At 36.7% G+C, this 72,089-nt stretch overlaps 4 protein-coding genes across 6 annotated transcripts; 2 read left to right on the top strand and 2 right to left on the bottom strand.

Moving 5' to 3' along the window:
* Positions 1 to 28,222: 28,222 nt before the first annotated feature.
* On the bottom strand, positions 28,223 to 34,685 carry LOC117342487 (chaperone protein dnaJ 20, chloroplastic-like). Of its 2 annotated transcripts, none has more exons than XM_033904661.1 (7): positions 34,578 to 34,685; positions 33,330 to 33,463; positions 32,332 to 32,431; positions 31,671 to 31,894; positions 30,421 to 30,534; positions 29,972 to 30,058; positions 28,223 to 29,187 (listed from the first exon to the last, which is right to left on the bottom strand). In XM_033904661.1, exons 2-7 carry the CDS (start codon positions 33,440 to 33,442, stop codon positions 29,130 to 29,132), a joined length of 696 nt encoding a protein of 231 aa, XP_033760552.1. In that variant the 5' UTR covers positions 33,443 to 33,463; positions 34,578 to 34,685; the 3' UTR covers positions 28,223 to 29,129. The 2 variants fall into 2 exon arrangements, with proteins under 2 accessions (XP_033760552.1, XP_033760553.1); XM_033904662.1 differs by lacking the exon at positions 34,578 to 34,685 and adding an exon at positions 34,363 to 34,381.
* An 8,976-nt stretch (positions 34,686 to 43,661) lies between these two features.
* Positions 43,662 to 51,082, bottom strand: LOC117342196 (succinate--CoA ligase [ADP-forming] subunit beta, mitochondrial-like). Its single transcript, XM_033904249.1, has 10 exons — positions 50,963 to 51,082; positions 49,793 to 49,967; positions 48,942 to 49,053; positions 48,352 to 48,511; positions 47,876 to 48,046; positions 47,165 to 47,264; positions 46,472 to 46,776; positions 46,025 to 46,145; positions 45,719 to 45,807; positions 43,662 to 45,165 (listed from the first exon to the last, which is right to left on the bottom strand). Exons 1-10 carry the CDS (start codon positions 51,077 to 51,079, stop codon positions 45,091 to 45,093), a joined length of 1,425 nt encoding a protein of 474 aa, XP_033760140.1. The 5' UTR covers positions 51,080 to 51,082; the 3' UTR covers positions 43,662 to 45,090.
* A 2,428-nt stretch (positions 51,083 to 53,510) lies between these two features.
* LOC117342614 (inhibitor of apoptosis protein-like) lies at positions 53,511 to 60,840 on the top strand. 2 transcript variants are annotated; one of them, XM_033904811.1, is made up of 7 exons: positions 53,511 to 53,602; positions 54,213 to 55,947; positions 57,732 to 57,904; positions 58,464 to 58,509; positions 58,974 to 59,114; positions 59,604 to 59,741; positions 59,939 to 60,840. In XM_033904811.1, the coding sequence occupies exons 2-7, from the start codon at positions 54,660 to 54,662 to the stop codon at positions 60,115 to 60,117; spliced, it is 1,965 nt and encodes a 654-aa protein (XP_033760702.1). In that variant the 5' UTR covers positions 53,511 to 53,602; positions 54,213 to 54,659; the 3' UTR covers positions 60,118 to 60,840. The 2 variants fall into 2 exon arrangements, with proteins under 2 accessions (XP_033760702.1, XP_033760701.1); XM_033904810.1 differs by lacking the exon at positions 53,511 to 53,602 and having other exon boundaries at positions 54,112 to 55,947.
* Positions 60,841 to 65,979: 5,139 nt separating this feature from the next.
* On the top strand, positions 65,980 to 67,374 carry LOC117341819. Its single transcript, XM_033903681.1, has one exon. The coding sequence runs from the start codon at positions 65,980 to 65,982 to the stop codon at positions 67,372 to 67,374; it is 1,395 nt and encodes a 464-aa protein (XP_033759572.1).
* Positions 67,375 to 72,089: the final 4,715 nt, after the last annotated feature.

Genomic DNA, 72,089 nt, shown 5'->3' with positions numbered 1-72,089 from the left:
TGATAACATATACCCAGGGGGTGTCTCTGCCATGACATTTGGCCATCTATTATCAGCCAAACCCAACCATATAGCCAGTCCATATAGCATATACCATTGATGGCTGGATGCTGTTCATATCATATATACTCGCCCAAATGACCTTCACCGTTACAATAAAATCTTCAGACATCTTAAAATCTTTATATGACAAACTCAAAGTGCATTGCTTATAAAGATGTTTTGTTTGATAATTATTGCTCTTATCAATCTAAATGGAACTTTTCTTGATAATTACCAAAATCCCATTAGTTTGGAATATATAATATCCAATTTGATATTTCCAAAGAAAAAAATTGGGAGACTATTATATAAGAGATCAAAATATGAATCTATAGGGTAGATCACATGATATAAGAAATAGCAAGTACATTATCAAAATGTTTGAGATAAAATATGCAAGACTTGATCACTTTCTGCTAGTTTGTGTAAACACCAGTAAAAAAGAATGCGGTAAAAAAAGAAACGGTTTTAGTACATTTGAGAACGAAATGTTTTCTAAATTGAACATAAATATTAGCACAACATTGTGGCACAATATTGATTTTTAACTTGCACTGCTCAACATAACAAATGGTTTCCAACAAAGATAACGGTAATTTATAATTCAAAGTGGACAGGCTGCATTTCCTCAATAAAACTTAATTAGCTACACGTATGGAAACCACATACAATGTAAAGAACAATCAATTGGTTTGAGTCACCTTATGACTTGGAAATGTTCATACTATATCAAACAATTTTCATTACTCATAATTTACAGAAATACATCTTGTAATTAAATGCCACTGGAACTTAATTAGATATATAGTATTTATATTTGAACAGATTTACACTGGTGTTCAGCAGCATGTTTGATGTTCACTCCTTGATTTGACCTATATTTCCATCGTGGATGTTCTTTTTGCACAGCACATACCATATGTTTTTTGCCTTTTTTTTACCAATTTTTAATTAGAATTCAGATTTTGCTTTAGCTTACCAATTACGTTATAATATCAGAAAAGTAGGTAAGATAAATTTTCAGTATTGAAGTACCATTGAACAGATCAACTTGATGATATGGGTCTATAGTACACCATGCATTTATTTACAAATACCACTATTCAAAACATTGTCTGAAAATGCCAATCCTTTGATGACAATTCGGTAGATTGAAAATGATACACAATCTGACTGAGTATGATATCATTTATGATACACCATTTCTTGAGCCAGACTCCTTGAATTGATTATTTATGCATATAAATTGTCCTTTAAGCTTCACTATTATTCATGATTTTACAAATCCAATTAGTTCACCAAAAGAGCAGCTTGAAATAAGTTGCTTATCTGTTTAAGATAAAAGCTTGCCTAAGTCTATAAATGCACTTTTCTTCCCATACATGAACGTTTTAATGAGTCCATGCTTAGAAGTTATAAAAGGTAGGTAAGTCTACAGCTAACAGATTCAAATTATTGATTAAGTTTGTATTATAAAGGAAACTGAGTAGTGTGCCTCCATCGGGGATCAAACCCGCAACCCTTGGCATGCTGGTCTGCCACTCTACCTACTGAGTTAAAGGGAATTCCCTCTAGAGCGAAAGTACAAGACCGCTGCTATATCACTATTTAATTTACAACTGCCACAGCTACATACACAGATGATATGCAATAAATAACACTGTGTATTTTTTCCATTTGATTTTCACTCATTTTCCTGAAAAAAACATTGGCAACTTTTATAATTTGCAAGTTATTAACTTGCTTTAAACATTATTTTGTTAATTTAACATCTTTGTGCAAACAAACCCATAACAATTTAAAATAAGATTCAATGCACAGCACAAATAAACAATTTAATATAGTGAGTGTAATAGACGACACTTAGATGTACTGCAAGTATAAAAAGAAATATGAGATGTGTGCATATAACAGAGTGGGGGTAGTGCGAGAGAGGGTGTCAATGACAAGATATAAGTGACATATGATATCAAAAGACTACTTATGGTGGGACACTCCAATGAAAGGAGGTGGAGGGGGGGGGGGGGGGGGGGGGGGGGAGAGATTCTATGACATGTGGGGAGGGGAGATAATTGGATACTCAGACTGGAAACAAGCAAGGAAAAATTGGTGGTAGCACTGGAAGGGAAAAAGTTGATAATAGAACATGTACAGCATGCATGGGTGGAGGGTTAGAGGTGACTAGCTCATACATCCCTGGGTAAAAATAGTGGTAAGGAAGACAGGTATACTTGGAAGGATTCTCTCAGGTACACAGGAAGTTTTTTATCGATATGTGTAGGGGAGGGGTAATCTGTCAAGTGAGTAAACAAAGCATATAGGTGTGGGTGACGAAGTACCACACAGTTTGATATTAGAAAAAAACATGCATGCACAATGTATACACATTTCAGAAAACTGATACATTTAAACATTTATATTTATATCCTATGTGTGCCTTGTCAGTGTGTTCAAGTTTGCACACTTCAAGTCTGTTTATGTAACTTTGACAGATTTAAACTTAATGGGGTTGGCTTATTAAAGGAAAAGAAATCATTTATTTGACAGGATTTGTAGGCATCTAACTGGATTGTGATATCTATGGGTGGGTTATTAACATAGGCATGGGCTTTATGTTGAATAAATATGGTAAATAACACTCTCAGTATGTTTACAACTCAGTACTGTTGATGACAAGTAAGCTAGCACTCACTTACATAAAAAGAATTAAATGAAATATTGACAGTATGTTGTGTTGTATGTGCATACAGAAAATAAAACAGTATATAGCTCTATATCCTATTTGGTCATATTGTATATTTCTGAATTTATGAAAAGGCACAACTGATGCCATACAGTACAGAATCAGTTGTACTCATGAACAAACTTGTGATATATGTGTACCAATATTATGATTACATAGATATGAGTTATGTCTGTCAGGCATTGAAGCAGCTGACAGGTCTTGTATAATCTGGCCACATTTGAGCACAAACTGAAGGCTGTTTATAGTGGGTTTTTTTATCTACACAATGCAAAATTGCAAGCATGTTATACTAGTCTCAAGGAAAAATCTTTTCTTTTACTGTTAAAAGAAGTGTGTGTTTAAAGTACATCAGATAATAGGGTTAGTAGTTAGCCACAGTAAAACTCCTCTGCAGCAGCTGGGACTAAAAGCTGGGATGCAGACCTGTCTGGAGAACACAAGGAGAAACTTATATTTATCTCCTTATGATAAAGATCACTAGATATCATGTGTAAGCAATTTCTTAACAACACATAATATAAATATCCGTGCATGTAACATGTCATCAGGAAATCAATACAATGGATTAGTACCACTACATAGCCAACTCACACCAGTTCAATTCATTTTCTTAGTAAGGCCTCGAAATATGGTTGTATCATTTTAAAGTTGTGAAGTCTGACATTATAAAGCATTCACAAAATTATAATGTGAACGTTTTATTATTTTTATTAAACGTTAAAATACGGCATCATGAAAGACACTGCGAGTGTGCACAAAGATACAAGGAGTATGGGGTTGGTGGCCATGGCACAGGAGTAATATCTCTTAGGCCGAAGTGTCAAGTCTTTCTTGGACAAAATGATGCATTATATTAGATCGTAGATAAATTACAATAGTATACAAACAATGACAAGCCTCTGTTGAAAACACATGCATCGTAAAACATACAAACAATGACACCAAACATAAATGAAGCAGACTGCACAATGTTTTGATTCTCTGAGACCATGCTTGCGTCGGGTTGTGTATTCCAAGCAAGCAGTCCAGAAAACATGGATGCCCCCTCCACTTCACCGAAAGTGCATTGTTTAATCTCAACATATCACCACAATTTTACCAAAAATGGGTTAATATCTTACCTTACGATGTGTTTGAATCGAACAATTGTACTTAATTCCCTGTGAACGGAAGTGTTTCGCTCTAAAATTACTTCGCTGGAAGTCGTAAAATGCCAATCTAATGACACGCTGATGAAGTTTGACCTCTGCTGTTCCAATTGCCTCCTGCCGAATTATGAGCGTGTTCGAAATAGGTCAGTCGGCATCTATAGGTATGTATATTGCAATGCATTGTATTTTATCAACATTTTCATTGTTTGCTTGGGTTCAAATTGTTATTTTCACTAAATACTTGATTGCTTGACAGTAGCAGTTATTACAACGATAGCGAGACAGACCGGGGCGTAAATACCATAGGTCATTTGCACAGTGGATAGAACAGCTACCGGAAGTCGGTGCCTGAATATGTTCCAAGACATTGTTTCGTATTTTCTAATGTGTGTTTATGATATTTTGTTTAAATGACCATGGTTCATTTGGTGCGATAAATTGAACAAATATTAATTAAGGCAACTGGATCGTCAAACTTTACAAGTTGGGATACCCGCTTTCAAAATGAAATATGTGTGCAATATTATCACGGACATGAATAGATATTAACAGTCGGTGTAGCATAGGTACACGGAATCGCATACAGAATTAACCTACCCGACTGACTGTGAAATCTGGATATATGCCTAATCTGTTATTTGCTAAATACTTGATATAATAGATCTATAATACAATTGAAAACATTGAAATAAAATGCAGCCAGACATGTAACAAAGAATAAGATCCGAAGTGTTGAAAGGTGAACGGCAATATTTGTGGCCGAAATGTCCCTCAAACATGTTTTTTTTATGTAAAACGCATTGTAATATAAATTGCATATAAAATCGATATAGAGAAGACAAATGATTATCTATATATTTACAGGTACCTATATAACTTCTATTACAGGTAGGCCCTTGGTATCTGATATTTCGATATCTAAAAGTATAGACCATTGAAAAATACAGGGAGAATAAGGTAAAATAGCAGGTGGTCCCTAAAGAGTAAGCGACACAGCTAGGGCACTAGACATGTTTTCTTATAAAATCGCAATTGATATATTTTTTTTCGGCGCTCGATAGAACACCACAACGTAAAACGAGATAACACTGAAAATCATGATACGATTACTGGAGGTCATGTGATGAAAAAAAAATTAATTAAATTTCATTTGTCATCAAAGCATATCGATCTATGTACAATTTGATGCAATATTTTGATATAAACATAATGTTTTTGACAAAAATGTTCTTAAGTTATTATTTATTTATTTATTAAGTCTACAAATATTAGACCATCTTAAAAAAAAAAATATCTTGGTTTGCTGTAACCTACGGAAGCGTAATAGGTTCAGTTGGAGTATATTTTTCATGGCATGCGAAAATATTTTATCTGGCGGCCGCCACTTATTTATCTGGCGGCCGCCACTTAATTATCTGGCGGCCGCCACTTATTTATCTGGCGGCCGGCGCCACTTAATTATTTGAGATTGTTTTTACAATTTGAGATATCTGCTACGGTAATTACAGTGATTGTCGTTTTCAAATCCAATATTATGATTTAGAAATGATTTGTTAAATTTAAATTTGATTTTTATAATTTCCGGAAATCTGAACCGGTTACCGGATCTATCTTCTGTTATTATTACTAAATGAAGAAAACTGAGACAAAATCAAGGTGCTATATATGTTGTCATGTTGCTGCATGTAATTCCCTATGACTAAATTGCTACGGTTATGTTGCGGATAACGCTTTGAAAACGATCAGATGATACAAATAAATAACAAAGTTTTACAAGAAACGAAATCTTTTGATTTTGTTGGAAACGGTAATATATTTCAATAGATTTACTGGGCAATTTTCACTGAGGCTGAAAGCCGAGGTGCATATTTCTTAGGTCAGATCCATAGAACCATGGATTGTCCTAAACTAAAGTCTGCATTTACTTTATTATGATTTCTACAGATTTGTCATGTGAATAAAAAAAACATGAATAAAATGTTCATTTCCTGAATAAAACGAAAGTTTATGTTAATAATAAAGACTAAAAGTAACATTTTACGTTCCAGTAATTGTACATTTTGATGGAAGTCTATTTTTATATTTCAAATCTTTTTATTACAGTTTTGCCAGTGAAATATAGAGAATTATCTAACTAATAAAGCTGATGTTTTCTCTGCAATGGAAATATAAGATGACAAAACCTTATATTTTCAAATATAAGCTTATATTTTTTCACTAGTGAAAATATAAGGTTTTGTCAGAACTACCCTAAACTAAATAAACACGAACTGAAGTTTATGTCGTTTATTATTTTTAATACATTTTTAATTGTAGATTATTCTGCAAAGTCTTGACTATTGAGCTTGTTGTACCTGAACTACACTAAGGAGTTGATATAACATTCCGCGGACCTAGCAGAACGTCATATTGACTTCTCGGTGACGTCATGGTGTATTATAACGAGATAATCAATGTAATGTTATCCGGTTTGGACCAATGAGTAACATTTGCCCAGGTCAGGTTCGTAAAACCATGGATTGCCCTCAACCAAAGTCTGTATTTGTATAATATATTTTAAGGATCCGAATTACTTAAAATCTAATAAAGGACAAAGAAGTAATTCCAACAGTGTAGACAAAATGGCGCTGTAAAATGTTCGGAGCATTCCGCTCCTTTATCGAGAAATATTTATATGTATATATTATATTTCTCTCGGTAGAACTACGACAGGAAATTCAAATCTATATCTTCGGATCACCAACACATAGTGTATATGATACATTGTGCTAATAAATACATATATAACTTGCAACACAAATGACGAAGGAAGACAACTTTTTGACTCGTGCCCTTACCTGGCCTCGAACTCACGATCTACGGGAGATATTTATACACGATATATTGTAAATTTTAAGTCTTGTCTTACATATAGGGTGTTCCGTTAGGGCAAAATTTCCAATATCGCTCCTTCGCTCCTTCGACCTAAACGCGAAGGAGCAAAGGAGCGAAAACACGATGGCGAAGGAGCGAAAACATGATGGCGAAGGAGCGAAAACATGATGGCGAAGGAGCGAAAACACGGTGGCGAAGGAGTGATGTAGGATTGAAAACACAATGGCGAAGGAGCGAAGTTCCATCGCTCCTTCGCCATCGTGTTTTCGCTCCTTCGCCATCGTGTTTTCGCTCCTTCACTCCTTCGCGTTTAGGTCGAAGAAGCGAAGGAGCGATATTGGAAATTTGGCCCTAACGGAACACCATATATATAAGATATCTTATATAGGAACGAAACCTTGCCAAACTATAAAAAAAAAACAAAAAAAAAAAAACGAACTCTCCCCACCCGGAATCGTTTTATGACTAATAATATGTTCTTTAGAACCATTACCGTTGATGTGGAACAGCTTTGTTCTCTTGATCGATTTTTCCATATCATCGAGCCTTCCCCGGGCGCCACGGTTTTGTTTCCCAGATGTGATAATCGACACAATTTTACCGTTAAAGGAGTTACCTCTAGCGACTTATATTTTATAATCACGAAAATTTTGACAATTAGCTCAAATTACTGCATTTCTTTTTCGGCATAGCCGTATAATATTTACTTTTGGCCGCGGATATGACAATTCAATTCAATTCAATTCAATTTATTTCTCTTTAACCATACATAACAGTACAGAGAAAACATATTTACACAATACAAAAGTTATATACAGTTGTTCAGCCAGTGTATAAAGTATGCACACGCAGACTGTATCAATTAGTTTATCAAAACATCTGATATTTAACCATATCGTTACGCATGATACCATTTTATATAATTTCAAATCAACAAAACGATCAAGTCAAGATGAACATGATGTGTAACATCATGCTATGGAGGACACATTGCTAAAGATAATACTAATGAATTTACAGAGTTTTTTCAATGTATTTACGTGGTTTGAGTTCATAAGATCTCTAAATTTTAATATGTTCGGCCTTGTATAATAATATTTATTTAGATATAATTTTCTATGCGCAGCTAATGACTGGCATTCTAGCAGATAATGGAATTCATCTCCTATTTGTTGACTATTACAAAAAGTACATATTCTTTCGTGGCGTTCAATATTATTCCACCTTCCAGTTTCAATAATCAGTCTATGATTTGTAGTTCTGAACTTACAAAAAGTATTTCTTTCTTTATCTGTAAGAACGTCTAGATAGCATTCAAAACCAAATTTGTTTTTAAAAATTCTGTAACAACCAGACTTAGAAGAATTAAATACATCATTATCCCACTGCTGTATAAACTGATCATGGAGTGTTTGTTTTACATATGACTTTATCCAAGAAGTATCTAATTCCTGGATATACTGGATATTCCACACATAGCTAATACCACATTCATCTAATAATTGTTGTATATAACGTATATAGGGAACATTATTATTACGGTATTGGTTTAGACATAACAGTTTATAAGTTATTACATTTAGTTTGTTTTCTTTTGAATTAATCAATTGAGACCAATAGGTCAACATTCTCGTCTTAACTGAGATATTCAAAGGATAAGCTCCAAGTTCACCATAAACCATAGACGTTGGTGTACTTCGTTTGACCCCTAATAATAACTTACAAAACTTTAAGTGCGCTCTCTCAATGACTTGTAGATTTGTAAAACCCCAAATCTCACATCCGTATAACAATATAGGTTTTACAATTTTATCATACAGATCATATATACACTGAACAGATAGGTTATATAACCTTCCTTTCTTTAAAACATCATACATAGCAATTGTTGCTTTTTTAACATTGTAATTTTTAGCTTCATTAAAAGAACCTGTGCGTGAAAAAACAGTGCCCAGGTATGAAAAACTTTGGACAATTTCTATGTCTTCAGTATCAAATTTGAATTGTAATCTGTTATTTAGACGACCTTTACTGACTATCATACATTTTGTTTTCTCACTGTTAATTTTCAGTCTCCATATTTTACAATATTCACTAAAAACATTTAGCTGCATTTGCAGGTCTTCTGGGGTGTCAGAAAATAAGATTGTATCGTCAGCATACAACAAAATAAATAGTTTAATATACATATGTAAATCAACTTCAAGTTGGTTTGTCAGGCACTGTAAACCGGTAACATTATTTCTAGTCATAAACTCCTCAAGGTCATTCAAATATAAACTAAATAAAAAAGGAGACAAGTTTTCCCCTTGCCTCAATCCATTATTGCATGCGAAGAATGCAGAATTCTGACCATTAAATGATATGTTAGATTTAATACCTTGATACATATTGTAAATAATTGTATACATTTTGCCATTTATATGATTTAACAACATTTTGTTCCACAGACCATTTCTCCAAACTTTGTCAAAGGCCTTTTCAAAATCAATGAAAATACAGTACAGCTTCTTTTTCATCATATTAGTAAGACTAATTAGGGAATACAGCACAAAAATATTGTCTATAGTTGAATACTTCTTGCGAAATCCAGCTTGGTTTTCACATATTAGATTAACTTCGTCGGAATACTTTAATAGTCTTGCATTTAAAATACTTGTGAATAGTTTGCCGATGCAACTTACAATAGTAATCGGCCTATAATTTTTAGGGTCTGAGGGAGAACCCTTATTTTTATAAATAGGTACAATAGAGCCTCGAAGCCAGCTTTCTGGGATTTTCCCTGTGCTAAAAATAACATCAAATAATATAACATAGAGATCAATCATTTTAGAGGGCGAATATTTAATATATTCATTAATGATGAGATCATCCGAGCAAGCCTTATTGTTTTTCAGTAGCTTAATAGCATGTTCCACCTCCTCTCTGGTTATATTACTATTTAATACATTATTTACAGGACCCATATCAATATCATTATTATCAAACATGTTATCATCTACTCCAACATTTAAGGTTTTAAAGAAATTAAAAAGCGTGTCAATCGATATGTTACCTTTTTTGTTTTTATGTGTACTATTAGAACTTTTAAGTAGTTTCCAGTAATCCCGTGCATTACTACTTTTCATATCTTTCAACTTACGACGGAGGTCTCTTCTGAATTTATTAATACTTTTATCCATTGTATGTTTGTAAGATTTTTCTGATTCTTTATATTTATTGAAGAAATAATCATTTTTGTGACGTCTGTACATACCTTTATGGCGTCGGAATAACTTCCTGGCCGCCTTACATTCACCGTCAAACCAGGGTTTAGAATTTGATTTTGGCTTTTTACATATATTAGTATGGTTATATTTGTATATACCAAAAGTTGACTTAGCAGCACTTACAAGCACATCACTACAGTCTGCCATAAGTGTATTGACATCTAGGTCGTTCGTATTACTGCATTGGTTAATTGTATCAATAATATTCTGAATTTTGTCATCGTTTATATTCTCAATAAAATGTTGGATTTTCTCAGTCTCCCAGTTTTTAATACGTTCAGTATAATCTGTTGTATCATGTGTATTAATGTTATCATTGGTAACTGTATTGGCCATACCACCTATAGTAAGAGTTAGGGGACAATGTGCATCTGACATAAGAGGGCTAAAATCTAAAACATCAAAGTCACGTATGCGTTTTAGGAGCTCAGAGGAACATATGACATAATCGACAACGCTAGAACTTTTACAGGTGTACTTACCTATATCTCTATCACGACCAACTCTACCATTACAGATAAAAATGTCATTATATTTACAAAAATCCAATAGTCGATTCCCAAAATTATTTTTGTGTAAGTCCTGACTTTTTCTGTTCTTAGCAAAACCGGAATTTTCAAATACATTCATGTATGTAACTTCATTTAGGATTTCAGCTGTTAATTGATCTCTATCGTCTATTTCATTGTAATCAATAAAATCTACAATTAGCTCAAATTACTGCATTTCTTTTTCGGCATAGCCGTATAATATTTACTTTTGGCCGCGGATATGACGCGACAGGTGGCGTTACTGGTAAAGATGAAGTATGTGATTGGTCAATGTAGCGGTATATGCAAAATGTAGTTATGCAGTTAAAAACGAAACAAAATTAAGATTGAATGCAAGCTGAATAAGTGGATGTATCTTTTCAAATGACACATTAATAAAATTATATTACTGATTCAAATGCAGCCTTATTATCACAAAAAATGATTCAAATCAATATAATTTTGTTATCCGTGCTGAAATGCATTAGTTCGTTAATTTATTTCAACAGCATATTTACATTATAATCAACAGCATTAAAACTATGCCTTTTATCTTTTTTAAAGATATTTCTTGTTATGAATATCTTCTACGAGAATCTGTTCTAGTAAGCTCATACATGTGACGTAAAGTTATTCAAGTATATTACCGTTTCAAACAAAATCAAAACATTTCGTTTTTTTTGTAAAACTTTATTTATTTGTATCCTCAACATAACTGTAGCATTTTAGTCATGTTTTCGGAGTATTTCCGTAGTAATACCGTAGTGCTATCGTACGTAGCTTACAGGGAATTAGATGTAGTAACATGACAGCATAGCACCTTGATTTTGTCTCAGTTTTCTTCATTTAGTAATAATCACAGAAGACAGATCCGGTAACCGCTTCAGATTTCCGGAAATTATAAAAATCTAAATTAAATTTAACAAATCATTTCTAAATCATAATATTGGATTTGAAAACGACAATAACTGTAATTACCGTAGCAGATATCAAATTAAATTGTAAAAACAATAACAAATAATTAAGTGGCGGCCGCCAGATAAATAAGTGGCGGCCGCCAGATAATTAAGTGGCGGCCGCCAGATAAATAAGTGGCGGCCGCCAGATAATAAGTGGCGGCCGCCAGATAATTAAGTGGCGGCCGCCAGATAAAATATTTTCGCATGCCATGAAAAATATACTCCAACTGAGCCTATTACGCTTCCGTAGTAACCCGACCAGGGGGTTTTACATATAGGTAGGTAGGTGGTGCTGAACGTTTTTTATTCAGTTCTGAAAACAAATTTTCAACCTTCAATACAAAACCAAACCAGAATATAAACTGTTTGGAAATCAATATTTATTTTTGTAACAAAAGAAACACACACCAAGCTTATATGGATTTTCGGGAGAGAAGAAACTGTGATTTTCCCTATAAAATTTTCTGAGTAGGCGCACTTTTTCTGGGTCGGACGGGTTACGCCAAATCAACTGTATTTTTATTTTGGCCTTATTGAAGCTGAAGCTTATTGATAGCAAACTCGGGTTCGAACGACAAACCCGATATATAACGCCAAGCTCGTATCGCCAAAATCGCGGAGAACAGAATGTGGCGATATTACGAGGTTTATTGTACATTGATGCGACACTTTTTCGTTTCTTTTTTTCTTTTCTTTTTTTTTTGTGTTGGTTTCTGAAGATTTCTGATAGCATGTATCGGGACTCTTGTGCGAGTTTTGATAGTTTAACATTATATAATTTATCATATGAGAAATAAAGGAAAATATTACTGAAGACAAACAAAAAGAATCAGAAGATGATCAAGACTTTGTTGAATTACTTATGAAGTCGCACTAAACCATTAGTATGTGTATAGCTTTAAATAACAACAATCCTTCATTTTCTTTCAATGTGTTTTATTATACGACAAAGACTGGCTCCTATCTCGGTAGAATATTAAAATCATAAAAATAAGTTATATAATTTTGTTCTCTGCAGCTACAGGGTATTTCAAACTAGATGGAGATAATTACAAGACAGCATTGATCGTTGAGTGGGTTGAAATTAATAAAAAAAAATTTTTTAAAGTAGATCGAATGTCATGATCAAGGTCTGGCACTAAAACCAACTAGTGGCAACATGCGTGGCTGTCAACTAGGTCTCTGGACAGCCTAAACATCTTGGCAGGTTAGGGAGTAGTCCTCAAGCCGATCTTCCCAGAATTTGGCCAGGTGCGTCTCTTGAAGGAGTTTAGGGTGGGCGCACCAACCGGCGATCCTTCTGTTGGAGAAGTAGTTGGACCTGACCTCCAGCCGAGATCGGACCTTCTGAAGCTTCTCCGTGTTGCCCCTTAGGTTTCCTCAATCTGACTCAGCGAACGTTAGTTTTGGACTGTCCGCCTTGTAGACACCATTCAAATACTTAAAAACCTCTATCATGTCTCTCGGGGTATGGTCTGTCCCTCAGATGAGCCAGCAGCTTTGTTGGCCGTATTTTAGGATTGGTCGCACCAAGGCCTTGAAGAGATGGACGAGAATCATTTTCGTCAGGTGGTCGAAGGATCTCCTGATAATTCCAACAACCTTGATTGCCTTGGCCGGTGCACTGCGTCATATGTTGTTTGAAGCTCAGTCGGTTGTCCATGATGACTCCCAGGTCCATCTCTGCACCACTTTCCGCCAGTACCAAGATACTGGACCAGTCTTCCAGCTAGTTCAGGTCATCTTGCACACGTAGAACTAATGGAAAGGTCTTGTGACAAGGAACACTTACAAGATGTCAAATATGACAGCCCTATCTCATACGGTTGCATACTGTGGTCAGCTTAAATATTTTTAAAGTAGGTCAAAGGTCACGGCCAAGGTCCACAGGTCGGCAAATAGTACAAGAGGAAAGGTCTTGTCACAAGGAACACATAAGTGTGGGCCTGTATCCTCATAAATATTGACGGAACACTGGACCAGCTGTCTACGGACGACGTCGACGGTAAAGCATTAGCTTTCATGGCCATTTTAAATACGATTTATCTGTTGTTATTGTAGTTCTAATTTTCTTTTTCTTATTCTTATTTCCCGTTCGTTTTAATATAAAGATTTTGCAGTTTCCCAATTCTAATGACCTTAGCTGTTGATAGGATGATAAACAAATAAAACCAAGGCCGTTTTCGTTTTTGCGGTCCCGTGAAACGGTTGAACCACTTCGACCGGTGTTCGTTTATGAAATAAAGACGGACCTGGTGATTTTATATTGTTTTCAGACGAGTCTTGACAAAGACTCCCAAGGCCTGTATTAACATTTGCAGGTCCGTCAAGATATATATTTGAAATATTACATTTAAAAACTGACGAACCGGTTTGTCCGCATAAACGAACAGGCCCCAAACCAAACCACCATTCTAATAATTAGAGTTACTTCCCTTCGTTTCATTTTGATAGCTTTGACAGCCGATGGGAGCCAAGAATACGATTTCCCTAAATGAGTCGGTATTTTCTTCTTAGAATACGAACTATATAACTAAATCGTTAAGCATCCCAAGTCAGCGATTGTCTGTTTCCCGCAAAGCCATGGAAGAAACAGCTGAGACACATAACGAAGAATGGAACTGTTAAGACCGTATGATGGCCGCGCCTGATACAGCTTAAATGAAATTATGATTCAATTATGTTATCTTCACTATCAGTTGAAATAGGGGAAAACAGTTCGAAATACCCACTCAACTCCCAAATGTATTCTATGCTTTCGTTTAGTAAAGTTCTAATCGACTGGACCAGTGTTGTCCATTCGGCGCCGGAGATGCTTGAAAAGTAAAGTGAAATAATGTCATCTATGATGTATTGTACAGATGAAGGTTACACAGATGTAATCACCATTTCTGAGAAATCAATCAGGAAATATTTACAGTAAGTCATGTGTGGGTGGTGGTTCTTTGATGACAGTGTGCATGTTCAATATTGAGACTGGAGAACTAAATTAGTTTTTGTTGATATGTTATAGGTTATTATCAAGAGGTAAATACATATGTATGAGGAAAAGAGGAAAGAAAAAAAATCAAAGAACCAATAAAGAAATTTCATTGGTGGACGCCAGGATCTTCTCGGATCTCTTGTTAATCAACAAATTTTAGGTCTCAGCAATACAAAAGACACCCACAGACGTCTGCGTCTGTTTAGTACATGTATTTATAACAATAGTAATTTATATACCTACTACTGTAGGAGCAGGGGCTAATATATTTTTTCTGTCAATACTAAACAGATGCAGTCGCCTGTGGTATACTGGGCAATGGACGATCAAGGTGAGCGGGGTTCGAACTATAATTGTGGACCAGATCAACAACTCATAGGAAAGGACAGTGAATTCGAACATCACATTAAACAATATTTGATTAAAGACGCAATTAAAAAAAGATATAATTATAGACATAGATACACTGGTTATCTTCTCTCTTTTTTATGTATACCTGGAGATACGCATAACCATTTCAACACTTAATACTGAATGTTATATATATATAACACATGACTTACTGTAAATATTTATATATATATTAAATTGTTCATTTTCTTATTACTTTTCTTATTACTTCAATCGATAAAATTATAAATGTAATCTTAAATATACAAGAACGTTAACATCAATGTTGAGAAACCGTTAAAAGATTGTGTGAACTGCTAGATCTACTCATCAAGTATTTCCGGAAGGGCAGGGTGCGTACCACGAGACTTTGTCGACAGGACAGGGTACCGAGTGGCTGATTTGGTGCTGGATGCAAATCGGACCTTGTGCTCTTCGCTGAATAGCTGATAGAACTTTAGGGAATTTCACACACAACCCCAGTCCAAGAATAACATCATTGCCTAGGACCACCTGCGGAAATTGGTCCCCACAAGCATCTTCGTTCCACCCGACATGGCAAGTACCACATTGACGAAAAATATCAAATTTCTACCTCGATAGAGCAAATAAAAATAACGTCCTCCAATTGTACAATAAAACGGATATGTTCTTCACTCGTCTATTCAACGAGTTTCATATTCTAAGAGGATGAAAATGATATGCACTGCAGAAATATCGGTTCTTACCCATGACAGGTAGCCAGGCATCGGGCACATATTATGAAACAACCTTACGTCATATCCTGGCAGGGGATCCACGCACGCTAAAGGCATTGACATTTTTATAATTTTCAAATATTATCAGTTTCGAAATATTGAAATTGACAAGAATCTACATAGGATATAGTCGAAGCTGACTTAGCGAGGGACGGGGTACCAGTAGTAGAAATGATGCTGACCTAGCGAGGGACGGGGTACCAGTGGTAGATTTGACACTGACCTAGCGAGGGACGGGGTACCCATAGTATATTTGATGCTGACCTAGCGAGGGACGGGGTACCAGTAGTAGATTTGATGCTGACCTAGGGAGGGACGGGGTACCAGTGGTAGATTTGATGCTGATCTAGTGAGGGACGGGGTACCAGTAGTAGATTTGACACTGACCTAGCGAGGGACGGGGTACCAGTAGTAGATTTGATGCTGACCTAGGGAGGGATGGGGTACCAGTAGTATATTTGATGCTGACCTAGCGAGGGACGGGGTACCAGTAGTGGATTTGATGCTGACCTAGCGAGGGACGGGGTACCAGTAGTTGATTTGACGATGACCTAACGAGGGACGGGGTACCAGTAGTGGATTTGATGCTGACCTAGCGAGGGACGGGGTACCAGTAGTTGATTTGACGATGACCTAGCGAGGGACGGGGTACCAGTAGTTGATTTGACGATGACCTAGCGAGGGACGGGGTACAAGTAGTAGATTTAACACTGACCTAGCGAGGGACGGGGTACCAGTAGTGGATTTGACGCTGACCTAGCGAGGGACGGGGTACCAGTATGTGATGCTGACCTAGTGAGGGACGGGGTACCAGTATGTGATGCTGACCTAGTGAGGGACGGGGTACCAGTAGTGGATTTGACGCTGACCTAGCGAGGGACGGGGTACCAGTAGTGGATTTGACGCTGACCTAGCGAGGGACGGGGTACCAGTATGTGATGCTGACCTAGTGAGGGACGGGGTACCAGTAGTAGATTTGATGCTGACCTAGCGAGGGACGGGATACCAGTAGTAGATTTGACACTGACCTAGCGAGGGACGGGGTACCAGTAGTAGATTTGATGCTGACCTAGAGAGGGACGGGATACCAGTAGTAGATTTGACACTGACCTAGCGAGGGACGGGGTACCAGTAGTATATTTTATGCTGACCTAGCGAGGGACGGGGTACCAGTAGTAGATTTGACGCTGACCTAGTGAGGGACGGGGTACCAGTAGAAGATTTGATGCTGACCTAGCGAGGGACGGGGTACCAGTAGTAGATTTGACGCTGACCTAGCGAGGGACGGGGTACCAGTAGTAGATTTGACACTGACCTAGCGAGGGACGGGGTACCAGTAGAAGATTTGACGCTGACCTAGCGAGGGACGGGGTACCAGTAGTAGATTTGATGCTGACCTAGCGAGGGACGGGGTACCAATAGTATAGTTGATGCTGACCTAGCGAGGGACGGGGTACCAGTATGTGATGCTGACCTAGCGAGGGACGGAGTACCAATAGTAGGTTTGATGATGACCTAGCGAGGGACGGGATACCAGTAGTAGATTTGATGCTGACCTAGAGAGGGACGGGATACCAGTAGTAGATTTGACGCTGACCTAGCGAGGGACGGGATACCAGTAGTAGATTTGACGCTGACCTAGTGAGGGACGGGATACCAGTAGTAGATTTGATGCTGACCTAGAGAGGGACGGGATACCAGTAGTAGATTTGACGCTGACCTAGCGAGGGACGGGGTACCAGTAGTAGATTTGATGCTGACCTAGCGAGGGACGGGGTACCAGTAGTAGATTTGACGCTGACCTAGTGAGGGACGGGGTACCAGTAGTAGATTTGACGCTGACCTAGCGAGGGACGGGGTACCAGTAGTGGATTTGACGCTAACCTAGCGAGGGACGGGGTACAAGTAGTAGATTTGATGCTGACCTAGCGAGGGACGGGGTACCAGTAGTAGATTTGACGCTGACCTAGTGAGGGACGGGGTACCAGTAGTGGATTTGACGCTGACCTAGCGAGGGACGGGGTACCAGTAGTGGATTTGACGCTAACCTAGCGAGGGACGGGGTACCAGTAGTAGATATGACACTGACCTAGTGAGGGACGGGGTACCAGTAGTGGATTTGACGCTGACCTAGCGAGGGACGGGGTACCAGTAGTAGATTTGACGCTGACCTAGTGAGGGACGGGGTACCAGTAGTGGATTTGACGCTGACCTAGCCAGGGACGGGGTACCAGTAGTAGATTTGACGCTGACCTAGTGAGGGACGGGATACCAGTAGTAGATTTGATGCTGACCTAGCGAGGGACGGGGTATCAATAGTATATTTGATGCTGACCTAGCGAGGGACGGGGTACCAGTGACTGATTTGGTGCTCGATGCAAATTGTACATTGTTCTCTTCGCCGAATCGCTGGCAGAACTTCCTCTCCTCATTTGTCAGTTCAAAGGATAACTCCTGTCCAAGACGCACAGGAAAATTGGCCTAGCCTCTCTTACGAGTCCATGAAGGCCTCCATGACCATCTCTGTCCTACCTGACACGGGAAACTGTCACAGTGGCGACAACAGGATACTCTTGTACAAATAGAACAGTTTGTTATGACAGAGGGGAGAAATTGTATGTGTATGAAGAGGGAAAAAAGATGCATACATAATTATGAGCAACAAAAAAGTTTCATATTCTTTATACCTCATACATACAAATCATGGTAAGTAAGAACAACATAAGTCAAACTATACAATTAATGTACAAACATTTGCATACGTAACTATAGCAACAACAACAAAGTGTTAATGACCTACAAGAGGTCAACAAAGAGAATTCAATATGTCGATGAACGTATTTACAGTAAGATTCCGAAGTTAAACAGAGAAATAGCCAAAGACAGCTTTACTTACGCATTCTCAATAATTTGATCAAAGAAACCACGACTGACCATCTGTCTTTGACGATATTTCCAATTGTTCTGGAATACTGGTTGAACTGGAGACCGACACGAGCACAAAAGAAGTTCAAAAATATCCAATTTCCGGCCCGCTAAATTAGAACAAATAATCTTCACGCAATCGAGTTTCCTTTGTACAACAGATAAAAATGTTCAGAATTTGAGAAATATTAACCCCTACCCATGGCAGGTTGTCTGGTGTTGGCCACATCTTCTAGGTTCCGTTGTGGTAAAACAATGGAACAACCATTGGGCATATCCTGGCTCCGGATCCACGCTGACGGCATTAAAAACAAATTTTATAGTTTCCAATTTTCCCCCTTTCGAAACAATACTGATAACGAAATAATCATATAATATATACTTCACTTTGTATCATATATTGGTCAAAATACACACCGCTGTAGTCTATTCTATTTTCTCCTCAATTTTGTTCGATAGAGTCCAATTCCCCCATCCACATCCCCTCCTTTGGTTGCCAACCACGGTATCATGCCGTGCGTTCCTTTATCGGGTTTGTACCAGTTTTGCCGGTGCGAATCTGTTGTTCTCGTAATGGAACGCAATGTTCCAGCAGAACCGAACCGGTTCACGTGTGTTTTGTTGGATCCAAGATGGCGGAACTGTGAAACTTTATTCGTCATACTAATATACGTTTTGTTAAAAACGAGACGAGGAATATCTATTTGGAATGAAATGTATAAATTATAAGTATTAATATATGATAAAACTATTCAGGTACTGATATTACATTCGTTACATCGCAAGAAAAAATATTTCCTTTCTACGTTGAAAGCGCATATTTTATAGAGACGGTCGCCATCTTGGGAGCTCGCTTGAGATTCAACTGCGTTCCATTATATGATACCGTACCTAATACCGAACGAAATAAAGGAACATATGATTAGTCAGTCCATGGTGCTACCGAGTGTTACAGGCCCAATGTACCACCATCTACATGTCGGGGACAAGATCAAATCAAAATCGTGTTCAATTACACCAAAATGATTACTGGGTGTATTTGACATCAAGTACAACTTCATCAATAACCCCTGAAAGCACCGGAACTTTGCATACTGTGGATATGTATGGGGCATGGGTACCGACTGCTTTAGACAATACCAAGAAATGTGAATTATCTTAATTCCGCTTGTAAGTTGTCATTTAGCCGAGCGTGCTAAGTATGCTTCAATGCTAGAACGTTTGCGTATAACCAGTCGTTGATGGGTTTAATAAAACATAAACAAGGTGGTACAGAATTTTGACTTATGTATTCCAAAGCAGTTTCCTGGAATATGACAAGTCCATTGATATCGTGTTATGTACAGAACCCTAAGACTCTTGATATCTTTTGTGATGTCCGCAGGTACTCAAATTTCATCCAAGTCCCGTCTAAATCAACATTGGCGCAGCGAACCCGCCAAATTTTCACCAGAATGTTGATTATTACAAGGATATGCCCCTGAAGCCTTAAAAAAACGGCTTACATCTGGTATCGAAGGCTCAGACTCCCGAAGAACTACTGGAGGGAATTCTTCTATAAGCACGTAGCTTGGGAGGACACACGATTATAGGCTTCTTAAAATCATGCGCACATAACATTACCAATGCCTACTGACAAAGTAAGAATTCTATAGCGGGGAACTGGAAATGTCTAACCTTAAATTACGTGTTTCTGCATACAAAGTTTCTTACCATTGTATAATGGTAATGGTCTCCCACTCTTTGTTAAGTGGAAGATGACAGTCGATCAAAGATTGAAAACTATTTGTGCATTGTCGAGTGAAGCTTTTGACGTTACATGCCTGCTGGTCCTTTTTGATATTCGAACCTTGACGAATCATGTATAGAGGGTCGTTTTACTTATCTATTCATATTAAGTGATATCACTTAAACGATAAGTGATGTCAGAAGTAGTTTACAGATACAAATACAGACCGCATTTAGTACACATCAACCATGTATATATGATATAAACATATTTTATTTGCAAATATATACAAATGGGATCAGACACCAGTTTAAAACTTATAATCCTTCTTCTTCCGTAAACCATAAATGACTAGATATACATATGATCGCAATTTTTAGAAACAATGATGATGAACAGATTTCAAAAGTTACTGTACCCGCTTGTCTGTATAAAATTATATATGTACCAAGTATATACTAGCATAAATCAAAAGTTATATTGTTAATTATTTGGTTTATTTTATTCCACGTCCTTATAACAGCCAGTCATCCAAAACCTGGCACGGCACCTCCACCTCTAGGTTTTGGATGGGGAGGAAAGCCGGAGTACCCGGAGAAAAACCACCGGCCTACAGTCAGTACCTGGCAACTGCCCCACGTAAGTTTCGAACTCGCAACCCAGAGGTGGAGGGCTAGTGATAAAGTGTCGGGACACCTTAACCACTTGGCCACGGCGGCCCATATTAGTAATTATAAACAATATAGAAGTCGTAAATCGTAAACCTACCGGAAATTGTAATGGTAACAATAATCAGTTAAAAGAATATTTTAATGTTTTTAAAATGTGTTTAAACAGATGAAAGCTATATATTCACTGAAGTTTATAAAACGCAATTTGATTCATACCTATCAAGATCTTTCAATAGTGTTCGCCAAGATCCCTCTCTCCTCGGGATCTTGTTTGATGATGGTGGGCTATTCAAATCGCAAAACGTCTGTGGTACGTCGTCTGTCGACAAACATTTTATCGCTGTATTTCTTGAGAAGTACTAAAAGGATATTTCTCGCACTTCAGATGCAGGTTCCCCTTGGTCCCTAGTTGAGTTTTGAGTCTGATCGGGAAAACAAAATGGCTGACAAGCAGTCATCTTGGATTTGGATAGTTGGAGTTTGTTATTGCTTTTTCTTTTTCTTGAGAGGTGCTGGAGGATATTTCTCAAACTTCATTCGCATGTATGTTCCCGTGGTGCGACCATAAACAATCCTTGTTATCTCTATTTCTCGAAAAGTACTGGAAAGATACATTTCTATTTCTAAACTTCATATGTAGGTTTCCTTTGGTCCCTAGTTGTGCTCTTTCAATTTTGAGTCCGCTCGGGAAAATGAAATGACCATCAGGCGGCCATCTTGGATTCTCTGAAATTTCTTATCAGATCTTTTCTTTGATTTCATACAAAAATTCTCCTTTTATTCAGAGACCTATATACTAGTATAGGTCACTGTTTTATTTAAATGATTAAGAGGAAAAGAGGAAAGAAGGGAAAAGCAGAGAAAAGTTAAGTCATACATAGAACTCAATGGTGGGCGCGAAGATATCCTATGTGATCATTCATAATGCGATTTTATGAATACAAAATGGAAAAAAAGAAATAGTAATAATAATGAACACGATAAGGACTTTTTTTTTTCATTTTTTACATATATTCTAATTCGGGTAAAAATTTGTGGGACCAGAACGACGGACCGAGCTGGGACCGAAACTACTGCTGAGGTCGAATCGACCAAGGACGGGCCGACTCAAGGGCCGGAACTACCGTCAATATTATAACTTCCCTTAGTACTCAACTAATACTTTACGACGCATGCGCTTCCCATTATTCTAACAAGTTGTTTATAATGTATGATACACATGTATATGAACTTCTATGGCAAGCCAAGTTGTCATTTATTCACGGGGCAACGTTGATCCAGGCATTACCCAAATTATATAAAATATCTTATATAATTATATAAGATATCTTATAAACTTTATAAGATATCTTATATACTTTATAAGATATCTTATATCTTTTATGAGATATCTTATATATATTTTTTTATAAGATATCTTATATACTATGTAAGATATCTCATAAAGAAAAGTTTATAAGAAATCTTATATCTTTTATGAGATATCTCATATATTATATAAGATATCTTATAAACTTTAAATAAGATATCTCATAAACATATAAGATATCTTATATAATTTGGTAAAATACTGGATCAACATTGCTCCGCGAATAAATGACAACTTGGCTTGCCCTAAACTTCCCTGCAAGTCACGGTGTATAAACTCCCCGTTGTAATTAACAAAGCGGTTTTTAGTTTTCGAGATACAGTATATAAAAGTCTCCTTATAACAACGAATCATTTTCATTATTTCGATATTAATAATCTCCGGTTGTACCTAAATAATTATTCATGATTTATAATTACAATTTTTAATAACAAATTAATTTTTAATTTTCGACAAATGCCTACAAGTTACGTTGTAGAAATATTTTCTACATTATAATGTCGTAGAAAGTGTTGAAAAATGGATGGAAACAACCAAACGCTCTGGTCGGATATCAAAGGCTCGGAACAACCCGGGGACCGGACACGGAGAGGCCGGAACGACTTAACTAATTCGATTTTCGCACGCTAGCTAGTGTTAATTAGAGTAAGGACTGTTCGTTTTGTATCGGTTAATTTTGTATCGGCGATCGCTCGTTATGCGTGATCGCTCGTTTTGCATCAGCGTCTCTTGAAGCGGGTTTAAGGTGTTCGTTTGTAATGAAGACCGTTCGTATAAACAATTATCTTTGTTTTTTTAGAATTAATTGTCCGTCTTGTAATACCTCCACATCGACCTCCGCAAAGTTTTCAGAATTTATTATTACTTACACGGAAATGAGTTAGCGAGTCCGCTAAATGTGTGTGTGTGTTTTTTGGGGTTCTTATATATAGTAAGAGAAGGGGCTATTTCCCCCCCATTAAATACTTACCAGAAGCAGACGTCTGATTCAATAGGTCTGCCGTATAATTGGAAAAAGTTCTAACCAATCGTTAAATTACTGCATTTACTTCGATACAGTTTGACGTAAATTTGCCAGTCTGATTCAATCAGTCTGACCGCATAATTGGAAACAAACAAGTTCTGACCAATATTACTGCATTACTTCGATATTGTTTGACGTAAATTTTGTAAACCGATCTCATACGGCTTTGTCGAAAAACATTAGCGGAACAATTTGTTGGGGTAGGAATTTGACATGACGCCGATGATAATAAAAAAAAAGCTGCGAAATAGGGAAATTCAAACAGTTCAGTTAGTTTTAAAAAATCAAGTTCGTTTGTCATAGGCCTTTTTTTTACCACAGCTGCTTGTTATGAATAGTCCACGTAGTGTCCTTGACACTTCAGTAACTAGTATCTAGGACACCACGTGGATTGGCAATTTAACGCGATGATCTTTTAATATTATTTAAAATTATGCCTAATCATCTGTCATTGCTATAAAACGGCTTATTCCCTTATTTGTCACTGGCCATAAAGGGGCCACGGTGGCCGAGCGGGTAAGGTGTCCCGACACTTTATCACTAGCCCTCCACCTCTGGGTCGCAAGTTCCAAACCCACGTGAGGTAGTTTTCTGGTACTGACTGTAGGCCGGTGGTTTTCCTCCGGGTACTCCAGCTTTCCTCCACCTCCTAAAACTGGCACGAATGGTGTTCCGTTAGGGCCAAATTTCCAATATCGCTCCTTCGACCTAAACGCGAAAAGAGCGAAAACACGATGACAAAGGAGCGAAGAAGCGAAGGAGCGAAAACACGATAGCGAAGGAGCGGAAACACGATGGCGAAGGAGCGAGAACGAAGGAGTGAAAACACGATAGCGAAGGAGCGAAACGGAACACGTCCTTAAATGACCCTGGCTGTTAATAGGACGTTAAACAAAATAGACAAATTTAATGAAAAAACACCCTCCAGTCCACAAGTTCATTTAGAAAACCATCTAGATCTACAGTAGTCTACCAGTGTTTTCTTCATAAGATCGAAATATTTGAATAATATAAGATTATATTTCTTTACATTTACCAAATAAATTATCACATTTTATTAACTGGGACACGTGTCATTAATTACAGTTTACTACAAATTGATTTTTATGAGCAGAATCGGGCCCACCATATGGTTTTTATACGGTGTGGCATAGAAATAATACCCATACAAATTGATCCTATATCAAAATCGAAATTTTATACACGCTATCACGCTATCAAAAACCTGCATTTTACTTCTGGCTCATCATGAATAAATAAATGCACACTATATGGTGGTCACTCGTCTTAAAATTACTGGCACATACCCAAAGCTGTAATCTATCACCTACAATGATGGTAAGGTTAATGCATTTACTTAGAATATACATGTATGTATACATTTGTATATATGTATATATTACCAATTTTTCTTGGGGTACTACTTGTTAAATATAAGAATGATGTTAGAAAACGTTTCAAACTTATTCAATGCCAGATAAAATCAATATTTGATAGTGTAACTATTTGTTGGTGTAAACTGTCTTTTGTATTTCTCATTATTATTATCCGTCTTCATTTCACAGAACTTATTGTGAATAAACTTTTAACTGACTTTTCAGCATACGTACCGGTCAATTTTTATCATTTCTGTAACTTAGGTCACAATTACAGACGATTTTGTTTAGAATTGAGTACGTAACTACGTCATGTTTACAGCTATACATGATTCTACGGACGCTCACAGGAGTTTAACATTGTAATGAGCACAGCACAAGACTTAGTGATTTGCTGGTGTTTTCAAGCCGTATTTTTGAAATGCAATATTTAATAAGACATCTTTGTTCCAGAAAAAGCAATTCACTTGGCGTGTTTTCACTAACATAAGATGTCCGTGCTGCCTTGCCAAGAGATGTTCGCCAATAAATGGCTCCATTCTGTTTGTATTGTCATGTCTTACGGACTTAAAATGCAAAATTACGTGACCGCCATATTCATGTTTAATGCCCAGCGCGCGATCTTTCTTTTACATTGCTATATGTACTAACAACGCTTTGCTACAGGAAATGCATGTCTGGGGAAATGAGGTTTGTTTTCCCCAGGTTGGTTGAGGATCGCTTCCATTTCAAGGATTTTTCAATTTATTATTCCGTCGGAGATTTGTCATTTATTTGCCTGTGTTCTGTGTGTGCGGAATTCAGATGGTTATTTTTATGTTCAGCTAATCGCGTTGCTCAATTTCAGCCTTTCGTTCCAATTAAACCAGATTTAATTTAGTGGTAGTTTAGTTCGACTATTAATGACAAATTATATCAACCTCAAACGCGATCCAAATCAAGAAACAGTAAAGAATGTAATCATTTAATACCAATTAAAAATAAACTATTCTCCTAATAAAAAAAATAATAAATGAAAATGCACGTTAATTTCATTCGAGAAAATGTCGTGTAACTCATTACTGTTCGAAAAGATTGTCTTTGACGCTGTGGTATATTTTGGCCTTGTGTGATGACGCTGTGGTATATTTTGGCCTTGTGTGTTGAATCCTTGGTATATTGGCCTTGCGTGTTAACGCTGTGGTATATTTTGGCGTTGGGTGATGACGTCGTGGTATATTTTGTCCTTGTGTGTTGATGCCAGGGTATATTTTGGCCTTGTGTGATGACGTCATGGTATATTTTAGCCTTGTGTGATGACGTCATGGTATAGTTTGGCCTTTTGTGATGATGCCATGGTATATTTTGGCCTTGTGTGATGATGCCGTGGTATATTTTGGCTTTGTGTGATGACGCCATGGTATATTTTGACCTTGTGTGTTGATGCCATGGTATATTTTGACCTTGTGTGATGACGCCATGGTATATTTTGTCCTTGTGTGATTACGCCATGGTATATTTTGTCCTTGTGTGATGACGCCATGGTATATTTTGACCTTGTGTGTTAACGCTGAGGTATATTTTGGCCTTGTGTGTTGACACTGTGGCATATTTTGGCCTTGTGTGTCGAAGCCATGGTATATTTTGTCCTTGTGTGATGACGCTGTGGTATATTTTGACCTTGTGTGTTGACGCTGTGGTATAGGTTGTCCTTGTGTGATGACGCCATGGTATAGGTTGTCCTTGTGTGTTAATGCCATGGTATATTTTGACCTTGTGTGGTGACACTGTGGTATATTTTGACCTTGTGTGATGATGCCATGGTATATTTTGACCTTGTGTGATGACGCCATGGTATACTTTGACCTTGTGTGGTGACGCTGTGGTATAGGTTGTCCTTGTGTGATGACGCTATGGTATATGTTGTCCTTGCGTGATGACGCCATGGTATACTTTGACCTTGCGTGTTAACGCTGTGGTATATTTTGGCCTTGTGTGATGATGCCATGGTATATTTTGACCTTGTCTGATGACGCCATGGTATATTTTGACCTTGTGTGGTGACGCTGTGGTATATTTTGGCCTTGTGTGATGACGCTATGGTATATTTTGACCTTGTGTGTTGACGTCATGGTATACTTTGACCTTGTGTGGTGACACTGTGGTATATTTTGGCCTTGTGTGATGACGCCATGGTATATTTTGACCTTGCGTGATGACGCCATGGTATATTTTGACCTTGCGTGATGACGCCATGGTATACTTTGACCTTGTGTGGTGACACTGTGGTATATTTTGGCCTTGTGTGATGACGTCATGGTATATTTTGACCTTGTGTGTTGACGTCATGGTATATGTTGTCCTTGTGTGATGACTCCATGGTATATTTTGTCCTTGTGTGTTGATGCCATGGTATGTTTTTTCCTCATGCAGTAACGCGGGGATATATTTGTTAGTATTGATGGTAATTTCTGTCCATCTAGCGCAACATTGACAGAAAATTTACAAATTGCAAATATTGCGTCGTTATTACAAAATGCGCTGTAGCATCCGAGCTTATCGTAAGTAACTACGTATGTAGCGTTTAAATGCGCGACAAACTCTGGACAATATTAGATAGGACAATATCTTATGTCTATATACTTCATATCCCTGTATCTTAACAGTGAAACAGTGGCAATGAACACATAATTATGTCCGAATTCACGTTCGTTCTAACATTTCTCACTAGTCAGTAATCTTTAACAATTGTTCTCGTATCGAAAAACCAAATATATTCTAAAAGCATTTCTTGAACGATATATTTTTGTGGACATAATTTAAATCAATTTTGAGAATATTGAAATGGACCATGTATGCTCCTGAATAGGTCGATTAAAGCACATGCTTCATTTCTTTTTCGAAAGGTATTCTTGTTTTCCATTGCGTTTTTAAAAGTGTTCAGTTAAATATACATGTAATTTGTTTACTTAATTTGGCCTGGCCCTTTTAATTTTACAATGATGTCATACCGCATGCGTACTGTATGGATACCAAAATGACCTACTGCAGTAAAAAAATAAATTGTAATTCATCTAATATATCACGAACTCAATTTTAAGATTCCAATTCCAGTTTTTGTATGCTTGTACTTTATTAATTTTTTTCTCGAATTCGCCGTAAGTCAGTTTCTTAAAAATGAACACTATATCGTTGTCAGTGGATCAGCTGTTCTAGAAAAACCCTAGCTGTAAGGTATATATTGATAAGCGGCAGGTTACCTGAAGACATTTGGTTTGGTCATCGGCTGGAGTTTTTATACCTCAACATCGTACTCCAACAACGCCAGAGAAGTTTATGACGGGCGTTGGTTGGCATCAGAACCAAGTGGGAAGGGGCATAACTCTCATAATTCTGAATCAAACTTATAATCCATCATGTGGAAAAGGAGCAAAGAAAAACACCAAATTTAGTTTTGATAAAAATCATTTATTTCCTTCAACCAAGTTATGAATGGCTAGAGCAATAGAAATATATTATCACATTCTCAAACACATCAATTTGTTGGACCTTTACTTTCCAATTTCTAGCAATACCCTATTACTTCCAGTAACACACAGCATTGTCATATAATATTAATAATTTGTATATTGATATTAAATTAAGTTCTTAACCATAACACGTTCATAATTAACAAAACACATACATACCATATTAAAAACTTTATGTATATTTAATCAAGGAAAATTATTGTTACAGGGCCACCTCTGTCCAAAACAATCAATTTCCAAACAGATGCATCCCTTCTATTTATTTAAATTCTTTTTGGTTAGTTTTATGACCTCCCACTGACAACATTTTGAAGCAAAGAAAAATGAAATTGAGATGGATAGACCATGCACAAAAAATGCACCCTGATTTTGTTCCCAGGCTGATATGGAGTGGTATAGTCTACCATAAACAAGTATCAAGACCCAAGGAAATGTCCAGCATTGGTGTTGACATTGGGTGCTAGTTTCAACAGGACTGTTTGAATAAATTGTCAGCTGAGACAATAAAAGGTCAACAATGTGACTGCCCTTACTTCATTCAGAAAGTGTTTTGTTATAATTTTTCAAAGATTTGTCCAGGATAATCAGGCAACTCACCACTAAAACATAAAACTACATCAGATTTATATTTATAGAACATGACATTTTTTCTTCAAGATCCTCAAATGTGACTCCAACCACAATGACATAGTACATATATACATATACATATATGTATATTGCTTATTATTTTCACTCAAAATTAAATGTTATTTTCAACAGCCAACTGTAATTTTCAGAGAAGAATTTTGACACGGTAGAAATTTAGAGTTTCCGTTGGTCGTTTACTTTTCCTTATACTGATCCTCAAAGTAATTATTGATGTATTGACTGCTTGCCGATCTGAAAAAAAAAATAATAATAAATAAACATTAACATACAAGAGTATACATGAGCTTGATTTTCTATCTGTAAACTAACAAAATTGTCAACCTATCAAGAGGAGAGATGGATAGGAAGAAAATACACTCACAGGGGCTCGACACCTTTCTATTATCAAGAATGAAACATTAATTCCAAAGTCAAACCCCTAGACTTAATAAGTGATCTAGGGGGCAGATTCTGTGGTAATTTTTCATTATGAGTCATAGGAATGTGTCAAGCCCCTGTGCCCTAACTTAAGAAGTTTGAGGAAGAATCAACATTCAATACACACATTAAATACTGATAGTTACTGTAAAATGATTATTTTTTGTGGGTTTTTATTTTTGTTGATTTCATAGGTAGTTTAAAAACTATTTGAAATTCAATATAATATTTTAATAACTAAAATGGAGTTTATGGATGTTATTCAAACCATGACTTAGATAATCCACATTTTTTAAAATTTTAAGCAAACCACAAAATTTGGGATCTTCAGATATATGTATATATCTAACAGTAATAATTGATACTTCCTACCTCTCTCTAAAAAATGGCCAGCAAAATAAAATATGCTTGCCTTCTGGTAGATCTATAACTGATATTTATATACTTAATCTGAACATGGTTCTTACTGCTACTGAAACTTCCATGAAATCTTTTGGAGAACGTAACTTTTTTATAAAGATCTATATTGAATAATCAGTGTCAAAAGAAACCAATATGAAGTTGGCCTCTTCTAATATTGTCCTATAAGAGTACTTACTTGTCTGTTCGTCCCATTTTGTAGTCATCGTAAAAATTTCTATATGACATCCTATCTAGTTTTGGGTCATCGTCCAAAGTAGAAACACTGCGAAAAAACAACAACAAACATTTGTAATGCTTATACAGGACATCTTCACACATCAATATAAGTCATACGTATTGATAGTAGTAAGCCCTGTACAACTGTTGGTCCAACTTTTTCAATCATGTAACCAGAATTATTTTCATTTAAATATGACAGCCTGTAACATACAAAATTAGTTGAAAAGTCTGTGTATGGTGACATGATCTTTAGATCATACAGGTCCTTGTTCAGTAAAGATATTCACAAAGTTCAGTGAAGATATTCACAAAGTTCAGTGAAGATATTCACAAAGTTCAATAAAGATATTCACATGAACTTTAAACTAGTGTAATTACATACAAACCACTGATTTTTATACTTACAAGAATAACACATGGAGACTGATCATAACGGCAGCCAGAATCTTTACATCTCTCATAAAAATTCTCCTCGCATATTGTACATTGGGAGTCCTATCCCTCAGAGTGTGTAAATACCTGTTAGACAAGAAAGGACAACACATACATGATTGTATTTATAATTTTAACATATCTTTCAATGCCACAGGCCTTGCTGTAAGTGTTAGTTTATATTGATATCCTGAATTAAAATATGCTGACATTTAAGATGGAAAGATCAAACGCAACCAGTTTTGACCCATGAAACTCCCATAAAAAATCCTGCATGTTAGTTTATCATAATCAATGACATGTGACTTGTACATATAAACCGAAGTCTGAATTTTTCAATTTCATAGGTCACATAGTCCTGCGTCCTACAATTCACCACTATGCCATAAAAGAGACTTTACAGCTAGTAAGATTTTGAAGTTTCAACTTTGACTTTCACCTTTGACCTTGACTTAGACCTAGACATGTTATTGGAAATGTGTAACACATTCCTCCAACCTTTGAGATTGGCCCCTTACTACAGGTATCCCAATGATGACACATGGTTGAAGTTAAAACAATAAATTCATAAATACATAGAATCCATATTTGACCTTGACTGTCTCTGTAGGAATCACAAGTATGTCTACATTGTTTCAAGTCGTAACAATGTTATACAATGTATATTCCAAATCAAGTACCAATACCTATCAGCTTGAATTTTTACTCTGATCATAGGTATCCCTTCTTATTCAATATAACTGTTTTATTATATTAATATAATTGTTTTATTATATTAATATAAGATTATAACTATATTACTAAGTCTAATCTGATTGAAGGAGAGACATCATGTGATAAATCTGTATTTTTTTGCATCATCATTGTTCAAACGATATTTCATCCCAAAGAAAAAACAATTAAGAACTTGTATTTTTGAAATGAAATATTCAAAATATATCACTCTATTTCTGTGTTACAGCTCCATAATGCAAAAAACCATCATTCTAAGTTGTCCTATAATTTAATCTAGCTCACAGCACCATTTTTTCATTTCTCTTATTGCCTCATTCCTTCAAGAAATTAATGCATAATTCTAGCAACCAATCCATAGCCACGGTACAAACAAGGCCATTTTATATTATAGGATGATAATGTAAAAAATTCAGCCAATAGAAATGCTTGTTTAAAGCAGGAATATGAATAATTTCATGAAAAGTGCTTTACAGCTTTAATATACATACCATGCTACAGAATGTTCATTTTGAAACCTTGCCCTGTAACTTTCTTCACTCTCACCAGGATTTCTTTTAGGCACATAATAATCCTGTTTCTGAAACACTGAGCCGTACGTGACCTCGTCATATATTCTACGGAGATTTTCATCACTTAGACACGAGTAGGCTTCATTGATGGTAGCAATCGTCGCTGTGGCTGTAGGGTCTTCAGAGTTAACATCAGGATGGTACTGAAATGTAATCCAAGAAGAATGTTTCAGTTTCCCTACTACCAATAAACTTCTTTTGATGTTAGTTTTTATTCTTTATGAATACAGCTATGTATACTATCTCCTACGAATCCATGAACAATAGACTACCTGGTCATATTCTTTTACATGAACAAGTAACGAAAACAACTAAATATAAACGTAATAAATATTTTCATATATGAATTAATATTTCAGCTGCTGAAACATCTCAAAAACATTTTTTTAAAGGTGCAGCTATCTCCAGCATGTGCTTCTACAACATCATTTTACTTTTATGCGTCTCCTCTGTGTAATTGTACAAAAATGATACAAGCTTAATTCTGAGTCCATGTGCAGTAAATTTACAGTTAATTTATATTCTTAAAATCTTTCCGAAAGATGTCCCTCAGTGTTGCTACAATGTGTATGTAATCTACCTTTTTGGACATTGTGATGAAGGCCTCCTTGATATCCTTTGGCGTGGCATCTCGATTTATTCCTAGAGTTTCATAATGTGTAACAGTCACAAACTCATGCCTGAAATAAAATATCAAAAAAGCTAAAAACCAATATAACATTGCTTATATCTGTTAAATTATCAATGTATTATGGCCCTGTTGAGAGGGCACCATTGCCTCATAGTAATGTTGAGGGATGGAATAGCACCAGAGCCAAAGGCGAGGGCAATATCCCTTCACAAGACAAAATTTTGGGCAATAGTTTTTGTGATACACCATAGTCAGCTCTGGGCCGTTTCCAGAGTCAGCCATTTTCAAGCAGAACAGTAACATGATGCAATAGTGATGTAATGTAATAGTGACATCATAAAAGATTCACATTGAACATTACGCCAAATTTGATAGTGCCTGTATGAGCATGCACTATCGCTTCATAGTACATGTGTGTAGCAATTGGGAAGTTAGTATTCAAGCCATGTGACGTACCTTGCTCAATATTAGAGCCAATGTGAATTTCATTTTTTAAATAATGCATGAAGTTGGATAAACTTTTAGAAAATACGAAGAAAATGGTGAGAAACCCATAATTCTTCATCAACATGTTGACAGTTTTAGCCTCTTTAAGACTTTTCCATTCTTCTAATATGGATTGGATTCACCTTTGGTGCTAGGTATGTAAACTTTGCTTTCATTAGTATTTTCATCTAGCTTTTATTGATAGTGTTCAGCCTTAAATGGGGCATTAGTCCATTATTTACAGTTTTTTTGTGTCTTATATACTTGGCCACCTTATCTATTTCCCTCATCTCTTTTTACTTTGCTGGGTATAATTTCCCTTATGATAATTATGATAATATCAAACATCATGCTAAAGTTATGATGGACATCTGTTGATGATACAACAAGGAATTTCCTTGGCAACAGGTACAATAGACCCTGCTACTTACTAAAGGTTAAGTGATTTTTACAAACCTTACCGTTTTAGTTTAGTTGCATATGCAGCCTGTGTAAGTCTCAGTGGGATTCTACTGTAACAGAGACATGGCCGTCTCATCCAGCCAAGCCTGCTGGCAAAGATCACACACCTCATAGTAAAAGGCTCACATCACACCTATAACAAAGGAAGATATATAGCTATATGAATTAAAACCAGTCAGATTTCTTTCTTCATGTTTTAACCTTTGAATACAGTAAAATGCAATCCAGGGGTCCTCTGATCCTTATACTTAATACTATAATTGGTATGCCAGATCATTATGTCCAAAATATCTGTTGGACATGACAGGAGATTGGATAATATTAAAAGTTTGATATAAAGACTACTGTATACAGTTAGTTAAAGGTATGCAGGTCCTACCATTTCATCTCATTTAACCATTTAAGGTACATGTTACTCAGCGTGAGAATTAGGCATCTGCTCACATAGGCCATAGCTATTGTTGTAGCGAAAAAAGAAACACTTTTGAGTGTCTTTTCAGTCAGAACACAGAAAAAAAGTGTCAAATGATTTCAGTGACAACATAGGGACATCAACAGTAGCTACGCGTACAAGATAATAAGAGATATTCCCCTACTTGGCTAGGGGTCACATTTAGAATTCAAGTCGTATCGGTACCCAGTTGTTTCAGTACTCGGTCATTTCGGTACTTGCGGAAGTTGTTTCGGTACTTGCGGAAGTCGTTTCGGTACTTTGCGAAAGTCGTTTCGGTACTTACAAAAGTAATTTCAGTACTTGAATATATGTCTTATTTTCGACCAATAATGATTAATGAACGTCTTAAGACCATGTTTTTACAATTGTTATGCTAGTTTTACCAAGTATTCTGAATGAACACAGGGAGAAAACTCTAACAGTCAAACAGAATAAACGTTCCTGATAGTGTTTAGGCTATATAAGCATAGACATCTGACGCAATATTAAGATAGGTATTGTGTCTTGTGTCAGATAGGTTATGCAGTGATATAAAAGCTGAACAAAAGAACAAGTAAATCTAGCAAGAAAATTCCTACTGGTCTTCATTGGAAGACTATCTAGGACCTCAATGGAATCCGTATCCAGTTTCCGAGTTTGACGAGCTGCTTCAGGCTGTGAGGCTCTTGAAGAGGAAGGGAATGTAGTACAGAAATGAAGACTAGAAATAAGATGACAACATCTACAGACCATTTCAAAGACATCGGATATAGTGGTTGATTCATACAACTTGTTGATCAATACCACATTGTACCTGGCTTTGCTGTGTAAAATGAAAAAATGTTGATGTCAGATGGAAGTCGCTGTGAAGATCACCGGAAATCAAATCTTGGTGACTAAATTTCGACACGGAAAACGGGTCGTTTGGTGTTCCGTTTATTCAAACCACTTTATTTGGCCGAAACATATGAAACACTATTGTCATTTGGTTATTTTTATTTTTGTTATATTAGTTATATCTGTAAATAACAACACACACACTAAGACGGGAGAGGCTAAATCTCCGTCACCTCGTCGCGCCTGTCACTTCAGCTACACAACTTCTGATGACGTCACCTAAAATATTTCAATGCCTAATAATCTAATAATGCTTATTTATATGACTGTTGCAGGAAACATAGAATACACATATAAAGTCAGTGTCTTCAAAGTGGCTCTTTACCCTTGCCAATATACAGCTTATATTTGAAGACAGTCAAGACACTGACCATGTATTCTCTAGGAGGTTCTCTAGGAAGCCCATCACCTCAGCGTATCTCTATACTGACTTACATAGTAAGCCCGTCACCTCAGCGCATCTCTATACTGACTTAAATAGGAGGCCCGTCACCTCAACGCATCTCTATACTGACTTACATAGGAGGCCCGTCACCTCAGCGCACCTCTATATAGGCTTACATAGGAGGCCCGTCACCTCAGCGCATCACTATACTGACTTACATAGGAGGCCCGTCACCTCAGCCAATCTCTATACTGACTTACATAGGAGGCCCGTCACCTCAGCGCATCTCTATACTGACTTACATAGGAGGCCCGTCACCTCAGCGCATCTCTATAATGAATTACATAATAAGCCAGTCACCTGGCGCATGTCTATGCTGACTTACATAGGAGGCCCGTCACCTCAGCCAATCTCTATACTGACTTACATAGGAGGCCCGTCACCTCAGCGCATCTCTATAATGACTAACATAGGAGGCCCGTCACCTCAGCGCACCTCTATATATGCTTACATAGGAGGCCCGTCACCTCAGCGCACCTCTATATAGGCTTACATAGGAGGCCCGTCACCTCTGAGCGCATCACTATACTGACTTACATAGGAGGCCCGTCACCTCAGCGCACCTCTATATAGGCTTACATAGGAGGCCTGTCACCTCAGCGAATCACTATACTGACTTACATAGGAGGCCCGTCACCTCAGCCAATCTCTATACTGACTTACTTCGGAGGCCCGTCATCTCAGCGCATCTCTATACTGACTTACTTCGGAGACCCGTCACCTCAGCCAATCTCTATACTGACTTACTTCAGAGGCCCGTCACCTCAGCACATCTCTATAATGACTTACATATAGGAGGCCAGTCACCTCAGCGCACCTCTATATATGCTTACATAGGAGTCCCGTCACCTCAGCGCATCTCTATAATGACTAACATAGGAGGCCCGTCACCTCAGCGCACCTCTATATATGCTTACATAGGAGGCCCGTCACCTCAGCGCACCTCTATATAGGCTTACATAGGAGGCCCGTCACCTCTGAGCGCATCACTATACTGACTTACATAGGAGGCCCGTCACCTCAGCGCACCTCTATATAGGCTTACATAGGAGGCCTGTCACCTCAGCGAATCACTATACTGACTTACATAGGAGGCCCGTCACCTCAGCCAATCTCTATACTGACTTACTTCGGAGGCCCGTCATCTCAGCGCATCTCTATACTGACTTACTTCGGAGACCCGTCACCTCAGCCAATCTCTATACTGACTTACTTCAGAGGCCCGTCACCTCAGCACATCTCTATAATGACTTACATATAGGAGGCCAGTCACCTCAGCGCACCTCTATATATGCTTACATAGGAGTCCCGTCACCTCAGCGCATCTCTATAATGACTAACATAGGAGGCCCGTCACCTCAGCGCACCTCTATATATGCTTACATAGGAGGCCCGTCACCTCAGCGCACCTCTATATAGGCTTACATAGGAGGCCCGTCACCTCTGAGCGCATCACTATACTGACTTACATAGGAGGCCCGTCACCTCAGCGCACCTCTATATAGGCTTACATAGGAGGCCTGTCACCTCAGCGCATCACTATACTGACTTACATAGGAGGCCCGTCACCTCAGCCAATCTCTATACTGACTTACTTCGGAGGCCCGTCATCTCAGCGCATCTCTATACTGACTTACTTCGGAGACCCGTCACCTCAGCCAATCTCTATACTGACTTACTTCGGAGGCCCGTCACCTCAGCACATCTCTATAATGACTTACATATAGGAGGCCAGTCACCTCAGCGCACCTCTATATATGCTTACATAGGAGTCCCGTCACCTCAGCGCACCTCTATATAGGCTTACATAGGAGGCCCGTCACCTCAGCGCACCTCTATATAGGCTTACATAGGAGGCCCGTCACCTCAGCGCACCTCTATATAGGCTTACATAGGAGGCCCGTCACCTCAGCGCATCACTATACTGACTTACATAGGAGACCCGTCACCTCAGCCAATCTCTATACTGACTTACATAGGAGGCCCGTCACCTCAGCGCACCTCTATATAGGCTTATATAGGAGGCCCGTCACCTCAGCGCACCTGTATATAGGCTTACATAGGAGGCCCGTCACCTCAGCACATCTCTATAATGACTTACATAGGAGGCCCATCACCTCAGCGCATCTCTATAATGACTTATATAGTAAGCCCGTCACCTCAACGCATCTCTATAATGACTTACATAGTAAACCCGTCACCTCAGCGCATCTCTATACTGACTTACATAGTAAGCCCGTCACCTCAGAGCATCTCTATACTGACTTACATAGGAGGCCCGTCACCTCAGCGCACCTCTATATAGGCTTACATAGGAGGCCCGTCACCTCTGAGCGCATCACTATACTGACTTACATAGGAGGCCCGTCACCTCAGCGCACCTCTATATAGGCTTACATAGGAGGCCTGTCACCTCAGCGCATCACTATACTGACTTACATAGGAGGCCCGTCACCTCAGCCAATCTCTATACTGACTTACTTCGGAGGCCCGTCATCTCAGCGCATCTCTATACTGACTTACTTCGGAGACCCGTCACCTCAGCCAATCTCTATACTGACTTACTTCGGAGGCCCGTCACCTCAGCACATCTCTATAATGACTTACATATAGGAGGCCAGTCACCTCAGCGCACCTCTATATATGCTTACATAGGAGTCCCGTCACCTCAGCGCATCTCTATAATGACTAACATAGGAGGCCCGTCACCTCAGCGCACCTCTATATATGCTTACATAGGAGGCCCGTCACCTCAGCGCACCTCTATATAGGCTTACATAGGAGGCCCGTCACCTCTGAGCGCATCACTATACTGACTTACATAGGAGGCCCGTCACCTCAGCGCACCTCTATATAGGCTTACATAGGAGGCCTGTCACCTCAGCGCATCACTATACTGACTTACATAGGAGGCCCGTCACCTCAGCCAATCTCTATACTGACTTACTTCGGAGACCCGTCACCTCAGCCAATCTCTATACTGACTTACTTCGGAGGCCCGTCACCTCAGCACATCTCTATAATGACTTACATATAGGAGGCCAGTCACCTCAGCGCATCTCTATACTGACTTACATAGGAGGCCCGTCACCTCAGCGCATCTCTATAATGACTTACATAGGAGGCCCGTCACCTCAGAGCATCTTTATAATGACTTACATAGTAAGCCCGTCACCTCAGCGCACCTCTATATATGCTTACATAGGAGGCCCGTCACCTCAGCGCACCTCTATATAGGCTTACATAGGAGGCCCGTCACCTCAGCGCATCACTATACTGACTTACATAGGAGGCCCGTCACCTCAGCCAATCTCTATACTGACTTACTTCGGAGGCCCGTCACCTCAGCGCATCTCTATACTGACTTACATAGTAAGCCCGTCACCTCAGCGCACCTCTATATATGCTTACATAGGAGGCCCGTCACCTCAGCGCACCTCTATATAGGCTTACATAGGAGGCCTGTCACCTCAGCGCATCACTATACTGACTTACATAGGAGGCCCGTCACCTCAGCCAATCTCTATACTGACTTACATAGGAGGCCCGTCACCTCAGCCAATCTCTATACTGACTTACATAGGAGGCCCGTCACCTCAGTGCATCTCTATACTGACTTACATAGGAGGCCCGTCACCTCAGCACATCTCTATACTGACTTACATAGGAGGCCCGTCACCTCAGCGCACCTCTATATAGGCTTACATAGGAGGCCCGTCACCTCAGCGCACCTCTATATATGCTTACATAAGAGGCCCGTCACCTCAGTCAATCTCTATACTGACTTACATAGGAGGCCAGTCACCTCAGCGCATCTCTATATAGGCTTACATAGGAGGCCCGTCAACTCAGCGCACCTCTATATAGGCTTACATAGGAGGCCCGTCACCTCAGCGCATCATTATACTGACTTACATAGGAGGCCCGTCACCTCAGCGCATCTCTATACTGACTTACATAGGAGGCCCGTCACCTCAGCGCATCTCTATACTGACTTACTTCGGAGACCCGTCACCTCAGCCAATCTCTATACTGACTTACTTCGGAGGCCCGTCACCTCAGCGCATCTCTATACTGACTTACATAGGAGGCCCGTCACCTCAGTGCATCTCTATAATGACTTACATAGGAAGCCCGTCACCTCAGCGCATCTTTATAATGACTTACATAGTAAGCCCGTCACCTCAGCGCACCTCTATATAGGCTTACATAGGAGGCCCATCACCTCAGCGCACCTCTATATAGGCTTAGATAGGAGGCCCGTCACCTCAGCGCATCACTATACTGACTTACATAGGAGGCCCGTCACCTCAGCCAATCTCTATACTGACTTACATAGGAGGCCCGTCACCTCAGCGCATCTCTATAATGACTAACATAGGAGGCCCGTCACCTCAGCGCACCTCTATATATGCTTACATAGGAGGCCCGTCACCTCAGCGCACCTCTATATAGGCTTACATAGGAGGCCCGTCACCTCAGCGCACCTCTATATAGGCTTACATAGGAGGCCCGTCACCTCAGCGCACCTCCATACTGACTTACATAGGAGGCCCGTCACCTCAGCGCATCTCTATACTGACTTACATAGGAGGCCCGTCACCTCAGCGCATCTCTATACTGACTTACTTCGGAGACCCGTCATCTCAGCCAATCTCTATACTGACTTACTTCGGAGGCCCGTCACCTCAGCGCATCTCTATACTGACTTACATAGGAGGCCCGTCACCTCAGTGCATCTCTATAATGACTTACATAGGAGGCCCGACACCTCAGTGTATCTTTATAATGACTTACATAGTAAGCCCGTCACCTCAGCGCACCTCTATATATGCTTACATAGGAGGCCAATCACCTCAGCCCATCTCTATACTGACTTACATAGGAGGCCCATCACCTCAGCGCACCTCTATATAGGCTTACATAGGAGGCCCGTCACCTCAGCGCATCACTATACTGACTTACATAGGAGGCCCGTCACCTCAGCCAATCTCTATACTGACTTACTTCGGAGGCCCGTCACCTCAGCGCACCTCTATATATGCTTACGTAGGAGGCCCGTCACCTCAGCGCACCTCTATATAGGCTTACATAGGAGGCCCGTCACCTCAGCGCATCACTATACTGACTTACATAGGAGGCCCCTCACCTCAGTGCATCTCTATACTGACTTACATAGTAGGCCCGTCACCTCAGCCCTTTTCTATACTGACTTACATAGTAAGCCCGTCAACTCAGCCCATCTCTATACTGACTTACATAGGAGGCCCGTCACCTCAGCGCATCTCTAAAATGACTTACATAGGAGGCCCGTCACCTCCAGGGCAGACCCAGTGTGAGTAGCATGTAGATTCTTTAAAAACATGAAAATGTCACACAGACATTATATATATTCTTTCTAATTAATGGTTATATAATATGGGTAACAATGAAACATAGCTGATGAAAAATATTGTCATGTGTTTTTAATGCCAGCTGAGCATTAATATTATTGCTGATTTTTTAAGCTCACCTGGCCTGAAGGGCCAGTGATCCTATGCCATGGCTCAATGTCTGTTATCCATTCATCCATCAACATTTCCTTTAAATATCAACTGTTTCTGAATTCCAGAATGGATTATGATGATAAACACATGGTATGGCTCCTATATATAGGCAGAAAGAGGGGTTCAATAGGGTAAAAATAGCAAAAAAAGAAAAAAAGAAAAAAAAAGAAAAAAGATTAAAAATCCTTACTTAAGAATAACATGATTTAGTCCACCTTTGAGTTTGAACCATTGTTAGGAGAGGCAGCTCAAAAAGTAGGAAAATATTTGTAGTACAACTTTCAGGAGAGTATTTTGCCATGATTACTGAAATATCAGGATGTATAAGTGATGCAGGCCCTCTTGGCCATTTGTTATTTGAGCAATATTATTGGTCAATCAAGTATCCCAATGGTAGTTTGCAATTTCAATTATACAATTACTTTGAAGTCTCAATGCTTACTAAGATTTATGAAACCTTTTTTGTAATAAATACTGATTTATTGGTTTAACACTTTGTGCTAAAATTATATAATGTTAAGTTTCTATTCTTTTCCAGACTGGAAAAACAATATGTCAAAACACTTTTGTTGTGTTGAGATTACCGGTGTAGATCTGATCCCTCAGCCTGTAGTCCTGTCTCCAAATACCTAAATGAAAAAACTGAAAAGAAACTTCATCGACCATCATCGGCTGAAAAAGTTGTGTTGTGGTCAGCTTGTCAAGTGAGAATGGCTGGATTAGATCAACTGGTATTATCATGGAATAACAATCAACATGGCTTGACAAATTCCCAGGAGGCAGATCCGGATTTCTTCCCAGATTTACAGAGTGTTGCTTCTCGGGCCCTGGAATCTCTTAAGTCTGTGGAACTGAATTCGAACATCATTTCAACCACATGGAACCATAAGAACTGTGTACTATGTAGAAAAAACCACCAACTCGTCAAAATCACCTTAATGTTGTACCTTCTGCTGTAACACAGACATTTTTAATGTTAGCATTTTAATTTATTAACAGTTGACAGAAGATGCTACATGCCATGAGTGAAGACTGTTTAAAAAAATTGCAAATTGCAAAAGGATTTAAGAAAGGGAAGTGGGAGAAGTTAAGAATGTTATAGAGGAAGGGAGAATAGAGAAGCATTTAAATGCTAGTGTAAAAGAGTAAGCTGGAAATAGAAATAAAAGGAGTGTAGTGAGAGAAACGAAAATGAGAATTGAAGGGAGGAAAGAAGATGTTGGAAGTAAGTAAGGTGTGTAAAATGTTGTGTTGTTTAATTTTGATTTAATAAAACATTATAAATTTATTTGATGTTTTTTGCTTTGTTTACTATATTTTTGGAAGGCTTCTTTATAAATTATAACATATTAGCATCTTGCCTTTGTTTATAAACACAATGATTATTAGTTTTTTCACGTGAATCTAAGGTGAACAGCGTGTGAAATTCATGTGAAATTTTTTCATGTGAAATTCAAATTCATGTGAAGTTCAAATTTATGTGAATTTCACTTTTTTTGCCCTTTTCACATGAAAAATTTCATGTGAATTTCACGTAAAGGAATATTGCCTATGTAAACAATTTCCACTTTCATATTTCTACTTCTGATAATGTGTCAGTATTGTATAATTAGGTCAGTATTGTATAATTAGGTCAGTATAGGTAGATATTGTATAAATGGTTGGTCTGAGCCCCTAGGTGCCTACCGATAGGGGAAATATAGTAAATTCTTCCTTGAATGATAGAATTTTATCAAAACCTGGTCCAAGGCATTTATGGATGACTGGGATTTAATTTTGTATAAACAGATTGTGACTTCTTGAATATTTTGCCCTGATCACTTCGATGACAATGTGAGCAATGCTGGCTCTCTGGGCTTCTTGTTGATTCCAAGATAGAATTATTGGTTTTTGATGTCAGTGTTCGAAGTCTGTTGAAAAAACACTCGGGGAAGTGGTTATCCTTATTGGGATGTACAGAAGAAATTGTACATAGAAAGAAAGGATCCTGTAGGTAATAATACACTATCGGGTATGAAGGGAGCTGATGTTGTGACAAAAAGAATGAATCGAGGCACAACCGTCTGCATCTGGTTATTATTTAAAGAAATATCAGTAGGAGTAGGAGCTAATATATTTTTTTCTATATATACTAATTAGATTCAGATACCTGTGATCAAGGTATTATTGTTTAGGTATTTAAAATGTGAAGTTATGTTTGAGTGTTTTAGTCAAAGCAAGGAAGGATCAGAGCAAACATTTGTACTAAGGTACATGATTGTACCAATCGCCATGTCTTACGTTAGGACCAACTCCCTTTTCGAAATGTCGTCCCCCGATATTGAGATGTACTGAAAACCTAAGTCCCCTTCCCTATTTCAACCAGAAATGAACTAATAATTTTTTTATAAACAAAAAACAGATCCTAGAGGGATCACTTGGCACCCAGCATTGAATTATCTCTATTGGTGCTATGTAAGACTGATCTTTTCTCTACTTTCTCCATCTTTCTTCTTTTCCTCTTAAACATTGGATAACGGGGAAAACCTTCATTTCAATTCTAAGGAAGATCTAAGAACTCACTGAGAAACAGTGATACCAAACTTAAACAATCAATATCCAAGATGGCTTCTTGCCTGTCCATCTTTTTGTTTTTCAGTTCAGACTCAAATTTGATTGGGAACAACAGGGGAACATACATGTGAATGAAGGTTCAGAAATATCCTTCCATATGAGCACTTTTCAAGAATTAGCGATAACAAACTTCAACTGTCAAAATCCAAGATGGCTACCTGTTGATCATTTGTTTCCCAATCATACTCAAAAATTCATTGGCACAACTAGGGGCCAAAGGAAAATGCATGTGAAGTTTGAGAAATATCCTTCCAACACTTTTCAAGAAATAGTGATAACAAGGATTGTTTATGGACCGACCACGGACAAAGGGCGATTTGAATAGCCCACCATCTGATAATGATGGGGTAAAAACAAATTCAGCTATACAAAGCAACAATAAATAAATTAACAATTGAAGTAATTTAAATATTTTATCTCAATATTCATCAATAGAAGTATATGTTTCGACAGCACATGCCAGTCTACACATAAGGAGATATGTACATAACACAGATCTTTATATTTACACCTACCATACATACTAGTGCACACAACACCTAGAAAGAACCGCCTGAACAGGCTATTTCTCAAAAAGGCAGATGTCAACGTTTAAATATCTTAAAATACTTTTCATCACCGAAAATCCTCTTACTTAGATACACAAACTTGTACCGATATTACTTTATGTGAAAATGCAGTATCTCTTTATAGTGGCTTAAATTTCCAACTTGATTTGATATAGAAAGTTTTACAACATTTGTTTGATACAATAAGCTCAAGGTATTGTTCAACATGTTTTAAAAATTCTCAACTGATCATAAATAACTTACAAACAAATATTGAGAATGGACATAAATTTGCATCTTGCAGAGTTCATGATAAGTGTCGATAGATGTTGGCCTCACATACACACATACACATTTAACTTTCACTTAAAATATCTTCAATTCAAAAAGACGTGTAGTATTAATATCCTGACTAAAGAAATGCATTCACTGCTAACCAATGATTAAGATCTGAAGTTGGAACCATTGGTAGGCAAACAAGATGAAACACCGGCACTTTATTAAGTTGTGTAGAATGTCCTATTCTTAACACAGATAAACTTAAAAATAATCAAAATAAACTACTTTCAGTATAAAAACTTAGCACTATGAAATCTGACCAAGTAGTCACAGGTGGCAGACATTAAATACTATAGACCATTTTTACTATAATATTATGCACTGATCATTCAACTTTTCATCCATGTATACTTTTTTATGTATGGCTATTAGCATTTAAACAAATAAGTTGCAATTTTTCTTTTTTTATTTATCAAGTACACATTTCCTCTAAAATGATCTTTCAATTTTCCATGAAAAAAACAAGTTCAATTCCCCCAAATTATAATTGTATCAGTGCAAAATTGAACATTCATTTTCTAAAGAGACAAAATAACATCCAAGTTTCATTTCAATGGTTAACAAAGAAATGTTATCTTGTACCTTCATGCCACCATAGGAATGGGACATTTTTCTAAATGGACAAAATCTGATGCATATCATATATACTATGATACAATTGCTACCTTCTTGGCCATATACCAATCAAGAGTATATTAAAATCTGCAACTCAAACTGTTCTTTGTAACAAATTGTACAGATACTATTTTTAAATGCAGTCAGTATGACAGACAGTGGTACATGTATTTCCTGGTCAAAATCTCCACACAGAGTGGAGAAGACGGATTGATCCTTTTCTTCCATAACAAACTTTTCATCATCAACTTTGCGGCTAAAATTTCCAAAAACAACTCATCGATGGGAGCATACAACAGGATTCTATCATGACTTATATCCACTTTACAATGGCAGCTCAAACTTGACATCCACTTCAGCCTCCTTAGCAATGCTGACAATGTAGGACAGCTTCACCACCTGTCAAATAACCAGTAAACCAATCAGACAAGTTCTTACATGTTAACCAATCAGACAAGTTATAACATGTTAACCAATCAGACCAGTTATTACATGTTAACCAATCAGACCCGTTATTACATGTTAACCAATCAGACCAGTTATTACATGTTAACCAATCAAATAAGATGTTAAAAGAAAGCCCATTAGACATACAGAATTTAATACATAATCACCAAAATGTTAATAAAAAATTTAATTCATCAATCAAGCCAGGCCTCATCGAGTAACTTAGCGGGGGAAATCTTACTAATGATCAATTAGCAATATCCTATCCATTAATTCCTTTCATGTCGCTTTTTAAAAGAGATGTTTGTTATTCAGTCCAAAAATACAGAAAAGATTTTCAAAAGCTTCCTTTATAGGAATTGAACAAATATCATCCGACCATTTTAGCAGCTTCAACTATTAATTCATAACCGTCGACATTATCATTAAAACATCACCCTACCATTTAATCAGCTTCAACTATTGATTCATAACCGTAGACATTATCATTAAAACATCAACCTACCATTTTAGCAGCTTCATCTAAGTTATCACAGGCTATAATCTTTAGGTTACTGGCAGCTATCAGGGCCTTGGCATCCTCCACTCTTGTCCCTGTGTGCCAAAACAAACATCATCGATGACATCATGCTGTCAGATTCCATTTCATAATAACTTATTTTACATTGTATGATTAAGATTTTAAATGTTGAACAAGACATTTTGGTGGAATATCTGTTCAAGGACTCATAGATATTTTGGTACACTCAAATTTTAGCATAATTTTGATTTGTTTTGCGTATTACTGTCGGACAGTCCACATATTACCTACCTTGTAATCTTACAACAATTGGGATTTTGAGGTTCAGGACATCTGCTGCAGCAATTACACCCTGGGCGATAACATCGCACCTCATTATGCCTCCAAAGATGTTCACCAGGATGGCATCAACCTATCAAACATGGCAGAGTCATTCATAGGTATCATATGTTACGTTATATATAAAAAATTAACTCCAAAGAATTATATATGCAGTGAGAGGACTTTGTAGAGTCACTCAATCAATGAAGATTGTTTGATTCATTATTCGTAAATTTGTAAATAATTTGCCTTTTTTTAATAACAAAATGTTATTTTCATATATGAAAAACAATACATATAGATCAGTTCAAAGAACATGTAAACAATTCTTTAGATTTGAATTAATGTTTTAAAGCATTGTCATACTTATAACAAGAATCTAATTCAGAAAGAAGATTATGCAGTATTTGTTCTTACGTTGGGGTCGGAGGTGATCAGACGAAAGGCCTCTGTCACTTGTTTTGAGGTAGCACCACCACCTACATCCAGGAAATTGGCAGGACTGCCTCCGTGGAGTTTGATAATGTCCATGGTTGCCATGGCTAGCCCTGCACCATTAACGAGACATCCAATGCTGCCATCTAGTCCAATGTAGTTGAGGTTAGCTTCAGCTGCAGTTGCTTCACGCTTGTCCTCCTGTGACCAATCACGCAACTTGAAAATCTTCTCTTGACGAAATTCGGCATTGTCATCGAAGTTCAGCTTACAGTCCATACAGTAAACTACAAGTATTATGAACATACATATAAAAGCTATTGTCTGAAAATAAGACACTCCATGTCTAATGCAGTTCAGAGAAAATATGTTGGCTAAAAAATGGATTTTCATTCACCAAAATTAAGCACATCCTCTATTTTTTTTGTCAAAATTCATTAAAACAAGAGTTGTAAGAAGGCAACATATATAGTCTGCTGAGTGGGTTGAAATTCAGTTTTTGAAAACTAGGTCAAAGGTCACAGTCAAGGTCATCAGAAAAGGAGAATTATACTTACATGGGCACCACTGTCTAGATGTGATATAGCTATAACTTGTGTTATTGACAGACTTTATGGTTCACAAAATCATAAAAATTACATGAGTGCACATCATTAGATCAGGATTTGATTTTACCTTTGCCACTGGCATCCTCTGACATGGGGTTAATCTCTACAAGAGTGGAGTCGTACTTCAGGAAGACATCATTGTAAAGCTTCACAATAATATCTGCTGCCTGGAAACAAAACAGGTACATCATAAGTCATCACTATCAACCAAAGGAAACAATGTACAAATTTTATGTTACATTTATATAAAACAAGAGATTAAATGGTTTTAATGGTCACTTGAATTTCAATATATTTTCAGATTTTGTTATTGTTCTGACATGACTTGGAAATGCCATGTGAAGTTAGATAACTCGTTCATGTAATACAAATACAGCAACTATGAATTTTAATTAAATCTGATAATGGCCATTCAACTACAGAACATCCAGCTGACCCTTGATTAACTATTTCTCAGAAATATCGAAGGGTCAAAATTCACATCAGTCAGACCCTTCAAACCCAAGAGTCAAATCTCATTATAGGGAGTCAAAAATATACTCTCAAGACTCTACTAATCCCTGGAACAACCAAACTTGTATCAGACTCTCTAAGTAATGAAGCAAACGAAACATGTGTAACTTTGGGAAATAATAGATTAGGCATTAAAAGTCAGTCTTCAAAATCTTAACATTTAGAAACAAACGCTGATGTTGACACCGGGATGACAATAAAAGCTCTCCCTTTTTTCGAGAGGCAAGCCAAAAATCACAGTCTAGTCTATTTAGTTTTACGTTACCTGATCTACACAGTTTGGACTGAAACCCATATTCACTGCCAGGTTGACTGCCAACTCATTCGTAATGCCTGAAAATATGTCCACCGGTTGTTTCAGAATAGCAGCTGGGTTTTCTTTTGCTACATCCTCAATATTCATACCTCCCTGTGAACTTCCTACTAACACAGGCCCCTGTGAACAAAACCAAAAGTAATACTCTCAATTATACATTTGAAAATATTTAGCACATGAACTAATGGAAGATAAACATAACTTACTTGTACTTTACCATACTATTCAGTAATGTTTTCAATGTTCATTGTATCTAGAATTACTACTGGTTAAAGTGTATGTAACAAAACTGGACTTTTTTTCCATTTCATGATTTTTGTTGTTGTTGAAAATTTCAAGAAAAACTACAGAATAATTAAATTCTCATTCCAGTCTTCCAATTTCCTCCACTTGGAAGTGTGTTACATATGACAAGCAGAACTTACAGCAAAAGACCTTTCCATGGCGATGGCGAAGTAGAACTCCCTCCTAGAGTATAATCTCTCTGACAGCATAACAGTGTCACATATCCTACCAAGTGGGGCCTGTTTTGTGATCAGGTTGTATCCTAACATTTGTTCTGAAATTTTCTTGGCTTCCTCATCTCTGATAAAACACAATTTGTCCATGCATTATTTTCTTCCTAGTTTGCTGTTCAGCTAATAGTTTTATAATATAAGTGAAAATAACATAAGTTAGCAATTTCTTATTTACTTCTACAGATGTATTGCTTAATGTAGATATGTAATTTTAACATCATATCAATGCAGTATAATGATTATCAGGTACTTTCTAGAGTTTTTCTTTTAATTTGTTGGACCAAAGTTTTCTCTTTCTCTGGACAAATGCACATTGGGATACGGCTTTTTAATTGTGAAACACCATGCAAATCTTGCATGAAAATTTTCTAATAATTTCACTCACTATTCAAAACTTGTGGAATACAAGACTACGAATATACTTGTCATACATCTTGAAAATACATCCCTCAAAAACAAAAACACAAATAAACAGCATGATAACTGGTCAAACTCACGAGAAACAAATTTTGACTCCTCCCTGAAGTCCACTGGTAAAATGGCCCTTTCCTCGTCCTCCACTTAACACTTGAGCTTTAACGACGACATCTGGTGCTCCTGTGGCCTTGACTGAAAATCATACAAATAACTTTATTAAACAAATACGTATTCATACCTTGTCTACACTTGTCTGATGACAACCATCTATCAGCATTTATATATAATGCTATGCTCTCGCAGCTATTAAATAACATGAGCATGCCTACAATTCCTAACATTAGTTTACTAGCAAAAGATGAGAACAGACTTTGAGAACTGTCAATGTGGAATCGACAATATATTCAATATCTAATTGTTACAGATTTCAAAACATTTTTCAAATCAAAAACATCTATCAATTTTCATTGACAACAAAGTGTATCTCTTAGCAATGATGTACTATTTTTCAATATTTACTCAGAGGTTGTGTTTGAAATTTCCAGCACACTATTTCCCTAAGTAATAAGTCCATTTCAGGCTTAAAGTTAGGTATTGTAACATTGTATGTTATCCTAGACACAACAACATCAAGAAGCACGATAAATGTCAATTGTGACATTTGTAGGGCTTTTGATTAAGGCCGAGTCCTTTTGACATTTTTCTCGAATTTTGGGAAGAAAATTGGTGAATTGGGAAGGACATTTTCAGGAGGAATTAACTGCAGTTTGGGAATTTGGTTTAGACATGAAATAACATTAATTGTGAATGGGGCTCATTACTTCCCTAATAAGCCTTCAGATGAACCATGATTTGGTTATAACTGACAGGTAAAGCTTTTTTATTCATGCATGCCATCAATGAAATTATAAACATCAAAATGCCTGCTTACTAAGGTCTGTGGCCATTTCCTGGACATCTGCTGGGTTCCCACATACTCTGTACCTAGGTATGGGGACATCAGCATCCTTCAAAATGCCGAAGCTGAGGTACTCATGGATGGAAAGGTTCCTCTTCTGCTGATTGTGTGGATGACATGATGCAGTGGGAGAAAATGCAGCTAGCACCTGAAAAAGAAATGACATGATCCAACAGCCCGTCAATATTTTATGATTATGTCAACAATCATGATCAATCAACACAGAAAGACATATACAGAGCTAATTGCAGAGTAATTGGTCTCAATTGATTTGATCTAATAGACTCTTCATCCCTGGTAATATATTTCTTGTACCATGTCAGATTTTATTTTGACTGCACCAATTAGCAGTGTCAAATGGTATCAAAACAAATTTTCATAAAAGTTTATTACATAGCCAGCTATATGTAGTGTGCTGCTCTATTTCATGATAGACATGCATCTGCAGTCTGTCTTAATGTCTACTGTCTGATGTTGACTGGGGACACCAGAAGAAATAAAGTTTGGTTATCAAGAGTGCAACGATGGTGCATTGCTGTCAGACCACAGACCTGCTCCAGAAATCTTATATCAGAAACGAATTAGCTATCATATCTTCTGGCCCCGGCATACACAAGACAAACATTCTCATCAAGATTCAGATAGATGTCTGGTGTCAGGGTGACTTCAGCTAGCTTAAAGTATCAGGCTAATTATTTGTTATGATCCCAACCGACAAAGCGCCTGTCATAAGTTTCTCAGGTTAATCCTCTAACACTGTTGGAGCGACAGTAGTTAGAGTAATAATGTCAGGACCAGAAGAAAATTGTGCTCGAGTGAAACGACAGACGAGGCCTTCTTTAAAAAAATGAACCTGGGACTGTTTACGAAAAATAATATGATGGGACCTAATACATAATCATTATATGACACAAATAAAGATAAGTGGACCATATATGTAACAAAATACCAATCAAATGAAAATAGCATAGAATGCATTTTGTAAACAAATCAAGGACTCTTGAGCATTGGGAAGGACATACTATTTCTTGTAACTTGGATGTCGTTTTGTGAGTATCTCTTGTAGAATTAGAAAATATTATGCAACATGTAAATATTGAATTCATTTTAGGATAGACTAAAATTGATTCAGTGGTGTATTACCCGATGAGTAGCTTGCAAATTAACTTTTTCTGCTATCCGTCCACCGGTCCGAAACAGAACGGACGCCATATTTGAATATGACGTCACTTCCTCCGTCTGATGGTAATTTCCAAACATGGGGCGTCATGTAATCCGGAAAAAACATTATTCTATATTAAAAACAAAAAAAATACCAAAATAATTTTACTTCAGTCAAAACTTGTCCATTATAAAGAATGATATAGAGACTAATATCATAGAAATTTCATTATTACCCACAAATTATATGCACATAATGATGATTTGCTTTGGATTCATACTGAACTCTACTGCATACATTACACCTGTACATGTACTGTACAGTAGGCTTATACTGCAGTTGCTAAATGTGGATCTATGTTATTTACAAGAATAGTTCTTGTAATATATACATCGTATAAAATGTCTGATAGGGTCTGGATTTGGAACAAATCCCCATGTAACTATCCGTATGAGCACGGACATACATTTGTAGTCACAAGTCCCTGTGGCCGCCTGCATGATGATGTCTCTGGATAGCTGGCCTACTCAGAGGTCGGACGATATATAATAACTATGTCCACATATATACATGTGTCTATCACTTTTGAAAACGTCTCAGCATATTAAATACAGTCACAAGATAAACTATAATCAGTGAATCACAGCCGACTTCTTACATACTAATGCGAGCCGTTCTCACTCTAGATTAAGAATGCTAGAATTGGACAATTTATTTATAAAACGTTAAACACTATAACACAGCACTGCCCTATAAGCATGCGAGGTCATTTTAAAATCTATATATTTCCCTATCTATTAATTAATGTTTTTAGTGTTACGTGATTATCGATATATTTTAATTGCATATGGGTTGAGTCATTTCAATAACCTTCCAATTATGACAAAATTGTAATTACTATAAAATTGTATAGGGGCTTGCTTTGAGAGTGAGATTTCGCTAGGTCGAGCCCCAGCGCGGACAAGGAAATTATCATTACTCCTTTCTATTACAATCACAAAGTAATTATAATAGACTATCCATCTCTCTATATAAGTACATACTATTGAATATGTCTCTTTTCTCTCTGAAGATAGCGAGGGGGTAACTTATTTCCCACGAATATAGTACAGACAATCATGGGTATATATAATGTAAGTAAAGAATTTAAGATTCTGCTATATAATGTAAGTAAAGAATTTAAGACTCTGCTATATAATGTAAATAAAGAATTTAAGATTCTGTTGTGTAATGTAAATAAAGAATTTAAGATTCTGCTGTGTAATGTAAATAAAGAATTTAAGATTCTGCTGTGTAATGTAAATAAAGAATATAAGATTCTGCTATGTAATGTAAATAAAGCATTCACGATTCTGCTATATGTTACATTGTATGTATGTATGTATGAAGATAGGTGATGGTTTTCTCTTCTTTTTGTTTCTTTTTGTTTACTCATCATCTCCATTAACTACTGTTATATCTATTTTTCATTTTTCTACTTATTTATATATTTATTTTTTTGTTAACCTTTTCTCTTCTCTGTTATACATTCTCTTCAATAAATTATTCTCTCTATTATAAAGCAAAACTCTCCTCTCAGTTATGATCTTTCTTTTCCATAAATTGATAATAAGAATTCCATTTTACTTTTTCTCTACATAATTATATTTACAACTATACCACTAAAATTATTTATAATATTTTTGTTAACGGAAGTATGGAAAGGACCTGTATAGGCTAAGCCTGTTGTCCAATCCAATTTGTATATCTATCTCTACTATGAAATATTGTATTTAAATTAATTCAAATGCTTGATTGAATAAAATATTTTGAAATGAAATTCTGCTATATAATGTAAATAAAGAATTTGAGATTTTGCTATGTAACGTAAATAAATAATTAGGATTCTCTTATGTAATGTAAATAAAGAATTACGATTCTGCTCAAAAGTTTCCTTTATTTTTGCTGGGCGTCAATTTTGTTTTTCTGTACGTACACAGCTTTCAGATTAAACGAAATATTTTTTCAGTGTTCGCTCCGGACGTATTTCACACAGACTTCTATAATACTCATCATTATACGTGCTATTTTAACACAAAATTTCATACGGAAATCGATAAGTGCTTACTGTTGGTAAGAAGATAAGAGTGTTGTTGTTTTATCAGATGTCACAACCGTCTTCCTTGTGTAAAGAACAATCACCATAAGATTTCCTTCTCTCGAAGTTAAGAGATTTTCGATGAAACCTGCGACGTTGTTCATTGATCACAATTGAACAAATCTGTGCGGAACCTAATTTTTGAATAAAACTTTTAAAGAAGCAGTTGTCAGTTATATATAAATACACGAAATTACAGAAGATTTCCAGCCAGTTGTTGGCCAATATACAGTGTATATGTACTTAATGATTGCCAGCCGACACGTACCACGCTTAAATAGATTGTAAAATACCGCAGCTATTTATAGACCAAAAATTTCCGCTCAGGGCTCTATTTTCTAAGCAGAAAAGCCTAACCTTTCACCTGCTTAAAAATAAATTGACGTGCCTGTGCAAACGTTTCAAACAGGATGTTGGGTTTACGCACAAAATCATATATAAACGACACCGGTCATTTTAATTTCACCAGAACAGTCATTCTTAGGTAAAGTATGAAGTTGTTTATCGAGACCGATGCAAACTTATTTTTATTTTCGCATTTGTATATTTTGCACCTTCTAGGTGTACTTTCACTTTGTTTAGTGGCGTGCAACCTTATATTGTTTATTTTCACTATCAAATTAATTTGTGCTTAAGTGAGAAAATACGTGTTTCATTAAAGAACATTAATATCGAAGAATAAAAGAGTATAAACCTGCATGCAGATCCGCGTTTTATCGTTTAAAATTCTATCTTTCAATCACAGCCTCTCGGGTTGAACCTGTCTGCATTAACAGTCGAGATGTATCCATCATCAATATTATCTATATAATGTATATCTTATTGTTGATTGGTATGCAGCTGCTCATCATGGTCCATACTATATATTTAAAACAATATTTTTTACTACTGAAAAAAGATTGCTTTCTCTTGTTTGAAGAGTAATAGTTCTCTTTCATCTGTGATAGAAAGAATTTCTTTAATCATTAATTAATAAAAAAAAGAAAAAAAAAAGAAGAAAAATCAAACATTAATTGCAAAAATAACAGACTGTTAGGCCTATGAATAATTGGGAAAATTAAAACATTATCTAATTGATTTAATTTTTGTTTCAGCTCTCATGATGGCTTACCGGAAGTCACCACTTGGGATTTTCCTTGTATGTACTGCTGTAGCATACATTATATCTAGGGTACGTCATCAGATGTGATTCCTTGAAATCCGTCCGGAACAAACACTTACACATACTTACCCGCGATACCACAAATATATCACATGACCTCGGGTGGACAAGTGCTATCATAAGATTGTGTGTATGTGAACGCATATTTGTAGTAGACGGCGAAGTGAAACCCGTTCTATTAATACAGACAGATTTTAATAAAAGCTTCGAACCAAGCCAAGCAGTAGTTTTGTACCGATATATCTTGATATTAATTAGACAGCATTCTTACCTCAATTTTAGTTCAAGAATCGAAAAAATTAAAACGAAACGAAAGTTCGATTCATTTTCTGGCCGGACTGAAAATGTAAACGTTTCAGATAGGGTTCGTGGAAATGAAATGACGAACCGCTCGAACCCATTTCTGAATAGGACACTCACTAATTTACATAGCAGATTCAGCGAATTTGACCATGGCACATTGGAACTGAAACCGGAGATGAAATTATCAATGACTTTGGTTTATGCAGTAATACAGGTGATTTTGATGTTCTTTATTCATATGAAGGGATTTTTCAGCCAACCAGGAGTAAAATATGTAAAGGGAAACGCGCCTTACAACGCTGATTATAGGTGGAAATCTTTAAAATATTATTTAGGATCCGTTTGTCCTTCAATTGGTCAACATCGCAGTCGCAAGAACGACAACTCTGTTGCGAGAGAATCCAGCCATTGGGACACAAAGAAAAAAGTGCTAGACGTTACCACAATGTCAACATTAACACCACCGCAACAAAACATCATTGTGGCACCAGTCACAGAATTAAACGAATATTTTGAATCGATGAATCTATCAGACACATCTAATATTGATGTTTCTTTGAATATCGAAATTTTGAGGCTAGAAACTTTTCACAACTTTCCACGATCGGCTCCAGTAAGTACGATACGTCTCGCAGAAAATGGATTCTTTTACACAGGGAATTCAGACGAAGTTGAATGTTTTCAATGTAGTGTTCGATACAGTGGATGGGGCCAGGGAGATACACCATTTGATATTCACAAGAAAATATCTCCGAACTGTGATTTTGTACGAGGCAAAGAAACTGTAAATGTTCCATTATTGCAGTCATCAACTCCAAATTCAAATCAAGAAAATGGCGAAACACATAAAGATATAACTTCCGTAAACATTCGCGGACTGCCAGAACAGTTCAGAAAAAAGGCGCATGATCGTCAGTTTCAATGCAGGACAAACTCAGAAGAGTTATGGAATAAACAAGGGTCATTTGAGTCACACACGCACACCAACACTACCGAAAATGAATGTCATAGCAACGAAATCGAAAGAACGTCGCATAGCAACACATGCGATTTGCAATTTCAAAATGAAGAAATCGCGAACCTTGAAAGGGAAGCAAATGACAGAGAAACAATTAACTGCGAAATCGACCGAAATTCCAATGTCGACAAAATACCACATATGGACAATAATAACAATGCCCATAACGGATGGCGGGAAAGACATTCCGGAAAACTCCGACTTACTCCACTTGCGTCTGTGAGGAAATCGCTGATGTATCCTGCCTATGCAATTCCTACAATACGCCTCAGTTCATATAAAGGCTGGTCGTCGACTTCCGGTCTCATCCCAAAGTCTCTGGCCGATGCCGGGTTCATATATGCAGGTAAATTATTCAATGTTGTTTTTCCCTTTTACTATGACTTATTCTTCCGATCAAGGGAGATGTACACTTTGAGAAGAATTGGTTTCCTAGGCTACCTTTCTTACTCAAAGTTCACATTCTCTACCGATTCCAAGAAGTGTAAGACAGCTATTATGCAAGAAATACCTATCTACATGTATATTACTAATGTCATATTATTAATTATGTTGTTCGTCCGCATATCATCCCATCGAGGCGACTTATGTGTGTTTCTTTTAAAAGATCTTAGGTTTTTATACGCTTTCCATCAAAGAATTTGTTTTGGAACCGAAATTGATTTAATCGCTGTTTCTGTTCAACACTTTGGGTTCAGATAGCTCTCCCATTTGTCCTACACGGCGGTCTGTGCAAAGGTTAATACATAGTTATCTTTGTGTCGTTTTCCAATATGTATGAGGGCTGATTGATAAGTTGTGAGCCTCATATTGAAGGATTTGAATTTTGCCGGACTTATTGTATTTTTTCAACATAATCCCCTTCGGTATCTAGAAAATCTATACACTTTTGCCAGCACCGTGTTTAGGGGCCTCAATACCACTTTTATAGAACTCCTTTTCTTGGCTGTTTCCGAAAGTCATCCACTGCATGATAGGGTTAGAGTGCCTGAAATAGCTGTTTTCAGTTCTGAAATACAAACATTTACAAATGTAGATACAAGTCTGATGGAGCGAGATCAGGTGAATAAGACGGATGTTCAACCAATTTAAAGCCACAATCGTGAATGGCAGCCATGGCAATGCCAGACTCTTTCACACTAACCCAAACCCTAACCGATTTTGCCCATTTTGCAAAAGCCGCTTGTCTTGTTTACTTTAAAGTGCTACCTCGTCGATATGAACTAACCAAATGAGACCAGTCCTTGGGTACACGACCATATATAGTCAGATAATTGTAGGACTTTAAAAAAGTACATCCTTGAGTACCTCCTTCAATACGAGGCTCACAACTTATCAATCAGCCCTCGTAGATGAAGAGTATACACGGCTTTAAAATGAATTATGTAACCACAGATAAAAGTTATGTAAATCTTCCGAGTCCAGTGATTAATTCTAGTTTCGATACAGGTACACAGAATAAGAAACCCTTTTCAATCCGAAAATAACGATTCAGAACAGAAAGCTAAGGAATTAGATGAAGTTAGATAAAAACGTTAAATAAAGGAGAAAACATAATAGGTTAACACTTTCACAAGTAGGTTGAGCAATGATGATTGAACATCTTAATTTTCGGGGAACTTTATAAGAAGCAAGAGAAGGAGAAGAAGAAAAAAGAAGGATTCTCGCGGACAGAATAATAAAAAAGTACAAAATAGAAAGTTGTTAATGAGAAGTCATCGTACCACTACTTTATATAACGATGATAAGCCTATGTTAATATTATTTCCTTAATTAAAATAAATTAAAGTAATGATGGATGTACATAAAACAGATTTTCTATATTATGAGTCTGCTTTAACAAAGGACTACTTTAATAATGTTTAAAACTTCCATTTTGTCCATTAACAAGGATACTTTAACATAATCGCACTTAATTCAACACTTTAAAAATGTATTCCACGACCGGATATAAAATTTTCCGTGTTTAAACATGTCACATGCCTACTATAAAGCTTGTTTCCGTGTGGGGATTCCGATTACGTTATCCAGTTATTCAGGAAAGTTTTTAAAACTGAAGTTTGATAAGTGAATAACGGAAATCTGTCAAAATGATTTTCAATGGTTTAAAGTTCATGTGTCATGTTACAGGATACGCGGATCTGGTTCGATGTTTCTGTTGCGGAGGTGCTCTCCGGAACTGGTTGCCGGGAGACGATCCTTGGATCGAACACGCGCGGTGGTTCCCGGAATGTGTGTACCTTCGACAGAGCAAAGGGGATAATTTCATTCAGCTTGTTCACGAGGATATCAGATTACCACAGGTAAGAGATTTAATCAAAGAAGTAAACCACAAAGCAGATCTTTTGGGGATTTTACCTATTTAATTCAGAATTTTTTATTTGAATAAAGATTGTTTGTAATTTCCACTGGTATTCCTATTAATACAAAGGCGCTTTTATATCGCATAGCTGTTTTTTTTTTAAATGCGTGATTTAAAAGGAATCATATCTACACACAATTTAAATAACAAATCTGTTTACAAGGTGGATATTATCGTTTCAAATTGTTTACTGGCGAGCGACATGATATACGTAACGATAATGTATGTAGGGGTTTTAAATGTGTTCAATACCTCACGGTATACATACCTGGCGTTTATCTGTTGAGGCATAAGAACAGGTTAGTTCTATTAACAATAAATACATAAATAAATAAATAATAATAATAAAAAAAGAAAATAAAAAATCGAAACAGTGTTGAAAATAGTTGTTTTACACCATATTTGTTGTCCAGGTTTCTGCGAACTGTAAGATGTTTCTTTTGTATTTAATTTAATATTCATAAAATGTGCATACTTATATGCTTACTAATGTATTTCAGGTGATTCATAACAAAAGGGATTCCAGGCCGAACACAGAAGCGACAGGTATGACAATGGTTCCGTCTATTACAATTTACCTATTAGTAATATGATAATAGATATTATATTATTATTTTTTCCTTAATTACATAATATACGACAATAATAAATGCTTCACGTCCTTGTAAAAAATAGTCGGGCATAAGAAGATGTTATTTCTAGGGCCTTGGGGAGGTAACTTTCTCTTTCCCGGACTAGTTCCAGGTCTCGTCAGTAAACAGTAACAGTACAGGATATTTGATCATTTACTATTATGTTTTTGTCTCTCGTTTATCGAAATAAAAATACAAATAAATGCAAATGAATCAATGTTTAAAATGTAAAAAAAAGAAAAAAAAAAAAAGAAAAAAAAAAGGCTTATTTGTAAGAACCGAAGTTACTTCGACAGGTGAGTCGATATGGCTATGGTACTGTCCCTTCTCATTAAAACCTGATTGTAATTGTTCCTCTTATTACGACATGTTATACAGATTTGTCCCCGGGATCTGTGACGAGAGAACATCGTCAGGATCCGGCCAGTCTGCAGACAAATGATCCTTTTATCCAGAGGGTAAATGAGATGGGATTTCCGGTGGACGTCATTTCGTCCACAATAACTTCACTACAAAGACGTATGTATCACAGGACCTCAGCTTATCAATACTTAACAGCGTTTGTTTTCTATAGTTCATAGTTGGTGTTTACTGTACCTTTATGACCTATTGCTACATACTTAATTTTGCGTATCTGAGTGAGAAACAGAAATATTGAGTAAACTTGAACCCAGCTTGACTTAAACACGAACAAAGCACTACATGTATTTTATGTAAAAGGTCTTCCGGCGAAACCAAAAGAAAAGCCAAACTTCACATTACTCCTGCTTATACTAATGTGAAAAGTGGTTTCTCTGATTATAAGCATTTCTCAATTTCTATGAAGCAGAAGACGTTTACTCTTTCAGAACACGTGGTCTTATTCACATTGAACTTTTACATGGGTTTCATTGTAAATTGATATATAGTTTGCCCTTGCCGGAAATGGTTGAGATTTTGTGATTGCTATGCGGATTTCTGATTTTCTGTAAATGTACTAATCCATTTAATGTTTTCTGCCATTTTTAGAAGGAAAGCCGATAGATGTTTACACCATCGTAAATGAAATTTTGCATTCGAAAACGACTCCCCTACGTGATGGATTGGATGAAGTGGATACGTTTCGAAATAAAAAGTCCGCGCAGAAAAACATCGGACAGACACAAGGTTGGTGATATATCAGCTTGGTCAAATTCGTTTGCTTGATCTTTTCAATAAATTATAGACAATTAAAATCGAAGATTGTAACTTACGTCTTATCCCGGTCCTTTATTCCATTGCTAAATTCATTATCATTGAATAAGAACGATATAAAAATCACCAACACCATTAAACATGAAGGAATATTTACTTCCAATTTTCAGATGAAGAAATGCTTATGACACGGGCCAATGGGACATGTAAGATTTGCTTGGAGGTGGACGCATGCGTGATGTTCTTGCCGTGTCATCACGTGACTTGCTGTGAGGAGTGTGCTCAAGTGTTTATCAGGTGTCCCGTTTGTCGCCAGACCGTTAATGGCCGGATTAAGATATCATTTTGATTGCTGAGTATTATCACGACGAGGCAGCACATTTTTTTAGTCAGAAGAGTATATAATGTACTTGGTATATCATAGACTAGTGTCTTAATTAGGAAATGGATAGACAAAAATCTTAACGTTATTCAATTATTACCTAGAGTTTTAATTATGTCTGAAACAAATGTAAAATCTTAATGTTAATCAATGTTGTCTAAAATTAATCTATTTAGAAATTCATATGTAAATCAGAAAATGACACCCAAGTTGATTAAAGGAACCTGTCGAAAATTAGTATGAGATGATATGATATATAGGAGCCTGATTGGTCCGGAAATTTTCGTGCTTGATTTAATCCCATCATCAAGAACATGCATCTTTTAATAACAAAAGGTACTGATTGAATGACACTCGATCACAAGGGTGATCAAAAAAGCTATTTGAGTGTGTGCAAATGGCACACGGTTACTACCTCATTTTAACGTCCTATTTATTTTTGTTGTTAAGTTTGTTTATCATAACTTTTAAATATTTATAATGTATGTTCCTATCACTCTCAGTCACACAACACTTTTGTTGTAATGTCTCATATCGTATGTCGTAGTCAGTATGTTAACTAGATTCTTTGGTTGTACTATTTATAATGTATACTCAGGTCTTATTTTGAAGTTGAATGCTAAACTTGCCGTTACTGATATTATTTTGCTATTGTACATATCCATGTATATATTGAAATGTTTATATGTAGTTTTTCGTGCAGTGTTGTTTATATGTAGTTTAAAGAAATATCACAAAAAATGAAAAAAAAACCACAACACTTTCCTCACCACCACCTCCACCACCAACACCACCACCACAACAACAACAACAACAACAACAACAACAGTAGCAGTAACAACAACAACAACAACAACAACAGCAGTAACAACAACAGCAGTAGCAAAAACAACAGCAGTAGCAACAACAACAACAACTACAACAACAACAACAGTACGGTATATTACCCACCAAATCGTTTGATAATGACACTAGTCTAGTCACGTTTATATTACCTGCATATAATAGTGAAAAGCTACATTATACAAGTTTATCATACAGCCTTGATAATTATTTAATATTATTTTACGTCATTGTTTTAGTTTGTTGACGTCTTTTGAATAAATTACTTGTTCTCCGAAGTACTGCTTTCGTTACTGTTTTATTTTTGGTGATTTTCGCGAGGGATTTCATTTCGCTACATATTCACGGCCCTTAATCTAACGCAAAAAATAACAGCCAGCGAATATTTATACATTTGTATATGCTTACAATGCTTTGTTGACCGCTACTTAATATCGACATCTAATTCAGATTGAGAATACCGCGAAAATTAGACCCACGAAACTGAACAGCTATACAGTATCATCTTTTTCCATTCGAAGACATCGATAATGAATCTTAAACCTTCCTATGAAATTAGACAGATCTAATAACTTTCTGAGAAATTGCGATGACAAAGTTCAACTGCTAAAATCCAAGATTGCTGTCTGTCGCCCGTTGTGTTTTCCCAATCAGACTCAAAATTCAATAAGTACATCTAGGAACCAAGAAGATGTAGTACATGTTAAGTTTGAGAAATATCCTTCCTGCACTTCTCATTAAATAGCGACCACAACATTTGTTTACGGACGGACGACGAACGACGGACAGCGTAAGACGGACCAGGGATGTGGGTCGATTTGAATAGCTCAATATCTGAAAATGTCGCAATAATACTTTTGTTCATTTTTACAAGCAAAGTATTAAAGACAAAAATTGATATTTTTAGCTTTGTTGCATCGTAATAACATACTTTATCGAGAAATATTACTATGCAATAAGCGAAGAAATTGATATTTCATTTTTGAATTTATATGCTGTGCGAAATTAACATAGAGACATATTGGATAACAGATCTCTTCTATGATGGCATACGAAAGAAAACAAAACTCCTTTTAAAGATTACATTTCCTGACAATTTTTTTTATACAAATGTAACAACTAAATTAGAATGAAAAATCTGCAAAAGACTGTTTCACAACGCAGCTATAGCTTATAATGGAATCTGTAAGCCAGTGCTAGGTAAGATTTACCCATTTAGCTTACAATAGGATTTATTTAGCTTTATTGTATGTATTCAATGCGTTTGCCAAAGACACATAAGCAAACATGCTTTCAAACATATCGAAGAGGGGATTGTCTCACAGAAAAGGTGTCTGTGAGATCAATTGGACACGTTGAAGTTGATGCCGCAAAGGACGACCAATTAAACGATAACGACAAAAAGGAAAGGGGAAATCAATTATTCCGCAATAGTATCATAGATATATAAAGAGGAAAACAGCCCAAGGGGATGAAGGGGAAGTTGATCTCATCGCCGACTCAGTCATGGCGGAGTTATCGCCCTTAATTGAAGACGAAGTCTTGTCGCACTAAAAACCAATTGTCAGTTTTACGAAAAAAAAAACCCCAAAAAACCCAACAGAATTGGATGACATGGTCATGGCCATTGAGCTAGAATCTGAATATAATAAAAGTGGATCTTCTCTGACTGATCGTGCGATGAGACGAATAACTGCCATACCATAGAGCTTGCAGTGTTTATGCTGAAAATATGTTGCCTTAATATCCGGAAAATTTGATCCATCACATTTAGAATAAAGGTCTGAGTATATTCAAATCAGTCAAGAGACGACGGGTGGATATCGACAGTACGCATGTCCAACAATTTTCTAAATTCAGAGTTCCACAACGGAATCACATCAACTCGATGTGTGCCATCGACGACAAGCGGGTTTGGATGTTGGTATTTGACAGTGAAGTTTTAATTTTGGTTAATAAAGAAGGAACAGTCACAGAAAGTGTAACTTTAAACTTCTGTGCAAGGAATTGACCAAATCAGGAGGACTGCTACTGACGCCTCATGCTGTGACGTCACAGATATATAAACTGTCTGAGGACAGACACTTCATCATTTTTGCTGACATCAGTCCTTTAGATGCCTTTGACATCAGTTTGACTGACAGTGACGAGGTGATCGTTAGTACGAACTCTCCAACAATACTAGTACTGAACATGTCCGGGGAGAGGACCAAGCAACTGTCATGTCCTCAGAAAGGATGGAGCATCGTCTGCCTGACAAAAGGACATATAGCTGTAGTTCAGTTTTCTCCGACTGATTGCTGCTCTAAAGACTTATTGATTAAAGACCAACCTGACATGATAGTACATACGTGGAGTCGGCAACTGGACAATGGTCGGAAGGTCAGAGATGCAATACTTTTTCGGATAGGCCAGGATATGTATGACTGGATGTTTGTTCCCGATTACAACAATGACCAAGTCGTATCAGGAGACGGAAAGTCTGCCAACTGTCTTCTGGACGACAGAAACAAAATTGAAGAACCTGTTGTTGTATGTATAGATATGAATGGGCATGGATAGGATGTCTTGATGGCACAGTGTATGTGATGCAGCTCTAATAAGTTTGGTGATACCAAAGACAGTGAAAGTGGCTACACTGGTCATTTGTCTGATGGCGGTGACAGTGTGTAGTCATTGAAACGTCACACTTAAAAGAATTAGCACTGGTTGTGATATAACAAAGTCTATTCACGTTTTCAGTTATACTTGTTAAGTATATAACTTTCGATCATTATAAAGGTTAAAGATTAACATTATTGATATATTACTATTTGACTCAATTTTGCCAGAACCTGCATTTGGCATATATTTGTATGGCAGATATTATCGATACACCGAAGTTTTTTTTGACAGTTCTGGAACACATGATTTTGTTCTTGTACTCTTAAGGGTTTCAGTTAATCTATGCCAGATACAATGAAATTATCTTTGTGCAAAGTTTTTTTGTGGATTAACCACAAAATTACAATTACCAATAGGCAATACCGACATATTAAAGAAACAGTAATTCTAACTGAAGGTGGATAAAACGAGAAAAATTAAGAACAAAAATATAGATTTACATAGGAGCCCGAACAAAAGTACAGGAGAAGAATAAACCCAGGTGTTCCGGAAGAGTAAGCATCTTCCAAATGAAAACTATTGAAGTAACAACGAAACAGCTAGGCATATCTACAAGCACTGAATACGTATGTCTTTATATCGAGCAAGGGAATTTTTACAAATTAGATAACTATTTGACGTTATTTTTACCTCTCTATTAAAAAAAAAAAAAAAAAAAAAGACATACATATGTAGAAAAATACAGATTTGCATGAACACCTATGACAAAATGTAAGTAGAACAAGACCAAGTGCTCGGCATGAGTAAGCGTCCATTGTTTCATGGACAATACCCGTTATAATTACGGTTTCGTTATCATATAGGCATTCTCTGTCGCTTTTGTTTATATTTGTACTCGTTTTGTTGATTTTAAGGTAGTATTACAGTTTTTAAGTTCGCATTATCTTGTTGTTCTTGCTTAAGATTAACGAAATTAATACTCATAAAGCATCTACATTTAAATTTATGAAGTATAGCTGGCGGTTCGTAGCAGCATAATGCATTTTGTACATGCTTGTATACCGGTGAGAATGTTAGCGTGTTTGGTTCGCCTTGCTTATGTCATCTAATAAAAGTTGATTACAAGCGTTATTTTCACCTGTGATTCATGAGACATTTTTATTATAGAAACTGAATAAGTAAGATAGGCAAGAAAACATTCATTAATACATTAATCTTACACCGTGGGTATATAATGAGTCACAGGTATAAAACACAAAAGAAAATACCTCCGCTTTCCCCAGTGATATATATATATTATACAGTAGTTGCTGTGATACTTCGCCTACAGTAATGTATACTTAAAACACCCATTTCGGAATTATGACTGATTTTTTCCCTCTGTTTTGATTACATGAATTATTTTTCAATGTATGCTGGCTTTATGATGGATTTTGTCCCGTTTGCTAGCACTATTGTTGATGTGGTCCCCGAATATATTTATTAAGGTTAATTTTGCTATGTGATTTGCCGGTAAATTATTATTATTTTATCTTTTACAGCATGGTTATGATTATGTGTCACGGTTAATTCTTTAAAATATGTTTTTTGTCATTTTTTCAGTACGAACTGGCAAAATGGTTTATTACTGAAGATATATTCATTTCAATGCTTTGAAATTTTGGTGGATAATTGAAGTTAAACATATCAGGCCAATGATATATTGACACACCCACAGTAGAGCTGGCTCTGATGTAGAAAAATAGAAAATGAAATTCAGAAACAGCAATTACCGCAATCATGATGTAGGAGAAGGCTAAAAAGCGATAAAATAAGACTACTGCGAAGATTTGTACGTTTACAGTATGTCCATGTCAATAGTGACCGAAAAAAAAAAAATAAAAAAAAAAAAAATGATATCATGAACGGGCCAACGACGTAAGTTGTGTACTATACATACCGCACAACTGTTTAGATTAATGGCCAATCGATAGGCACATGCATTGCGGTATGCAATGATAACACAAAGATAACTAGGAAGTTGAGATAAGAAATTGAGAATCTTGGGAAGAGTGTTAGTTGGTAGATTGTTTGAGCAATTAAGCCGACTTTTCTACTCTGCGGATGGAAATGTTAACTAGACATGTTGTTCATCATTCACCTGTGTCCAATACATGTAATATATGTGAAAACGCTAATGACGTTAATTGGTTTTGTAATAACTGTCAGGAAAGTTTATGTGACAGGTGTAAAGAACACCACAAACGCGGAAGAAGAACTCGAAATGACGACATTGTACCAATTAGGGAGGCGAATATACAAAGCCAGACTACAATCCCGGAGGAATGCAAGATACATCCTGGAAAATCATGTGACTTGTTCTGTAGCGAGTGTAACGTCATTATGTGTTCCATGTGTTTTACACAGAAACATAAACAACACACTTTCAAACATATCGAAGACGTGATTGTCTCACAGAAAAGGTACTTGTGTGATCAATTGGACACGTTGAAGTCTAATTTAGATCAATTTAACTACAAACTAGCAAAACGCGAACAAGTGACTCGGTCATTCAAAGATGACATTGATGAAGTAGGGAACGGAATACTTTGCCAAAGATCGATGATGAAGGCGGAAGTTGATTCCATGGCGGAGTCACTTATGGTTCAATTAGGGCGTCTGCTTCAAGAGGAATTTCTTTCCAGCGAAAGAGACTGTTGGCTTCACTGGAAAAATATTACCGAAATGAAGGAGCTAATAAGGGCCATTGAAGAAGAAATTGAACATTCTAATGGGGTTTCCTCATTGATGGAGCTGACGGAAAGACTTAAAACCGCAATATCACTGCCTAATTATGTTACTAATGAAGATGTGTTTCCTTGCAAACCACGCCATTTTTGCGGTCAACTGAATCAGACTCCTTTGAAATCAATGCTGGGATATGTCCATCTCGTCGACGAGAGTAAAGATGTTATCAGATACAAGAAGAAAGATATCGACAGAACACAAGTCCAACGCATATCCTTATTCAAAGTGCCACGACAGAAAACCGTGAACTCGATATGTCCTATCAACGATAAGCGTGCCTGGGTGGCAGTCTCAAGCAGTACTGTTTTAAGTGCCATTAACAAAGCAGGAAAGGTCACAGAGAAGGTAAAGCTGAAATTTGTACCATGGTATCTGGCGTTATCCAAACAAGCTGATGTACTGATGACAAGTTACAATGCATCGTCGCTGATATACAAACTGTCCAAGACCAGACGGGTGACGACCTTTGCTGACAATAATCCCTTTAATTCTCATGGTATCAGTGTGAGTGACAGTGACGAGGTGGTCGTTAGTACGAACTCTCCAACAATACTGGTACTGAACAAGTTCGGGGACAGGATAAGGGAAATATCGTCTGACGGGAAAGCGCAAAGTATTGTCTGTTTGACCACAGGACAGGTCGCTGTCACTATATATAACCCTGTTGCAGTTGTAACAACATACTGTAACAAATTGGTTGTAACAGGAATGTGCGACAAGACAATACTCTCATGGCGCGATGACCTGGACAAGGACAAGAAGAACAATGGGAGGTTTCTTTGTGGAATAGGTCGGGATATGTACGACAGGGTATTTGTTCCCGACGTTTCAAACGACCAAGTATATGTTGTATCAGGAGACGGTAAGAAGACCACCTGTCTCCTTGACGAGAGACACAAGATCAGAGCACCTGGAGCTATAGGCGTTGACATGTGTGGACATGTCTGGATCGGATGTCTTGACGGCAACATTCATGTGATTCAGCTATAAACACGTGAACTGATTCCAAAGTGAGTGAATGAATACATTTTCAACCGTTACATCCTAGTGTATAAATGTAACTTGAACTCTTTCGAACACTGGAAAACAAGATATCCACGTGATTTTTGCAAATGATGACAGTTAAATGTTTGCTTTGAGTATATAAATGTTCATTCAAACCAGTTTATAACGGCCTGTCAAAAGAGGGAAACTAATTAAGGAACACTTTAGGTGATAGGTGATCTTTATAGACATAAGGGTTCTGTAATAGAATGTAATTTTACAGACAGTTTTTAAAATTACATTCGATATATCTTTAAAGACAGCTTTTATATACATGTGATCTGCATATTTTGGTTTTTACTATATATATATGTGTGACCTCTATATTCAGGTTTTTATAACATACAGGTGGCCTTAATAAATTGGTTTTTATTATTTACAGGTGACCTGCATATTTATTTATTGCAATTTTTTACTAAATAGAAATTTATCAAACTACAAACTCTGTATAAACCGGCGTCGGTCCCATTGATGTTTCCCTGGTAGCTTCAAGGGTTCCTGACGAGTGTTTATACAGTTGTAATTGCCGCACAGGTATATCAATAATTGACCATTTAACGTCATTGTCCACAGGTGACTACACGGCTGGATAATCACCTAAACAGTTGCTAGGTACAATAAAGAATGCATTTTGTCTATTAATACCATAATGTTACATGCTTGTAAATGTATCGTAATTAAGAAATGTTTCATGCTGGCTGGCTTCCCCTTCGTGGACCTCACTAAAGAACGTACCTTTTGTATTACTCCGTTTGTATTATCAACAAACAAGGATCTCATGACAGCCGACAACATTAAGGACCAATTAGAATTTGAGGCTAATTGTTCAGATTGGGAATCTGCACTTATAGAATGTGTCAGATCGGTTGATTGTTCGGACTCGGTGGAAGGCCTCTTTAAAACAAACAACAATCAGTGATTGTTTTCAACCGATGTAACGTACACATAGTGTTATATTGCCAGTGTTAAATTAAATCATATTATTTAATTCAAAGTTAGTATATGCATGAATAATGCACAATGACATCTTCTTTGTAATACAATGTATATTTTTTTATCTATTTATTTATTTGCATTCAACGACGATATCAAGTAGAATCTCTACAATCCGGAACTCTCTACAAACCGGCCTTATGTTTTGGTCCCAAAGCTGTCCGGTTTAGAGAGAGTGCACTGTAATACAACTTTGCAATAAAAATATAAGATTTTGCAGTGAAAATATAAGTTTTCCATTTTTGACTAATCAGAGCGAACCTTGGTATTCATCTCATTGAAACTTGCCGAATTTTTCCCATCGAAGCAGAGATAGATAAATTGATTATTTTGCTGTATTTATGAAATATTCTGACTAGCTTTTGACAAAATACTCACTTGACAGCTTTTCATGCACAGATTCTCCAATAACATCAGAAAACGCTTTAATTGCGCTGATCAGTCCTTTCAAAAAGTTGACGTTGAGTAACGTCACAAAGAGAGGACGTCATTACTGATTCCCGCACTTTTTGGCACTATTAATTTTCGATGTTTTTAATTTTGTTTTTAAGTTTATGAAATGCAATAAAAAGAAAATTGAATGATTTCCCGTTAATATATAACATACATTTCACTCGTATGGCAGAATATTTCGATATATTTCATACTCGTGAAATATATGTTATATTAAACGAGAAACCATTCAATATCCTCTATGTCTTTACTTGATACAGGTGGTCTTACATATGTGTTTGCATTCTATACAGGTGACCTTTATATATAGGTTTTTATTACATACAGGTGGCTTTCATATATAGGTTTTATTACATACGAGTGACCAGTATAGCAAGGCTTCTGCTACATATAAATGGCATTTATAGACATGTTTTATTATATAAAAGTGAGCTTTATATTTAGGTCTTTACTAACTACAGGTGGCCTTTAATTATTAGTTTTCGTGATATGTAGTGAGCTTTATATTTAGGTCTTTACTAATTACAGGTGGCCTTTAATTATTAGTTTTCGTGATATAAAGTGAGCTTTATATTTAAGTATTTTGATTGAAATATAGTAAAGTAATATGGACAATGCTGCATATGCTATATACATGTATACGCTATTCTTTGTTTCAATTTACCCCGTGACTAAAGAAAATACAACCAGACTTTTTTGTTATAGATAATGTGTACTACTCCATATATCCTGGCTAATACAAGCACAACATCCTTTATATTTTTGTTTTCATTAAAAACAAAATAAATAAATAAAATTAAGTATAAATTAAGGTAATCAGAATTAAAAGTTTGATCAGTCTTTCAAAATGCTACACGATTATAAGGATAAAAACAAACTAAAGACATATAACTCAACTCGTGCCGAAAGTTTTGTTGCACGAATGATATCTTAACATGTATTTCAAAAACGTACTTAACTTGACAAACTCAAATTGAAACAGATTAGCAGAATGATGAATCAGCTCACCAACAACAATTGCCATAGAAACCAATGTAGATAAACTACAAATAGCTTAATCATAATTTAGCAGAATGCTTCCTGTGAGGAAAAAAAGAAAGAAAGAAAAAAACGCTGCAATTAGATTACCACTAAATTATGTTCGTTTACACGAATGGTTTTGTCAAAATGTTATCTACTTATACATGTATTTAATTAATGTTTCAGTCGACGCGATAATCGACGCGATTCCCCCCTCCCCCCTGATTTATTATAGTTTTCTAATATTCATTTTTATCATGTACTGTTATATTACTGAATTCATATTCAAAGGTATTCTTTATATGTGTGTCTTCTGTCCATTTGCGTTGGTCAGTGTTTCTCGTTGGTTGGTGCTATTCCTATCTCAAGCCAGTGATGTTGATGGCATTGAAATATATTAAACGAAACCATTCTGAAAGTGGACCACAGCATGATGAAATTTGAATTGTTTAATATTGATGATTATGTTTCCAATATGTTGCTATATTTTATTTCCATTTTGATTATGTCTGCAAAGATTGCTGGCGACTTTAGTTACAGTATAATTAAATCCTTTATGAAGCCTTGTGACGTTCATTATCCTTTTGCACATAATGGTTTGACATGTTCACGTTCTGAAGGAAGATATAGCTGAAATACAAAATTAAACAAAGGGCAATAACTCCTTAATTTCATATGATATACTAATCATTATGTTATTTGAATTCATCATTATATTATTTAATCTTATCAGCATCATATTGTATGATGTCATCATTATATCATTTCACTTATGTTTAAATTGGTTTTTCGTTATATGATTCGACATCACCAATACACGATCACGGCTTTACCACACCGTATAGAACAATAATGCGCTTGTTATTGATAAATTGTACATTTGATATAAACATGCGTATTATGTGATGAGCTTCAATAAATTATATAAAATTTAAAACCTCTGTTTTGTTTTCCTTCAAAGTAATTTTTTCTTGTTATAGTTTACTTTTTAAGATAGTAATATATTCATTTTTTAGTCTTGTAATTGATTACTTCTTGCAATATATACATATAGGTTATTTAAAGTATCAAGTTGATTAGAATAATCTTAATACATTTTCTATACGTAAAAGATAGCACCAAGATGATTAGAATTATCATTATACAATGTAAATTATCTATAGATAATAGATAGTACCAAATTAATTAGAGTCATCATTATACATTATCTATACGCAAAAGATAGTACCAAGATCATTAGAGTGAGATATTAATGTAAAGTACTATACTGCAGGACAAGACATCTGTGAACGGAGTCAGTCATACCAAACGAGGAACGGTAAACAAATGGTGAACACGTCACACTATTAGTCCACTTGTAGCAATTTATTGCATTAATGCTATTATTATATTCTATCCTTCAAGCAATGAAGACTGGTTTCAAATATAAGTTTGGAAGTCCCTCGGTTAAGACATTGTAGTGGTAATTTTGATAGAAAGTATAATAGTATGTTAGCACTAATAGCACCTTTTTCTCCTGATGGCATATTATGTTTTTAAAATGTGCCGAGGCGCTGGAGCATTGCGGCTATTTGTACGGCCAGGCCTACCTAATCTAATCGGTCATTATATAACCATATGCCACAGCATTGCCAAGCAGCCATCTACGATGTGCATGTACCTGTATCTACCCATTCATCGAAGAATTTTCGGTAAGATGGTAAATTTTCTTGACATCGTTTTATTTATAACGTCGCCTTGCGACTTAATTTGAAAAATGAGAGTAATTTAGCTTCCAAGAACAAATAAGTTTTCAATATTGAACAGCTAAAACCAGGAAAGCATACATGATACTGATTGGCGACTGTTAATGGAAGCACGATAAGTCTCTCGCCTGATCTGGCTGGTCAGTTCGGTAACAACGACCGCGTCATAGAGGGCATGCATTTGGCGGAGAGTGAAGTGAACGAAAACTTATTTCTATGTTGACGAAAATTATTACTAGTAATTCAATTTTTAAACAAGCACATTAGATTCATCCACAGCGTGATACGGTATGTTTGTTTTATATCAATCTCAAATTCGTATTATTACTCGTGAGTATTCTTACTCATTTCAGTCATAATGCAATAACACGAAACGGAATGTCCTTTGTTTACACAGGGTCACTACAACACACATGTATATAAATGCTAATGAAATTTGTGTACATGTGA

Source organism: Pecten maximus, chromosome 14, assembly GCF_902652985.1.
Source record: "Pecten maximus chromosome 14, xPecMax1.1, whole genome shotgun sequence".
NCBI lineage: Eukaryota > Metazoa > Mollusca > Bivalvia > Pectinida > Pectinidae > Pecten > Pecten maximus.
The sequence above is the reverse complement of the archived record's forward strand: the minus strand, read 5'-3'. Positions and strand labels throughout refer to the sequence as shown.

Coding starts and splice junctions, on each gene's coding strand:
- LOC117341819 (XM_033903681.1), top strand. CDS start 65,980: ATGTGTTCCATGTGTTTTACACAGAAACATAAACAACACACTTTCAAA.
- LOC117342614 (XM_033904811.1), top strand. CDS start 54,660: ATGACGAACCGCTCGAACCCATTTCTGAATAGGACACTCACTAATTTA. Junction 57,905..58,463: donor AGGATATCAGATTACCACAG/GTAAGAGATTTA, acceptor AATGTATTTCAG/GTGATTCATAACAAAAGGGA. Junction 59,742..59,938: donor AAACATCGGACAGACACAAG/GTTGGTGATATA, acceptor TCCAATTTTCAG/ATGAAGAAATGCTTATGACA.
- LOC117342487 (XM_033904661.1), bottom strand. CDS start 33,442: ATGAGGTGTGTGATCTTTGCCAGCAGGCTTGGCTGGATGAGACGGCCA. Junction 30,059..30,420: donor AGTCTCCATGTGTTATTCTT/GTAAGTATAAAA, acceptor GTTTTTTCGCAG/TGTTTCTACTTTGGACGATG. Junction 29,188..29,971: donor AAAATGGGACGAACAGACAA/GTAAGTACTCTT, acceptor TTTTTTTTTCAG/ATCGGCAAGCAGTCAATACA.
- LOC117342196 (XM_033904249.1), bottom strand. CDS start 51,079: ATGTTTGGAAATTACCATCAGACGGAGGAAGTGACGTCATATTCAAAT. Junction 49,054..49,792: donor GGAAATGGCCACAGACCTTA/GTAAGCAGGCAT, acceptor TATGATTTTCAG/TCAAGGCCACAGGAGCACCA. Junction 45,808..46,024: donor AATTGTTGTAAGATTACAAG/GTAGGTAATATG, acceptor TTTGGCACACAG/GGACAAGAGTGGAGGATGCC.